The sequence below is a fragment of the Chelmon rostratus genome, chromosome 9 (genome assembly GCF_017976325.1).
Source record: "Chelmon rostratus isolate fCheRos1 chromosome 9, fCheRos1.pri, whole genome shotgun sequence".
Lineage (NCBI taxonomy): Eukaryota > Metazoa > Chordata > Actinopteri > Chaetodontiformes > Chaetodontidae > Chelmon > Chelmon rostratus.
This window is the reverse complement of record NC_055666.1, coordinates 5,329,802-5,401,890: the sequence shown is the minus strand read 5'-3', so window position 1 is coordinate 5,401,890 and position 72,089 is coordinate 5,329,802.

Here is a 72,089-nt window from a genome sequence, read left to right as displayed (position 1 = left end):
AGCCACCCCCCATATTTCATTTAATGGAATGGCTATTTAATTTCATTTAATTGTAGTCTCATTAAATTATAGCAATATAAAACATAAAGTGTTAAAAAGCTAAAAGGTACTGCCTTCCAAAATACATATTCCTTGCTGTGTATGAACAAAAATGGCGATTGTGCTCTGAGTTCCTTCATTTTAAAACAGTGTACAGGAAAGTAGGTGTTGTTGCCTCTTTTCGCCACAAGAGGGAGTATCCCCCATAGTGAGCACCCCTGCCAATCGTAAATAACAGCACTTCCTGCTGAGTTGGACAGACGTGTCACGAAGTAATGCACCGTTCATATGTATATTTACAGGTAAGCAAACTGGGCAATAAGTGAACAGAAGCATGCAGGGAGTTATGGCGAGAGTGGGGAGTGGCCGTTTATTCCCACTGAGTATTTGAAGTGTAACTGGAGCTGTTGTGTGTAAAGTTAGCCGCTAAGTTAATTTTCGGTGTAGACGCCGTTGCTATGCTAACTCCGGCTGTAATGTGTAGGAACCCCAACATAGAATATTTGCTGTGTTTTAATCACTTGTACCCATTGGGAAATAGTAATTAGGAAGCGGGGAGCCAGAGACATTTTGTGTAATTTACGTGTAATCATCTGCCATTCATGATAGCAAAGGTGTCTAGATGGGCTACAACACTGAGATCATTTCAGGCAATTTAAATATTTTGAGAACTTCTTATGTTATTAATCGCGTGGCGTGACTGAGCTAACACAGACTCATGTTTCTGACGACCTGGTGAATGACAGATGTTCACTCTGTTAGCACGCTGTAGAACAACAACAGGCTGAAAGAGGCTGTATAGAGTACGCTCTGTTCAGACGTGATGATGAGTATGTGTGGCACTGCGAGCCGCCCATTTCACATCACACCTCACACAACTGTGGCGTCTGAGCCACAGTTATATATGTACAATATATACGCTTTAACAGGTTCTTAAGGCAATGTTTAAAGAATACACATTTGTTGACAAGAAAAACGTCTCATATACATCAAGTTTGTTTACTTGAGAGAATGATTTCTGGCCCCATTACCTCTATATCCATGGTGAGAATTTCCAAAAGATACACAGGAACATATAGATGAAGTCATATACAGAACAAAAAAAATGCAACCTCAGCAGTGGGAGTGTTTCTGAGTCTGTGATGGAGGCAGAGCATACGGGTTTGATTGGTGTATAAGTTTACAGTATGTGTGTTGTATTGTTTTTAATAGACGATAATGGTGTAATGTTGACATTTTAATTAGGATGTGTCCATTATGTGTCTTGTTCATACTCAGCTGTATCCACCAGCATCCTCACACACCAGGTGCTGAGACAGGTGCTGTGATGGGCACTGAGCGTGATGGATCCGATTGTGAGCATCAGGGAAACAGTAAAGAACTCATTTATACTAATTTTAAAAGCAGACTGCAATCGGTTTGGGCGCAGCATCATGCTTTTGATGATGCAAATGGCTAGAGCCAGACAAAACTAGGATCAAGATCTGTTGTTTTGAATAATTTTACTCCAACTAAAATCCTCCTCCAATAGCCAAACAGAACACCAAGTACTGATTTAAATAGATACAGATGTACCTTAATACCAACTACTCAGAGGGATTTAAAGCTATGAGCAGAATAGTTTTAACTCTGTTAAATCCTTAAAGGATAACCTGGATCTTATTTGTAGCATTAAATACGACCATTTACTCACCCAGACAACTTTGGTGGCATTTGGAGTCGTTTTGAAGAAATTAGCCCCAGAGGAGCGGCGCGTATATCCGTATAATGCGAGTACTCGGGGGCATCCATGCGCAGCCCCTATAGAACACATAATCTGTGGAAACTCGTTCATATTCCAATATTTTGTTATGATATGCTGGTGCTATTCCCCTCTGAGCCGGCGGACGCTAGTTTAGCTGTAGTTTGGCACAGCTATGGTTCGTTATTGCGTATTCGTAGCCGACCGCCGCAGAGTCAGCCGTGTTGTGGCTGGCTGCTCGCAGCGCGCGGCGTTCGGTAATGACATCATCCACGTCAGAGGTAGTTGTCTAGAGACGTCGGATGTTGATAACATGCCACCACGGGCTCAGAGGGGAATAGCACCAGCATATCATAACAAAATATTGGAATATGAACGAGTCTTGCCGCAGATTATGCGTTTATAGAGGCTGCGCATGGATGCCCCGAGTACTCGCATTATACGGATATACGCGCCGCTCCTCTGGGGCTAATTTCTTCAAAACGACTCCAAATGCCACCAAAGTTGTCTGGGTGAGTAAATGGGCGTATTTAATGCTACAAATAAGGTCCAGGTTGTAAAAACGAAAGTTATCCTTTAAGGCCGTAAGCTTTATCCTTCCAGTTTACTATTACTTGTGTATTAACTCTAAGAAGACTGACATGCTCGCTCAGGAAGTTAGAAAACAACTTGCACTTCAGCAGTGGACAGGGAGTGTGCTACTGTGTGGTACGTGGTGGAGCTCCAAGTATTTCCATTGAATAACTGTCACATTCAAGTACGTACTGAATTCGCAAACAAGAAATACAATGAGTGGAAGTGTATTGTGTAGCACCACTGTGCATCAGCAGCGACGGTATGGAAAAGTTGCCAGTAAATCCAAAAGCCAAAAGGTGGAGCTATTATAAACAGTGAACTCAGGGGGCTGAGGTCAGACTCAGCCAATAAACATATGTGCATTCATTTAAGAGCTGACACAAACATAATCGTAGTGATTTGCCAGTGCTGTAAACCGCCCAAGAGAGACAACATGTTACTGCATGTGTGGGGACAAATAATTCTTCACACCACAATACAGCAAGGACAGCCTGGGAGGAGCTGGCTCCTGTATTACCTGAGCCACACTGAGGCCCACTGTCCAGTGTAGGAAGCAGCTGAATGATGTAAAGCACACCTTTAAACCTGGAGCCGACAAAGAGAGCCTGGATGTCCTTCAGTGTGCCAGCCTCCAACAGCAACACATTGCACCCTCCACCTTCTTGCCAGAATGTAGCTGAGTTTAAATGGAGAAGGGATTTATTTCAAGGTAAAAGTTGAAAAGTAAAAAAAAAAAAAGTATATATTTGTAAGTACTGAATGGTTCACACTGCGCTGTAGCCACTGCGTGTATAACCTGGCCAGGTGAAGCTTTTGAATTGTAATTTGATTGTAACATTGCTCAACATAATTCGATAAAAAAAAAAATCCACCACTAACTCTCTAACCAAATTATCTTGTCAGGCCCACAGCTGGCAGCCGCTGTCAACGCACCTGCAGAGGAAGAAGAGGCAGAATCAGTTGGTGAGCAGACAGAAAATTACACCATCGCCAATGTAAACATTACAGTGGATTATCAAGAAATGAGAGAAATTACGCCGCCATCATGCTGCGCTACCGTCGCAGCAGTTTCCTTTGCCTGAATTTCATCTGCAGTTTCTTCAGATTCAAGTATCTTCATCAAGTATCATTCAAGTATCTCAGCCTTATACTTTGACTTCCAAATGGCCAAAAACTATTGTGTCAGCTTCCCAACCATACGTGCTTTACTTGGAAAGTGATCATCATTCAGGTACCTGACTGTCAGTGCTCCAGTGTGATGACATGAATGAAATCCACACAAACAAACTCCTGAGCCTCACAAACAGTCATCAGTCGAACTCTTCAGCCTCAGCCTGCCTTTGATGGGTGTGACCATTCTGCATCTCCAAAACTGTGTGAGCAAAACTGATGCTGCAGATTTCTGTGCAGGTTTCGTCAAGTTACTCTCTTAACTTTGATGTTCGTGGTGTGCCATCAGGGTCTGCGCTGGGCCTCATTTAGTTCTCATTATTTCTATACATGTAATTGTATTCCATTTATTTATGCACATAATGCTCAATTACACACAAGACACATCAGAGGCAGCTACTGTTCTTGGTAATGAAAGGTCAGGTCCCTGTGTTGGGATGCTTTATGGGGTATGTGTGACAAGCCCGGAGGCACCAGGTAACTGGACTCAAAAATACAGACTCAGACACCACAGCGCGGTTTCAAAATAAAATAATGATTTATTTAACAAAAGGCGCTCAGGATATAACAACAGCTCATTCAACGTATGGCAGAAAAGTTCAAACAAAAGACGCTAAGGATAATTTGGAAGAATAATAACACGAGGTAACAATGAACAGGTGGAGCCAGTTAGGGCGGGGTAGACAATCAGACAAGCGAAAACACACCAGGAAGTCAAGGGGCCTGAAACGAGAGGAGAGTTAGGTTTCACAATAACACAGGAAGTGTAAGACAAGACATGACGCAGGAAAACACCAGTAAATGCAAGGCAGCAGGTTTCTATGGAAACATTTAGGAGCAAAATATTAATAAAATGCATCAAAAAATATAGAACGTATGAAAATAGTGTTGTGTAACTTCTTGCCAAGTGCTCTCATGCTTGTCCTTTCTCTGTAGCACTCACTCACACACACACACACACACACACACACGCACACACACACACACACGCGGCAAATGTGCCCTTTGAGAACCATTTAAATTTGTTAAGGTACTGATGGCAAGACAGCAGGATGCAAAACACAGTCTCTGTGTGTGTGTCCTGTGTGTGTGTGTGTGTTCTGTACACATGAGTGTGAAGAGAGATAGTGTGTGAAATGGAAAAAAGAAGTAAGGCAGATAATGTTTTGTTGTGTATTTGTCTGTGTGTTTGTGTCTGTGTGAGCCTGTTTGAGAGAGAGTGCGTGTGTTTGGGCTATTAACATGGCAGTCAGTATGTGACAGAGATGGATGTGGTGGGCTTTATGTGATCAAGTCACAGTGAGGCAGCGAGGGGGAGAGTCCGAGCAGTATGTATCCTTTGCAGAGTTAGTAGTATAGAATAAATGCATTAGTTTCTGCGTCCTTGGTAGCTCTATCGATTTTTACCTGTTTCACAAGGGCATCTTCTGCTGGTTGTTATGACAGCGAGGAGGACCACTGCAACAATCCATACACTACATAATTCAACATTACAAACTTCAAAATACATTTTCTTGTAAATCCAATTACTGATCAGTTTAGTAACCCATGCACATCCCTGTCTTGGCCTGGAAGTTCATCTATGACATTTATCATATGACAAAAAGTCATCGTAATGTAGTACATCGGCAGTACGAAGACGTTCCTGTACGATAGCTCCAGTCATGAAACATCGCTGGTCGTGGGGTAGTTCTCTCTGATAGTGCAGGAACTATGAGGGAAGAGGTCGCATTTCAAACAAATCATCATCGGTGTAACCTGCCAAATGTTCACACTTCTTCAGAGGCAGTGGAAAAGCAAACAGCAATGTACAACAGGAACTTTTAGCTCCCAGTTTTGTTCCTGAGTTTGGCTCCTGGTTCCATAGTTCCTGGATGTTTTTAATTGAAAAAAGGCTCATTCAAACAAAGGCACTTTTTTTCTGGGACACTCCTCAGAAATGATTGAGAAAATACGAGATCTGAGAAATCACCTCCTGTTACTTTAGCTCCTGGACTTCATCTATCATGTCGCCTCGATCTCAGCGGGGTGGTGAGCGATATGTCACTGATGTTAATACATCTCATTGTCATTCCTCCGCTTCCTTCTGGCCTCGCTGCTTTGCTCTGTCAGGGACCACTCCAGCGACATATGGCGCTACATATTGTCAGTTTCAGAGAGGAAAGACGGGAACGTCAAAGCAATGCTGAAATGCAAGATCAGCTCTCCCTACCTCAGTTGTGGTTTCTGATGTCTCCCTGAGCTCCGACGGGGCTGTACCCTCTTTGGTCAATTTTTGATTTACTCACATAATGATGGCCTCCTGTAGACAGTATCCTGTGTGACAGGAAGTGTCATGGTAACATGTATCCATTCATCGTCGCTGAGTAGCTGCCCCTCTGGGCTGGTGAAGCACCACCTGTGATATCTGTCTCCAGTTTCACCTCATCCTGTCAGTGCTTGAGTACGCTGTCTAGACTTAATGCTTTTATGAAATGTTTCTGATGCATAAAGAGAGTTAAGCGATGTAAATAGAGCTCTTACACCTCACCTCATCGCAACACAACTGTAATAGCCATAATCACAGTAAAGGCAGCCCTGTGTTGTCATTACTGCAAAAACTAAAATAATGAGCTCAGTCTGTGGGACTGAACCTTGCTAAAAAAATCTGGTGTGATGAGAGAGAGGGCTGTAACCCTGGATCCCTGGAGAGCACACAGACCTGTCTGTAACAGACAGCCCACGACTGGTCAGAAGGCAGTCAGACAAATCTATAGAGGTACAGTAAGCAGAAAAATAAACTAGACAGCAAAGGCAACCTGGATGATCTGTCCTCAACATGTGATGAGACTGATTATGAAGGTGGAGCAGCTGTGTGGGCAGGTGGCCGGGTCAGCTGATGAGCTGAGGAGGGAAACCCAATAGTGATGGCTGGCGAGAAAGAGCAGGTGTGGAACTAAATGGGTGGTCACAGTGAGCAACATTGAGATGAATCAGATGACCTAAAGCCAGCGGTGGAAGAGGTTATGTTTGGTTTCATACTGTGGAAGGGATGATTCATATCAAAAAGCTTCAACAGACACAAAGTAAATTCAGTTAATCTAATTCTGTATGTCAGATGTATTTATTTATTTTGGTTTGTTTTACCTATACTCCTCTGGTCTCCTTGGACAGAAAACAAGCATTTTTAGTAACGAATGACCAGTAATACCAGCTTGTCTCAAACAGGTATGTCAGCCAGCTAACAGGTCCACAATGGCAATGCTGTCAGTGATGTTAAGCACGTCTAATGTTTACCGTGTTCACCCATTCAGTGTAGCATGTTAGCATGCTAACATTTGCAAATTAGTCCTATAGAAAAAGTACAGCAGAGGCAGATGGGAATTTCTTTGGATTTTGTCTAAATGCCTGAAAAACTAAAGTGTTGGATGACTTTGACCTGATGATGGTGCTACATGACTAATCCAGTTATCATTTCACTCAAAATCAAGAACTTCATTATCATAGTAGCATTGTGGTAAAACTCAGGGGGTCACCAAAGTCTCTCAGAGCCATAAATGAGTGCACATTGTTTCATGGGAATTCTTCTAAAAGATGTTGAGATTTCAGTCTGGACCGACAGAGGCACAGCACCTTCAAAACACAAAGCAAAACAAAACACAGCAGCATCTGGTTGGAGATGCCTGACAAATGCCCTTCATCAAGGTTTTTTTTTCTCAAATTTGACAAAGCTCCTCTGAAGACTTAATGCAACCAATTTTACAGGCTAAGCACTCATGAATCAACTGATCTCCATGTGTAAAATAAGTGGACTCTAGCTGTGGCAAATGAAAGCCACAATTATGCATTTGTTGTGTTGTTAATCTGTACTTACCTATTAGTCTTGACAGAAGAAGCTTCATCTGATTTCCAATATTTTGGGTTAAAAGCTAAAGAGCCTCGTTTCTCTATACTTTCAAGGACTCTTCAGTTTTTAAATTTCTAAACACATTAGAGCAGAAACTAAAGATCAAGGCCTAACCTGCTGAACAGTTATCTCACTTTTTTGAATAAACCTTAATGAATACAGAGTGACATGCAGGTTAGAATTGGTGATGAAAAGAATCGGCTCTTTGTTTCATTGGTTTTGCACTTACAGCATTCCCTCTGCCATCTTTAAAACATCCCTTTCCTCCAGTGAAGCCTCTCATTTGCAGCCATTGTGTAACTGGTTAAAGGAAAAAAAAAACATTAATACTCCAGTTTTCTTTTCCAGCATGTCTGTTTTTCTTTGATTCTGGGGACCTAACATTTTCTTCGTGGAATAATGTGCAATGGTGGACAAAATACATTTACACTGAGAAATGCTATTTTTTAACATGTGAAAGATGTTTAATAATATTGAACATCATCTTACTGAACGCTTGATATACGTCATCATTTTCTAAGAATTTATTGCTAAAATGTTTTTCTTGGTAACTGATTACCAACGCTGACTTCCAGTCTTTTTATTGTTAATTCATGAAAACTCTTGCACCAAGCCTGTGTGTGTGTGTGTACATGCATGCTCCTTTCCATTTCTCCTTCCCTCTGTTCGCTGATATTCACCGGTAATCTAAGAAGGAGGTGTGATTGTGATGCAGAGAGAAAAAGATTAAAAGAGAAAACGAGAGAGAGCAAGAGAGAAGCCAATGCCGCAGAAATACTCTGTTCCTTGTGGCAAGACAAAAGTGTTTCAATTGATCCATTACTCCAAAATGTCACTAATCTCTTTACCCTATAGTCAGCATGAAGTAAAGTAAGAAGTTGGAAACGAAGCTGGAATGAATTTGCCTGCATGAGGTGGACAAAAGTGCAATTCAATTTTCCTATGTCCGCTGTAATTTAGAGGATTGCTGAGGAGGAAAAAAAATGTATTTCAGGGTGCACTTTTTCTGTTTTTTTGAAGATTCGAATGCTCAGTACTGACCCGAGGGTGCACACAGTAAGCGATGATGTGATTTGTCTGCAGGCACATTTTTATTATCGCTTAAAAGGTGACAACAAGGTGTCTCTGGGACTTGCACTGCAGATCTCAGAATCGTCGTCGGGTGAGTGGAGCTGGTTCAGATCTGATCACGTGCCGTCAGTGCAGCTCTTGGTCATGTGGTTGTTTTGAATGGTGGGTGAAGGGATCAGTTCAGTCACCATAAAATGGATCCATATGGCTGTTTGTGTGAAGGCGTCGACTGGGCGTCGAGGGGATTGTGGGTTATTCACCATCCACCAACCTCCGACTGGGCTGCTTCACGCTAGGAGATTCTGTAACATGTCTTTCTGTTTAAATGATCATGCAGAGAATACAAACCCACAGTGGTATCATGTGACTGTGTGTGGTCTGTGCCTTTTTGCGCATTTGAGTGTTTGTGTGTGTGTGTGTGTCGCTCCTACCATCAGGTCTAACAGATGTTCAGCTGCTAGTGAAGATGACTATCACCCAGCATGATAATAAGGTCACGTCAAGGAGCGTTTGGATGCAGATGTCTACAAGCTCTGTGTGTGTGTGTGCGCGCGAGAGCGTATGCACGTATGTGTGTGTGTGTGTGTGTGCATGTGTGTATGTGCATTCCTCATGTTGTGGGGACATAAATCTGTTAACATAGTCACATTGTGGGGAATCATCTTCCTACCAAAATGAAAATTCCCATAATGTGATGTCATGAAATTTTAGGGCGAAGACTTACCAGTGATGGTTGTGGTCAGTCTCCAGGAAATTAATGAAATTAATGTTAGTCCATGTAATGTCCCCAAAAGTGATGGAAACAGAAGTGTGTGTGCGTGTGTGTGTGTGTGTGTGTGTGTGCGTGCGTGTGTGTGTGTGTGTGTTGGATCAACATGAGCTTTGCCAAGTTTGCCAAAAACTGACATTCATGCAGTCCTTGGAGAGCAGGATGACACACACACACACACACACATGCATACTTTTTCTAGCTCACACAAACAGTACTCTCTCTCTCTCACACACACACACACCAAAACACACAGCTTCACACAGAGATGGCACAAGCCTTCAGGGTTGTACATCCATATGGTAGCGATGGTAGGAGACAATTGTTGAAGGGATTTTGAGGCTTTGTATTTGAGTCCCTGTTTGCTTCTCCGCTGTGTAACATATGCTGTACACACACTCTATTCAGTTAACTGTGAGACAGGAACAAAATCACTCCACTTGTGTTGGAATTTCTACAAAAAACACAACTGAAACACAGACAAATGAGGAATTAATGAGTCAAAATTGCAGAGCTGTTGTATAGTAAAAACTCTTATGGCAGCTTTGGACTGCTGTTAGTGATCATATTATTATACAGTGTGACAAAGATTTCAGTGGGTTCTCATTCTGAACACTGAGATGAAAGAGATTTTATCGTATTGCATCGTATCGTGTGTATTTGAAATATTAACACAATTAAAAATTCATATTTTCCCTCTGTTGCTTTTCTAGCTTTTTGCAGATTTACTGTCAGTTTCAAGGAACGCCATCCCCTCTGTCCCCAGAAACAATGCTCCTGTGAGCAACCCTGCACAATACTTAATGAGTTCTTGCATTTTAATTATATGCATGAATTTCATCTCACAAGAGTAGAGATCTTATTAAATATTTACTTGTAAAATGTTGTGTGACATATTAGCTCAGTTCTTCTGCCAAAACAAGTGACAGCCAAACTGTCCCAACCAGCTTTAGCTCATTCATAGCATCACACAGCTCTCCACGAAGCAGCTCAGGTTTTATCAGGTTGTGGTTTTTGCGATGTGAAACAGCCGGATTAGCCATCCTTGGTCCCCCAAAGCAAACAGTGCAGCTCTTTTCTGTTTTCACTTCCTCTGATGAGTATCGTGGTGGCTATTTTGACGAAAACATTTGAATTGAGAACATGCTGAACCAACAAGTTGAAATGGCGATCTTGTTAGCAAACAGTTGCTTCTTCGAACGTGAAGCAGATATGGAGCTGGTTTCTGGCCAGCTGGAGAACGTAAGTCCAATACTCCCTCTCTTTTACTTCGTTTTTTAGTCTCTGAGGGAAATATCTGCTGCTAGCTGCCAAAAGCTGCACGATGTTCACCAGCTAGTCTCTCATCGTGTCTGCTTACTGCTTGATGCTGAGCAGCTTTAATGACACTATACGACAATGTGGGCCTCTTGTGATGATGAAGTGAAAGAATTCTAACCTGAATCTGCATCTCCCCTCAGCTTTGCGGAGCTTTGCAGAGTTTCAGCTCATCGTTTATCTATCTGGCCACAGCTTAACTCTTCTGGTTCACTCTCACCACTGTCATAGTTGTTGTTTTCAGTCATAGCCGGCAGATGTTTTCAGATACTTCTCTCAGGAGTTGGTAGAGACCAAAAACGGAGCCAGTGAGGGTGAATATTGGCCTTCCGTTGATCAGGTGACCAGAAACAAGTGATGATGCTACTCTGTAACTGCTGGATGTGCAGAAAAGCGAATTTCCATACAAAGTTCACAGATTGTTTCTGCTGCTCCCCAGCAGCCATCAGCTATTGCAGGTTTAAAGAAAGGTTTGAATCATGGGCAGATCTCAGAGAGATGTGACTACTTCCTTGCTTGCAGTTTGTCCTTATCAAAGCTTAACAAGAAAACATAACTCACAAATGCAGAAGGTGGTAATCTGAAACCTTTTTTTTTTTGCTTATTTTTAGCACTTTAGCACAACAAACTAACCAACGCCAGGATTGTGAGGAGCAATCACAGAAGTCATGTCACAAAAACGGATATTAATCGCATTTACTTGCAGGATTGCTTAAGTCTTTACTGCTCCCCGCTGCATTGCCATAAAATACTGAATCTCACCCATCTGGGACCATAAAAGGCTGAAATAAATTCATCCCAGCTCCAGTTTTGCAGGAGGATTGTAAAGTAATGGTCTAAATTGTTTACGTCTTTATATTTAATTACAGGAAATATCCACAGTAGAAGACAAAGCACAAGACTGACAATCCTTTTCAATTTAATGCCACACACATGAGAATGACTTTACTCACAGGGTTGGAAAGGTCACATTAATTGGCAAGTGATGCACAATGGTTCAGCAGTTATCTGAATACAGTAAGTGTTACCATTAATGTCTCATTAGGCCTCTTATGATTATTACTGGATATTAAGATTTTCATTGTGCTAATAATGAAAATATTGATTCACTATTCCAAATATTAAAACGAATTTGGAGAGTTTTTATCTTAATGAACCACTTAGCCATTGTAATTTAAACTGACAGCTTACCGTTAATACTGTTCAGCACAACTGAGCTTTGAATGCTTGTGTGTGTGCGTGCGTGCGTGCGTGTGTCCCGTGCATTGTCACCGCCAATCTCATTAATATCCTTCTGAGCGCTACTGAAGCACTCAAGCCTTCTTAGAGTTCCCATAACAAGTCATCAATTAATACATCACACACATCACAGCAGCCACACACACACACACAGCGCTGAACATGTGCGTATACATACACACACTTCAATGCACTTGAGTGAATTCAAACCTAGATATCAATTAGCAACAAACACCCTTCAGTGCACCGCATGCGGCTCGTCAATTATCACCAAGGGCACTACAGTGAGCCTCCACATGAAGACATCAATTAACTTTAAACACAGTGTGGTTACGCCTGTCAGTGACGGTTAGTGGAAGGAGTGACCTGAATCACATGTGACAAGGCCATACATTACTGCTGCCTTCTGAGGTGACTCATGAGCGCTCCAATGGACCCTTTTTTACATATATGAAGTCAACTCGAGTGCAAAGAAGGTTTCAGAGCACCTCGGCTTCATCAGCAACAGCAAGGTTTTCGTGTGCGTTTGCAACATGCTGAGCGAGGGACGCTTCAGACATGGAGCACTTTGAAGAGTTTTTCATGCTAATTTTTAATACTTTTATTTGTAGTGAAACTGGGTCACTGTTTGAATCCATTGTCAGTATCTTGAATCCGAGCTGACTACACCTCTCATCCCACAAAGGAATTAGCTACAAACTTTTCAGTCATGTTTGAAGCCTGTATATTGGGGGGGTGAAATAGGGACGGGGGGGGGGGTGAAATAGGGACGGGGGGGGGGGGGGGGGGGGGGGGGAAGAGGTTAAAGTCTGAACAAGACACCTCTCCTCTGCTCTGCTTTCCCCGCCCCATCTTCTCGCTCGGCCAATAGGAAGAGAACCAGGAAGAGGAAGTTTAGATAAGGTGGGGGTGTGGCCAGCTAGAGTCTCTCTTTGGGACCATGCGGCCTGTTCAGGTGAGTTTGCGTTGTAAGATACAGAGTTGGCTTGTTTTTTGATCTTTTTGGTTGTTTTCCTGTTTTGTTTGCTTCTTGAAGGAAATGTTAGGGTTTGTTTTCCTGCTCTGTTTGCTTTTTGAAGGAAATGGTAGGGTTTGTTGCTTCTTGAAGGAAATGTTAGAAGAGGCTGTTAAATCTAGTCTGTGGTTTAGGCCTCCACCTTCAGCACCCTCTAAATTTTCCACCCCCTACCCGAACAAGGGTCTGTATCCAATCCCTACTTTCATCTTTTGACTCTACCTCTTTATTTTCGAACCCCCTACCCGAACCAGGGTTTGTATTCCCACCCCGCTTTTTTGGTGCAGTTGGTGAGAGGCAGGTGCAGATGATGGTAGTGTGGCAATCGGCAGTTACATGATGCATCTAGGCCTGTGGTAGCATTGTAGCAGCTAACAATAGCTAAAACGGTGAGAGTACGATAGTATCTTAGCAGTTAGTATTGGTAGCTAGCAATTAACATTAACAGTATAGGTGAATCTAGCTTTATTGTCTTCTTCTGTTCCTCTTAGCAGGTAGCGGTTAGCACGCAACATTAGCTAAATGGTAGCATCGGAACTGTATTGTCTTCTTCTGTTCTTCTTAGCGGTTAGCATTAGCAATAGTTAAATGGTAGCATCGGTACTGGCCACTACCTGGAGCATCTCTGGGTCAGTTGAACGTGGCGGTGCTGTTTGGATTGTGTAGGAGCAGTGTGAACTGGCACTAGGGGGGGTGACTCTGGGACGCCGGAGTTCACTGCCTAACCTCCTGGAGGTGTAGTGGAACTAAGTAGGCGAAACACTGTTGAAGGGAGGTTTCCACCTGATGACCCCCAGAGACGTGTTAGGAATCACTGCTCTTTGGCATGTATAGAGGCAGATTAGAGCTCCAAGGTTCTTCACTGAGCACAAGTATCTTGTGTTTAAATTAACTTGAACCCCAAAAACAACACACCGACAAAAGGTGATAAAAGTTTATCAGATGAGACACAAACATAAGCCATTCTATAATTACATGAACTGCTGTGGTGTGAAAAGTACCCTCTCTGTAGCATTAACTAGCTAACTTGCAAGTTAGGTTGCTGGCTGAATGATTTAGTTACTGTTGAAAAGGTTAATGCAGTGATGCTTCAGCAGTACGCAGTAAACTTTATGATTCGTTAGTTACGTAAAGTGGTGTAGTTTTGTAAAGAAAGTAAAGAACAGATTGGTTGCTAGTTATTAAAAGACTTAATGTAATTAGCTACCGGTTTTTCCAGCTAAGCTAGTTAACTATGTTGTTCTCTTATTGACCCAGTAACCTACGACATCAGAGTCAAATGTACACACACACACACACACACTCCCACCCTCGACCAGTGGCTGCCATGGACATTCATGATCAAGGTCAGGGAATTATATGACCTAAATAATTAAATGTGTGTCAAAAAAGAAAGACAGAAAGAACGAAAGAACAAAAAAACTGGGGGTAGGGGGATGCAAAATTGATGCATTCAGTTATATTGGAAGTGCTCCATTCCTGCACAAGGTGAGACTTTGACATTCAAAACACAGAATCTCCTTAAAATGGAATTAGCAACACGCTGTATTCACCAAGCTCTTCTGCACGACTCTCTGTATTTTTTAATGCAAGTTTTATGGTCTTGTCTCGCTGCTGGGGTCCACATTTTTTCTGTCTCATTTGCAAAAAGCAGTTGTTGAAAGCATTGAATATACAGCGTAATGAGCTGTGCAACATGCTGCTCTATGCCGTACTCTAACCCATTGTGTAAATGATTGCTCTCGTGTAGGATTTCCATTAAAGCATCAGTCTAACGACTATACTTAGATGTGTCCGTGTGCACTTTCTATAGCGGGTATAATCTCTCTGCATTTGCATTTTCCATTATTTCCCCTGTCTGACACTTTTAAAGTGTTACTTACTAGTCCACCATGTAAACTGCTTCAGTGCTCCACATGAAAGCCCAAAGCAGATCCGTGCTACTGTTGCTACACTGATAGTCATGTTTTTGCCTGCAATAAAATGTAGCCAGACATCGCTGCTGATTTGGAAATGAAAAGCATGACAGGCTTTTCCAGTAGATTTCAAGGTAAGACTCGCTGCGCCTCTGTGGATGTCTGTGGACTTAATTTTTTAATATAACAAGAGCCAAACCAGAGCCAGCTGAACTGAAACGTCTCAGCTTTTGAAATAATCCTCCAAGACTTTTTGTATCCCTGCTATATTTAGCCTCTCCAGTGTTAAGATTCCTGTGTCACATCTGATACAAGCAGAGATGAGAAAATCCCAGCACACTGGAATTTCAAAAATGAAGAATAATCCATGTATTGAACAGATATTTTTCTTTTTTCCCTTTTCTTCTGGGATCGTTCTTCTGTTGTATGTAGCCCATTGACATTTCAGCCGTGTTTTGCCTGCATGTCATACGAGGACACGCATGCACTCTCATAAGCAGAGAAATTCCTGTTGAGGGGTTCGAGCTATGCCACTAATCACCTTTTGGTCACCTGCCAAAAAGTGCACCAGCAAAGGTAAGGAAGAAGAGTGGGAGCCAGCATGAAGTGCATTAATCTCTTGTTGGGCCTCAAGGTTACACACTGTTTTTTTGGTGTGAATGTAAATGTAACTTTGTTTAAGTCCACAGGGTTTTAAATACCCTTTCAATCCTTCTATTCTCAGCTACTCTGCTTCATCTGGATTGTGTGGGTGTGTTTTGATCAGATTTGATTGACAGCCGCCTGGCAGCATAAGCGAAGACACTCGCAACTGTCGTGACCTATTCACTCAACTGTTGCTGAAGCCTGATTGGTGCCCAGCGAGAGTCATCTTTCTCCAATTTAGCCCCACCCCTTTGAAACCAGCGAAACACAAACACAGAGGTGTCTCTTAAAATAACCAAAACGGTTCTGCATTAACTTTGGCAGAGAGGTGTGTGTTCATGTAGGACCCCGTCGCTCAGTGGAAGCAGGTTCAGCCTGAACTGTCAAGGCAGCAGCAAGAAAGCGACCTCCTGTTCTGTGTAAGTAACAGTGCTGTACGTTGAATCTTAATCCATGCTTCAAGTCAATGTGTCGTTTATAATTTGTTGTGACTACAATCAGACCTGTTTTTCAGGTCTGAATGTCAGTCCAAGGCAGGCACAATTTGAATAAAAAAGTGGGATTTCCTACCATAGCTATGTCTCAAATTTCAGTTGCACAAGCCATGCTGCCATGCTTGCTATATATGCAATATATATATATACACACACACATTTTGACTCTCGTGGGAGTCATGTGGATATGTGTTGTGTTTGTGTCCTGCTCCATGTATTTTGCCAGTTACACACTGTAATATGAATGAGACTACAGGTGTGAAAGCAAGACGGCACAGTGCTGTTTAAATGTTTACAAGACATTTATGAGTTATCCTGCCGCATGTCTTTGCTAGACACGTCAAGAAACCAATGATTTGATGCTCGTGTTTTGAGAGTGCGGCTCGTCTTTCTGGTCCTGCAAACTCTGAGATAAAGTCCTACGTCTGTCTGTGAGTTTTGACAACTGAAAAGAAGCTTGCTGTGCATTTTCCACGGATGCAGATATATAGTGTACTTGCATGATTTTATTACCAAATAAATTCTGGAACAGCAGGATAACATCCAACAGACTCAGTGATTCAGCTCAGTGAGAGCATTGCTTTGAGCTCCTTTACAGCATACGTATTGACTTGGTCATAAACTGACCATAAATCCATAGGCATTTAATAATGAGCCCCCGTCATCGGCTGACAGAAGCATATGTCTTGTTATACGGCTCAGAGAAACCAGTAGACCTGGTAATGGTAAATACAATCACGAGTATTAGGACAGTGAGCTGAAGTCATTCTGCTTTGATCCTGACAGTGATGAATTTCACTTCAAATAGTGAATGTGAAGCAAAAGACCTGACTGTCGGCATTTAATCACAGGTCAAAGCATTGTAAACCAGCGGCCCCATGGAGGCCGCCCTCACTGTCCCAGCACTGAACTTCACTTTGGCAGACTTCTGCAGTGAGCAGCGGCACAAGATGCACTAATGAAAACATTTCCTTGTTCCCCTTGTTTCAGTTCATTGTGCTCCATTCCATTTTCTGAAAACGCCTTTTATAAATGTAGAGCAGTTCACAGAGTTAATGCACTTATTATGTGCCTTGCTCAGAACACTGGCATTTTAATGAAAGCGCTAAATTGTAAAAGGAAATTTAAACCCATAACCACTGAGTGGCAATTTCATAACACTGGGTCTTGGCGTGGAGCATGGGCAGGCAACACAGCACGGCTTGTTGATTGAAAAGTCCCATCAGCAATATGGAAAGTGTCACTGCATTTGCAGGAGAGCCAAAAAGAGAAAAATAGTCTCCTTGGTGTGTTATTATACAGCTTTTTCAGCTTGGTCACAGCTTTTGGAATCGAATCTGAAACTACAAAGCTGCACTCAGTTTTCCTTAAGGAAACACACAGAGTCAAGATGCTGTCTGAGAGTGCTGGAGGATCGAACAAAAGCCACGTCCTAATTAACACATCCAGTTCACATTCATTCCAATATCGTGCTTATAATTACCATGTCATACCACCGCATACCACACTCCCACCATAACTTAGTGGACAGAGCAGAACGCTGGTAACAGATCCACCTACTAAGCCATCTAAGCTCACTAATGAACTCAAGTATTTAATGCAACACAAAGTGTTCGATAGGAAATGTAGGAGCCTAAATGCAGCTTATTTAGTAAGAATAATTTTTATTTAAAATTATGCAAAGTAAGATAACTATTGTTTGTAATTTCATGATTGAGAAAGATTTAAATATTATTATATATGTACATTTCATTTATAGTGTATGAGTAAGATAGGACTCTTATTATGATTTATAAAAAACCCATCAGTTAACCTGGTTGCCATGGGAACGGGGGTCAGCAGGAACAGAAAGGAGACTGGAGCGCAATAGTTTTTTGACCTCGCTCTCTCTCTCCACAGGCTTTCTTTACGACGTGGAAAGTTGTATTTGTGTACGTTTCTAACGTTTTTGTAATGTTGCTTTAAGTTTTCAAGGAAACAGTTAAAATCAAGAAGTGGACTCGTGGATTTATGAGGGCTTTTGATACGAGGGAGTCTGACGAGCGTCAAGCTAAAGCTTCAATAAGGACAATAAGGACCTACAGGAATGATAATAACAGCAATAATGTCTGTTTTTCACTTGAACATTCGTGCTTATTTTAGGTGCAAACTGGAAACCCCTGCGCCGACGTGTTGCGTTGTCAGTCAAAAGGTTTTGGTCAAAGTCAAGGCCAGGCTCGGAGTAGAAAACAATTCTCCCCAACAGTTTTCCAGGCAGACTGACAGGAGGCAGAATAAATGCATTTGCTCTTCCAGCGCCACACCTCCACCTGCTTATTCTGTGCTGTGTCTCTGTCACGCTGCCGCTGGTCCCAGTCGTCCTCCATGTGAGGACTGTTTCAAACAGAAGGCCGAGTGGCTGTGCGGCAGCTCCTCGTTGTGACTTTCTCAGAGGGATTTGTGAGAAAGCGAATTATGTCTCTGACAGCTGACGTGATTTTAAACACCTTGGAGAAGAGAATGTGAAATTAAGCTACAAGTCTTCACACTGGCCTCTTCTGATTCATGCCAAAATTCAAACGCTGGTCTCTATTTCAGCCACTATATACTGTAACTTCGATTAATTGGCCGGGCTTTTATTTCTTTTGACGGTGAAGGTCATCCAATGCTTAATAAAAGCAGGCATTTATTTGAGAAGACAGCTGGCTGTCTCGCATGGTGTCTCTATGACAGGCAGATAAAACAGAAATTTACTCAGTATATTTCGGAGCTCAAATATTTGCTGTAGCTGCCAACACAGGACATTTCCCTTGTGATTATAAGAGACATGCTGCTATTTAATACTCTGCATTTAATGGGAGTTTACAAAACGATGCACCATTTCTCACCCTTTGATACTGCAACACAAAAAACTAATTGGAGGAGGCGAGCTGGCTGTAAAAATAACTGCTGGTAAAGACCAACTGACAGAAGACGAGAGGTGGACTGATGCTTTACCTGACCAGTGATGAAAGACCCATTTCAAGTCCACTGATAGAACGACTTGAAATAAGTTCACTTGCTGGTAGCTTCACCAGCATGTATTTGGAAAAGTTTAACAATTTCTTAGTTTTTGAAGATTTCAACCGAAAATTTCCCACAACTAAAATTAAAAGAGGGAATCATCAAAACCTTTGACTCCCCTTTTTGTGCTGTGCAACAAAGGCAGTACCTGCTTTTGTGTATGAAAGGGTACATGATGATAATTTGGTGTCTCTCAGGCACTGTGAAGAATAAGCTAGTCAATCACACCAACATTTTCTCACAACTTCAACGGTGAACAAAGCCTGACTGCCGGGCCCAAAAACTATTACGAGGCAGGCCACATGATTTTCTTCTCTCTCGCTGTTATCAAAGGAAATCTTTAGAAATTTAATTTCAGGCAGCAGTGAATCTTTGAAGCTTTTCTTATTATTACTAACACCTCACCACTAGTATGAAGAGGCAGTGCTTTAAGAATGGGACTATATGGCATAAGACCACTTCAACTATATAAATGACTTCCCTTAATCATGGAACACATTTTTTTCACAGCAACCGATGAGGAGAAGTGAATATTATTGGTGATTGCAAAATCAATAATAGACTTTGAATCATTGTGTACATTATAAACACAAACATAACCTTAAATGATGCATATGTTGGATGTGTTTTGGAGCTGCAATGATTTGTTCAATGGTAAATTAGACCAGCATCAGCACCTTGGAAAGCAACACACAGATAAAGACACACAACAGTTATCCAGCACTGGCTCACACACACACACACACACACACACACACACACAGAGAGAGAGAGAGAGACACGGGAAGCTAAAATCTGAAAATGAGCCAAATCTGTCAATAAAAACAAACCAGGTGGAAGAAAAAGGCTGAGTCTAGTCTGTCTATTTGGGATGAAGGTCTTTCTTGGTGGGTCACAGGATATGACATCATAGGATTTGGGGGGAACCCTTGATGACTTCATGAAATAGAGTTGTTCTTAAATCAAACATCTTACTGATTAGATTAATAACTCAACAGCCTGTGTGGAAACAAACCACAGCCTCTGATCTGAAACATGCAGACAAACGTGTGCACATGCCTGCGTTGATGACGAAGATAAGGAGACAGACAAACACACATGTACTAAAAGTACACACACAGTGTGTGATGGTGTCCTTGGATGAAAATTGGGGCTGGTGGCCAACTGAGCCCACAGAGTCAGGAGATTAGCCTAGTTTTCTCTAAAACAAAAGAAAGAGGGAGAGACAAGGAAAAGGCTGAAGCATGAAAGAGCAGACGGATGGAGGTTTTGAGGGGCCAGTTTGAGGAGTCCTTGCCTCATTTACCTAATTTTGATCGTAAATGCTCATTATGCTGGGTAACTTTGTGTTTTGACCACAAATTACTGTGAGGATTAGCCTAGTTTCCTCTTTGGAAGGAAAAAATCCTGAGATTACAGTGGAATACACAGAATATACACTCAATTTCAACATGTCCTCAAGGCAAGTCTTGGAAACACATGCCAGAGTTGGTATCAATAATTCCTGTTTAGAAAATGTAACATTGGTCATAGACTCTGTGGAAAGATGAATGATAAGGATTTGTCATATCTACTCCGAGATCCCGTCCATATGCAGATACTGTACAGGAAATCTGCTATGTCTAGCAACACTGAAAGGTGTTGAAATGTCAGTGGAGGTGGAGGTGATCACTTGAGTTGGAAGGGACCGGAAGTGCAAGTTAAAGTCAAATAAAGCAGGAGCAGTTAATGGGTATAAACTAAAAGATGGTGTCAGTTGAACTGAATTGTGTTTGAACGGCATTAGTTAATGCTGAATAAGTTTGTTGTTCAAAAGTTACAACCTAAGACCTGAAAGTAGTTGTTGTGTCAGAGTGGAAATAAATATATTTCACAAATGAAATGGATGCAGTTTAAAACCACTGAAAGCAGAGGAATCGTAGCTGAAAAGACAAAGTGTGCTTCTCTGAAAGGAGGTGTTGGTGGAGGTGACTTTGAGACTCACACAGTTGCACAGGTCTGAACTTGCACTGAACTCTGCAGTTCAAAAGTATTAATTAGCAAACTATAATGTGACTGATGATATTAACTCCACATGAAAACAGACAAGCTCGTTGTGAATGTGCCTCCTTCCCCACCAACATTTATATATCAATTTCTAAGAGGCACAGTACGAATACACACACAAAAAAAATCATTATGTAGTGTACAATCATTTTGATATAAAGGGAAAAATCACCACCTCAGGAAGATGCTGCACAGTGCCAGGTAATTGGCCATAAAAACCTTACTGGTTGTAATAATAACAACCTTATGATCCTTTATTATCATCAATTTATACATTCATTTCACAGTATCTTGCAGTTCCTGGAATGCGAGTTCAGGTCATAAAAATCTGAATAGATTGGTGGTAAATTTCTGAATGATTATACACAAGCCACCGTCAGTTCATTTCACACAGTATATAGCAGACGTGGAAGACGGAGAGAAACAGGGGCACAGATATGGAGTCACCGGGCGCGTGGCAGCCGTTGTCATTTCCTTATTAAGTTCATGTGGTTTTAGATAATTGCTTTTTACGTTGGGAGGTATGTGTTCTAATACACCTGAGGGGAAGAGCTCCAAGGGGCTTTTATATTCAAATAGATTAAGAGGAGCGTGCTTATGGATTTGACATCCAGATGTACTTGGATTGTGTTATGCATGTGATTGATGGATGTTATTCTTGAGTTTGGGCTATCTGAAAGGCAGTCAGTGTGATTGACAGGATTGCAGTGCATGGTATTGTTATTAAGGAGGCAATTTAAAAATCTGTGATAGAGTACTTTTATTGTATGACAGCCTTTCTTCGCGGTGAGACCAAGGTATTGTAATGAAGCTGCAGCAGCTACATTTGTCTTGTTATATTCTGTACAATACTGACACATTAAGATTGAATCAACAATTACATCCAGTCAAATACTGTAAAACTCAAACTAGTTTCCGCCCTGTGAATGAAAAAAATATTTCCCCTCAGTGACCTTGGCTATCTTAGAAGGTCCCTGCGTCAGATCCACTTTAGTAGTCTAATCATTATACATTTAAACCTATTTTGAGGGCTGTGGTACAGTGAGCTTCATAACATGCCTATTATATAGATGCTGTAGGTCGTGCCTCTGCTGTCATAGAATATCAGCCTCCTGCAGAAAAAAGGACTATTCCCCCATTTTCACATTTCTGGGACTTTTTTCATGGCGAGACTTTAGCATGAAACCTCAACAGTTCCTGCTGAGACTACATTTAACTTTTTCTCACTGATTTGTTTTTGTGAATACAGAATATTTGTCCATTCACAGAGGGATGACAGATGTGTTGCCCGTGGCAAAGAATAAGAAAAACAACATTTAATTTCAAGTCGTTCAACCATTTTCAACAAGTTGACCAGGAAGTCTTCTGTCAAGGTCCCACGCCAGAAAACAAATAGCTGAATAGCTGCTGATACAACGGCCTGAGCCAATGACAAAAAGCCTTTTAGTCAACACATTTAATTAAATTGGGATCTATTGTATATATCCTTCCTGAAAGTGGGTCAGAAAAGATTCTTTAATCTGTTTGAATGGAAACTTTGTAAAATGTAATTATGCTTTGTGCCAGGAGCAGTGCTGCCAGATTGGATGTTTTCCAGCCCAATAATTGGTCAAAATACACACAAATCGATAGAAAATGCTCAAATATTATTTCTGACAACCAATAAAAAGGACTTCAAAAACAATAGCAACAGATCTGTGGTTCATCATATTTTTCCAATATGACATAATCACAAAACAACGAATCAAATGTTCACAAGTGCCCTAGAACACAGATAGGAAGCTACATCTTACAATGCAACTACGAAGCTGTTTTCCATTTCTGGAAAAATAAAAGATAAATAACAAAGTTATTAGGCTTTCTCTAACTAGCCTTGACAGCATTCATACTTCATGTATTTATAAGTGAGTATATCAGGAGTATAAGATGAAACATGATCTTTTCCTAACCCGACCCAAGTGGTTTTTATGCCTAAACATAACCAGAGCTTAATCGCTGCCTGGTCACAGCATAAAGTGGAACGTAAAGAAAGGTTATGTTTGCAAATTTCATCTTAATCCATCTGATTTTTCAGTCTGGACCAAAGTTGTGGAGCGACTGACAGACCAGCAGTGCCATTCACAGAGCCATCCATGCAGACTGAAAAACTGCTGCATGGAGCCTTACTGATGCAGTGGTGCAAAAAGGATATTAATCATTTAAAAGAACAATAGATGAATACTGTAAAGCATGATGTTGCATGAAGATGAATTGGTCTGTGCACTAGCTTGGTGCTGCAGTGGAACACTTTGCCGTTTAACTGATGTGAGCTACAGCCGCTCCCTGCAGCTCGTTGTGTTTGTCTTGGTCGCTTTACGAGCGCGTTCGTTAAAATTGATTTTTGCAGGGGATGTTTTTCTCTAGGTAATTATGGAAATGCTGGTGTTTCCTGCACATCTGCTCAACCAGACTGCCCTCTTTGGGTTCTGAGAAATGACTTTACAGGAAATGCTGAAATAATTGCAGGGAAGTGTGCATGCATATGGAAATGTGAATGTACAGTACACTAGTGCGCGCACACACACACACACACACACACACACACATCCATGCTCACACACAACTCTGCAACACAAATGTCACAGTTTTGTCATTGTGACCTCAGCATAAGTGGTATAAGTGAGAGCATACATCCACCACAACCTAAGCACACTTACATCCACTCATAAAAGCAAAATACACACACATACAGTATAATACCCTCCTCAGGCGAAGGACATCCATGATTGTAGGCACAGATGAAAACACAATGTCAAACATACATATACTCATTGAGTATATCAGTGAAATAAAGTCTTTTGTGATGTGCATTTTCCTGCACGCACACACAACCTGCACAAACACACAAGCGCTCATGCAAACACGTGCAGATAATGAGCGAGACAGAATCACCATTAATAATCTAGAAGCAAGTGGCTCGAATTTTGGAGGATATAATGAGTTTTAGACTGAAGAGCCCTTTGAATCACATTGCAAACACATACACACACACTGACACACATGCACAAGGACATATCAGCACATCTCCTCTGCAGCACTTCCTGGAGCAGAAGCCCAAACTTTAATGATAATGCAGCAAATTTCGAAGACGCCACCCTTGCTGATACATAGCTTATACTGTAAGTCTGCAACTATGGCCCCATTTACACCTGGCATTAACATGTGTCTTGGGTGATCCAATCACAAGTGGCATCTATCATGCATCTCCAAGGTGTCCAGCAACCTACTTGTTCTCATTTCATTACTGCCTACGTCACTTCCGCTACACAGTCAAAAAGCCCTGCTTACAGTTATTACGTGTTGCCATGTTTATTTGCTAAGGCCTGAAAATCATCATATTTACTATATTTTTGTTATAAAAAAAACTGTTCAAAAATAGTGAAAACTTGAAAAGTTTTCATTGAGTGGTTCAATCTAGAGTGATACAAAACAGGAAGGCATCAAATCTTCACATTTGAAACACTGGATCCTGCAATGTGCATGCAAAGCTTTTTAAGCTTAAAGATCTACTCTGTAGATTGCATGTCCTCCAATGTCTTTGAAGGAAAAATTGGCACTCAAAAGGAAGAGATTTTCCATTTTGCTTTTATGATGGTACATGTGTCTTTTCTTTTTAACGTTACCTCTTTTTATAGGTGACGTGGAATTTCTTCATTTGAATCTGTGGTTGCATAACGGCATCAGCATCTCCGTTTTATCATTGGATAATGGTAAAAATGGCTAACCGCCAGACGCCAGCCTGAGACACAGCGCAACAAGAGCCACGCACTTTGAACTGCAACTTCCTCATCTACAAACAAGGACATGTGACTGGTGATGCATCTCGGTCAACAATCTGCCATATAAACATCCACCAGAGTATAAGTGTACTGCTAACATTAGTTAGCTGATTGACTAATCAGCTGGAGCTACCAAAACAGCTGTAGCTAACAAAAGGTTGCCTGTTCTTGGCTTGTAAGGTACAGTTATAAGGACAAGTTTATTTACAATGTTTCCCTGTTCCACTGCTTTATTAGCTGCCTATCATGGACACCAGCCTACGCACTTAGGGGCTGATTCAGAGGCAGAAGGGATGACTAATTGTGATGTCAGTTGGATGGAAATGGATTCAGTATTTGTCCAACTGACATATAGCTCTAAATTAGTTGATCAGCTAATTAACACGTCTTTATTTTGTTTGGACTATTTTGCAATTAAGCCAGAAAAACGCAAGGCTCTGGAGCAGAAAAAAACCCTTCAACACTGTTTGAAGAACTCAGCATAATATCTCTTAACTTCCATTAAAAATGATGGTGGCCAATTAAAGGAAATCAAAGCTTCAAACAACCATCTGAATCAGCATAATGTACTCATCTGGATACAGTGCAATTTATTATTATTCATTACTTATCATCATTTGTGGCAATCATACTGAGCTGAATTATCTGCAGACAGGCATCAGCTACATAAATATAATGTAATTTAACACATGTATGCATGTATGTGTGTATGCATAATGCAAATACACAGCGTGCAATGTGTCTACACACGCCCACTGACCACTGATCATACATAAACACAGCTCTAATCATTGCCCCTGACTTGTGTTGATGATGATGATGTTTTCAGACAAACTGTCAAGTGTGTTATTTGCTCAGGGTAAGCATGCCGATGATGCGTGTTGATAGGACCTGAAATAGACCCAATCATTGCTTTAGTGCCACAAAATTAGGTCAATCTATGGAGATGACAGCACAGGTAGCAGGTAGATACAGGCTGATGGAGGCAAAAGCTCTAAAATCACAACATAAATACTGACTAATGGAGATCTCAAGGACTCATTAACTGACTCGTTCACTGTAAATGAATCATTTCCACTCACACATTCAGTGAGTCAGCTAGATTCCCTGCTTGAATATGTCCATGCACACAGCAAAGTTTGTTGATTGAAATGGCTTTCTGCAGCTCTTATTCAGAATTAGAATCGTGGCATGAACCTGAATTAAACGTCCCTGACTCTTGTCATACAAACAAATGTCAGCTGTGTCACTCCATCACAGACTGATAGCACAACAGTGATTCAACCTATGGCCACGTCTGGACTGTAAAAACATTGTGGTGTCTGGTAGGTCTTTCCTGGTGCATCCCTAAATATGAGTCAAGAAGGAAATGGGGTCAGGAGTGCCTATGTATTACTATTACAGTATTACAGTATCATTTTACATATGATACAATATTACATTGAAAGCCCATATGACTTTAAAACTGATTTTAAGCATAGTACATGGTAGAACCTGTACAGTACAGTTGCTTGTGAGCGGCCAAACAAACAAAATTCATAAAGAAAGTTATGTTTTTACTGGAAGTCCCTGTGCCTAAATAGTTAAAGCACTTTACCTCCTGTTAAAACTACATTATCTTATTAATTAGTGAGTTTGGAGGTTATAGTAAGGGGATTTTGTACTTTGGTAAAGCCACGCTAGCTGTTTCTACCTACTTTATGTATTTATGCTAAGCTAGGCTAATCAACTCCTGGCAATAGCTGTATACTAAACAGACAGATACAACACTGATAGCTCATGTTTTAATAATAACATTGTTAGAACAATTTGTCATGTGGAAGATAATATTACCTGAACCTGCAGCTCCCCTCAGCTTTACAGAGCCTCACAGTGACTTTTAACTCACTGTTTAGCTGTCCAGTCCACAACTTTACTGTTTTGGTTCATTCTCACCAGAGAAGGGTGGAATCTAGGGCCGCTGAGCTTTGGTTGTATTGTCAAATATGAGAGACATACAGTTTCCAAGATTAAACCAAGTAATTCATTTAACAAAGGCAACTGAAAGGTAAAAATAGCAAAAAGGATCACAAAGAACGGGATGTGTACGTCAGTAGGATCAGTAATGTAGGGTGTGCACACAGGGGAAGTGCGCTGTGTGACTGTTGTCAGATGCATAAAATAAACAAAGGAGAACCAAGGAGAAAGCCACATCACAGTGGAATGAGCAACAGAGCCTCGATTTATAATCTGCCATCACCGGGCCCAGGTGTTGCCAGAAGGCACTGATTAGCAAGCCATCCCACAATTAACAACACACACACACACACACACACACTGCCGACTAACAGCAGGGGTCGTCAACACTCCCTGAAGACAGGCGCCCAACAGGATCACCGAAAATATGAAAATAATGAAAACAACAGAAATGAAAACAACTCCAGAACAGCTTCACCCACTCTGCCTCCACCCCCCACTTTAGCAAGCAGGCACCTGACAAATGAAGCATTAAAGAGGGAGGAAGATTGAGTTTAAATATCATTATCAATTATTAACATTTAGGCCACAGAGGCACGAGCCAGAGCATCTGACATGTAAAGTATTGATTTGCGCTGATTAGGACTCACTGTGTTTTGTTGGGATGAACCACAGGACCACCCCCAGCACTGCAAACCTCTGTTGGAGTGACCAGATAAGGGCCACTGCTTCCTTCACCACTGTCAAATAACACAGCGATTTGAACTTTTTACACAAGTGGCAAACTGGTCTGTCAATTCCCTCCTCCGCCTGTCACAGAACGGCACCTGTTGCCAACTGACTGGCGTCAACCTGGAGCTTAAATGGCTCATCCAAGCGCGGCGCAGCCAAGACAGGAGCAGAGCACAGGAGGGATTTCACATTTTCAAATGCAATTTGGCAATTAGGCAACCACACAAATTTCACTGGACACTTTAACAAGTCTCTCAGGGGCACTGCTACTGTTGAGAGGTGTTAACCAAAAAAACACCAAGTGCCTACAACAACCTACCAAACCTAAAAAAATGCATCAACTCTTCTTTCATGGTTGGAACGGGGTCTGATTGTAGTATCCACTGAGCACACATGCTGTCCCATCAAGCAGCCGAGGGCACAGAGGTTAAACATCTGGGACACTCCACCAGTCTGTTAGAGCTGAGAAAGCAACTTGGATGAGAGGTGAAGTCCAAGTTACCAAGTCCAGGTACCCTTGATGAATGAACATTCCTCAGACGGCTGAGAATCTGCACCAACAGTTTACTTTTACTTTCACCTGCTTTCAGTCCAAACGCTCTGAAAACCCACCTGCTCAGCAACCACTCGGAGACAGACCAAGCCAGCGACTAACTTGAAAACAACTCCTTTTTCTCAGGAGTCAGTAGAGACCAAAAACAGAGCTAAAACAGAGTGAATATTGGACTTAACATTTGCCAGGTGGCCAGAAACATGACTCCAATCGAATGATAATGTTGCTCTGTCACTGTCTGATGTGTAAATAAGCATCTGTTTGCCAAAAAGTTTGCTATATCACCGTAAAAGTTGATAATATGTCAGAGTTCAAAACTTGTTTCCACAACCCCCAAGTGGCAAACAATCAGTTGTTGTAAGTTTAAAGGTGGGGCTGCATTGTTAAAATATATCTTGACTGCTCGTTGTATGCTAATTAGCAAGCTAGTGTATTTCAGCCTCTTAATGCAAGACTCTTACTCTGTACCAGGTGTGGGTGGTTGACGTTGTCCATGAAAAGTGGGAGGCTAGCTTACACCACAATCGAAAGTGGCGCAGTGGGGTGAAAGTATTGGGCTGTGGGCTCTGCCAAAGTGTGTCTAACCCGCAGCAGTACAATGGCTGAATGCCTCCAGTGTAGACGCTGACACTCAACCCGCCGCCACTCATATGCTACCTACATTATTCAGCCAGTGTAGACGAAGTGTATTCAGCAAGCTTCTTGTTGTGACACTGGAAACTGCACCGTGTGTTTACATGTGTTTCCTACCTCAGCCGATTGAATGTGCACAGGTGGGAATGATGTTTCAAACCATATTTGTCTACAGATGAATGGAGTATTGTTCACATCGGAAGTGTGGTAAACTTCTGAAATTAGTCACTTGTACGACTGTGTTTTATAAGAGGAAAAACAAAGCCCATCATCAACAAAGAATTTAACTTTACATGAGTACAAAATATATGTCACAGCGCTGCCTGACTGACAGGTGATCTTTGAAAAATGCTGTGCAAATATACCACAAGAAGGAATTCTTTGAATAAAAAAAATGATGAAATGAAATGAAATAAAATAAAGAGCATTTGACATTCTAGCGCCTCTAATTTAATGAGACAGGAGTTCTGCTGCTAAATAAAATTGTGGCTACACCTTGACCTTCACTCCGTGACCATCGTAAAGCAAACAATTACAGATAAACAAAACATTTTCTGAATCATAATTCTGCCAATATCACCCTGCTGCGGCCGTGTATTATTCTGTATGCTTAATTCATACAGATTTATTCCAGCCTGGTGGGTAGACTAAACTTTATTCCCTATTCTGCAAATAAAAAGGTAAACAAACGCTTTATCCTAACCACCCACCTGTTTATCCCACTCGAATTTCCAAAGCACTCCTCAATTCCACTTCACTTAAGAAGCCTCCCTTGCACGCTGGTGGTGATGCAAATTATTCCCATGAACAATGGGATAGGTGGCTCACTGCTAATTACGCCAGTTATTTAATACAAGCAACCGTTGTTTTAGTTAACACCTAAAGCTTAGGGACCTTAAGCAAAGACAGCTGGCATTCAGTTTGTATGTACCACACCTCACAGAGAGAGACACACACATCAGGGTAATATAGTCATTAACTTTGAGAATAAGCAAGCACTGCCTATTTATTTCTCTCTCTGCAGTGTGTGTGTGTGTGTGTGTGCGTGTGTGTGTGTGTGTGTGTGTGCATCACATCATATCAAAGGGCTCCTGAGAGTTGTGCCATATCCATGTTGTTCTTTCATTACCATGGGTTTATGAAGATTTACATGGATATTGAGGTGGTTTGGGCCTTAAACCATAGGGGTTTAGGCAATCAGGCAGTTGACTGTGACTGTGTGTGTGTGTGTGTGTGTGTGTGTGTGTGTGTGTGTGTGTGTGAGAGGGAGAGAGAAGGTGGGGTTTTGTGGGGTAGATGATCGTTCACTTGATGGAAAAGTATGTGACATGAAAGCTTGTCAACTCAAATAATCTGCCTCCCTCTCCTCATCTCCCTCAGTCTCTCAAGTGACATGCCACATTTGCATTGCCAACTTAAATTAAGTTAATTTCACCCATGTGACACAGAGCCAGTCAGCTGATCTCTGATCTGATGGGTCTGGCACTTCATGTGAACGGGGAAATCCCAACTGCATCGATTCCAATTAAAAAGTGATGAGAAGACAGCTTGAAATCTCAGATGACGGGTTGTATACAGGCGCAGAAGAAAAGAAGGAACATGATTTGCGAATCCACTCTCATACGGCGTCTCCCGTGAGGCTACACGAGAGTTGGATTCTCTCATCCCTGATCACATCCTTCACGGGATTCTTAATCAGCAACAGTGATGCAATAATCTTGAGTACTTGCATGTCCGTGTTTTACACTGTTGATCACATTTTTTCTTAAAATTGAAGCAATCTTTGTCAATCACATGTGTTATTTTTAATTAAAACATCTGGTGAAGTGAGACACATTTACATGGTACTGAAAACTTAATTTCCAAGAAACTCACAGCACATGTGCTTTATATTCTTTTTCTGCTGTGTGTCAAGATACTGACAGTTTATTACAGTTGATTAATTAATGGAAATTGATAGGTACAGTGAGTTTTGCCAGTGCAAAGTATACATATAGCCATACCCAGTGGGCTAATTTTAATCAATTACACTGCTAGGTTGCTTGGATCACTAAATTTTTGTCTTTACATGTAACGATACATCATATGTCATTTGTTGATAACACTCATGTATCATATCTGAACTGTAGTGGAGTAGAAGTACAGCGTATACAAAATGGGAATACTCAAGTGAAATACAAGTAGATCAAAACTGCAGTACTTGAGTAAATGTACTTGGTAAATGAGCCCACTTTGCTAAATGTTGAATTGTTCCTTTAAATGAGTGAAACTGTCCTGGAAATGGGCGCTGGTTCCACAATGAATTCTGGTCCTGACACCGACACGACAGCTGCGTAACGCTGGTGCTTTGATGGTGGAAACCTGATCGGCCCTCCCTCATCTAATCATCTATTGCTCTCCGTGCCACACATGAGATCATACTGACACTGCAAACTGCACAGCATTGCAACAATTGCTATCTGGCTCTTCCATGAATGAGATAAATGAATGATGTGGATGCTGTTATGGAGCGGGGCCATATGTTGCTGTTATGTTAATGCGTAATGGAATTTCCGTTATTATCTTATGGAATTTCCACCCCTGCATTGTTGGTGATTTACAGCGGCGAGGCCTCCTACATTATCTGTAAGTGGGTTTTAAAGCTGCTGTAATTGCATCACAGACTGCCCTCCTGGGTGTTATAGCATTATATAGCTCATATACAACAATCATCAAAGCATAATGCTCTGTCAAAAATTTTCTCCAAAAGAGTGGCCCTCTTTAGCTCAATGTACAACAGCTGAGAAACGTGCATTAAAGCAAGCCTATGGATTTATAAGTTCTCTGTTTGTTGTAATACCTTTTCATTCAGACTGTGGGTGTCAAATTCAGGCTGCTTCTTGGCATGTCTGAAAATGCTATACGCTAATTTCTGCCTGAACATTACCATTATGTCATGAGTCACTTGTTTGCATCAGAAAGTTCCCAAAAAATCAAAGACAAAGTGTCGCAAACAACAGGAAGTCGCTCATTTCAGTTTATGACTGCTACGACTTGTTCATTAGCGCGCGTGGCCTACGGCTCCCGAGGGATCGTCTATGCAGAAATATGTGCTTTGATGAGAGCTATGTGGGCGCTGTATACTGTGAGGAACATACCGGACCATGTGCTGTGTGTGAAAAGCCATTAATCTGGAGGGATGCAGCCTCTGTGACTGTCAGCGTCGTCAGGAGATTGCCAGATCGTCATGACATCTTCAGGTGCGCCTCATGAAAGAAAGAGCAAGGAGCTAAACAACAGATGTGCTTTTGTTCATATAAGATCATTAACAAATCAGCGTCTCCTTTAAACCACTCACACCACCATGAACTTTTGCTTCTTTCCAGTGTAGCGAGGCAGAAAGCCTGGGAGCCTCTTATATGGAGGTATATATGATAAAGTAAGACAATGAGCTAAAATGCAAATGTAAATCTATGTAAAGCACACACTTGGTGCATGCGATTTCTTTCTTGTAGAGCACTTTCAGCTGCAACTCCTGTATGAAAAGTGCCCTACACATACAGTTTTATTATTAGTAGTATTTCAAAAATGTCATCACACATAAGAAATTGTTTTATCTGGTTTCTAATGCAAATCTAATCTGCCAAGCAAAAGACGAACTTATGCTGGATGTATTGCTAAGCAGGCAAATGCTTAAAGGTGTTTTTTGGCTTGAATCCAACGCCTACGGAAGCATTACTCGTGCCAACGCAGTCACGGCACTGCACAGAACCCTCTTCCAGAAAAAAAAAAAAAAGTCTTCTAGCAGTAATGTGTATGCAACATGATTTCTCTGTGATGGACTTGTTATATTCCCCTGATCCTGACAGTGACACTAATAGAATTCACTCCTCTTCTGTAGGTCTTTCATTTCCATACTAATGCGTAGCCATGTGTCAAGGTATTCCTCTGGGTGATAGCGACATTACAAAACTGCCCTGACGGCTCGCGCGACAAAGGAAAGGTCTGTCACTCAGAATAAGTCTTTTTTTAAAAAGGAGTCGCATGAAGACATTCATTCACTGCTTGTATGTGTTCTTCTTCATGTTTCTGAGGAACTTTTAATTGATTTTTATGCTAACTTTTCTCAGTGTTTGAACCATTTTGGAGCATGAGCCGGTCCCAGGACCTCCTGGCTCCTGGGGTGCACCTCAGTTATCTGTACTAAAGATGACAATGTTCTTATTGTCAGATAGGAGACTTGATTGAAGGTAGAAACACAAGCAAGCAAACAAGCAGGCAGATTGTAATCAAGTCACCAGCTTCCAAATAAATTGGTTCCAGAGTCCAGGAACCACTTTATTTGTTTCTGTTACTACACAGGAAAACTGTGCTGCAAGTAACAGCAAGTAAAGTCCAGGTAAGTCTAAAACCTGTTTGATTGCTCTGCCTCATTTCTTTTTAGTGTTATTGCCTTGTTTCCTCAACAAGTAACTTGGTGAGTACCAGGGGAAAGTAACAAATACATTTACTCAAGTACTGTACTTCCAGTAAGTACAATTTTTAGGTGCTTGTTCTTTACTTGAGTATTTTCATTTAGTGCTACTGTACTTTTACTTTAGTACATTTGAGAGTCAAATAATGCACTTTTGACTCCACCACATTCATGTCAGCTGTAGTTACCAGTTACTTTACAGGTTCATATTATTTACATAGAATATACTCAACAAAGATAAAGCTACCTATTACTAGCTGCCAGTATTGTAGCATCATAGTTAAAACTGGCCCTGCCTTTACCAGCTGCAACACTGAAGTGAGCTGATGCCTCAGCCTGTATTACTCTGAGAGAGGCCATTTCATACCCTTATACTTTTACTTACTTTTTTACTTTTACTTTTATATACTTTTGCTCAAAGTCAGGTTTTAATTCCAGCACTTCTATTTGAAATGTCTACATTGTGGTATTGATACTTTTACTGAAGTAAAAGCTTTGCAAAAAATATCAATCAGTATTTTTGAAGCTGAATGCTAAGTAGGTAACATTTCCAGCACCACTTAAAGCTTAATGTACTCAGTCTTTCTCCTGGAGTGCAGCTTCAGTTAAATTTGATCTTTCTTATTTTTTACTGCTGCATCATTACATCAAGAAGAAATGACACACTGTATGTGTATTTGGGAAAACAACTGTGCTCTGTTCAGTTGACTGTGGAACAACCTGAGTCTTCAGGCTAATGACGGACCTGCCAAAAGGTCTACGGGCTGAAGAGATAACCTGACTATTAAAGCTATGATGGCGACGATAAGCACAGGACAGTCACATATTATATTGTCTGCAGTGAAAGACAGACCAGACAGACGTCAACTGAGAAAGCAAACCCAGGGTGAAGTGATTTAATTTGTTGAACTGACCTTCAAATATACCCAAGTCTAAATCATTCGAGCTAGAACAACCATCTGCCAGCTGTCTTCTTTCTTTTCTGAATGACCTCTGTCACCAACATGTATGTGTTCCTGTTCTAACTGTAGACAGCAGATTTGCTGTGGAAAGAGATAACATCATTACCCATTTGTTCTCTTTATGATAATCAGCTGGTCTTTCAGGAAACACTAATGCATGTCCACAAATCGCTAGGTCAGTCAGTTCTGTACAATGTGAAAGGTTAACCTTGATGGTAATAATGTATAGTGCACAAACAGAGTGTAACCTGTGATGATGCCAGCCATTACTGTGTTTACTTTTAGCTTTGTTGCACTTTGCATAATGTTCCTCGTAATGGGATTATACAAGCTTCACCACATGGTGATGAGTCACTGCAGGAGGTTCAGCTGTATACTAATGATCACTGACCAGTGCCGCTGACCAGTGGCACTTTCTGATCTGAGTTTGTTCTCTTTCGCATTTCACCTTATTTCCTTATTTAACCACGTCGTGGTTGGATAATTTCATGTATTGCACTATTCTTTCGTGAACAATAAACTGATGACATCTATGAGGTATCTCAAGCAAGGTGAAGCTCATATTAAAGAGGAGAGGGCACGACACCATGACATAATTAAAAGAGTGCCAGTCAAACCTCAAATGATAGAAAACTATGTGGAAAATGTGGTGGAAAAAAGGAATTTCTATGTGTTTCATGAATTAATTCAAGGAAGGTTTCAGTCTCCTCGTCATCACCTGACACAGCTGATGTTTTCATCTGCAGTCATTTTTTAGTCCCTCTTGTGCAGAGACAGACTCAGTGGATGTGCATGCTTCCTGCACACCAGGATTTATCCCCTAAGCCTGTTTTCATTGGACTAGAATTTTGTTGTCATCAATACTCCAACTTTTCCATCCAAAAATGTAAAAGCTTTGGTGATATTTAGATTTTTTTTTTCAGTTGAATTGCCTTGGCCGAGGATGTAGGGATGGCTGACGCTCTTAATGTTGCTTCAGATTTGCTCTGTGTAGTCTTTGTGATGTGTCTCTATGTCTACCTACCTGTGCTATGTGCTGTAAAAGAAACTGCCTCTCTGTGGACAAGCAAATTTCCTAAACTAAACCAAATTAAATTCACATTTCATTATTTTGTTGAGGAGGAGCACAATCTTCACAGAATGAATTCAGAGCACATCCTCTCGTTTGGCCAATTAAAGTCTCTATTTGCAAATGTCTGGCTTTAGCGTCTCATACTGTTGGAATCAGTGAAGATTGTGGCAAACAACAAGGCCAATACTGACGTTTTTACAGGTCAGTCAGATTAGAATAATTTGAATAATCACTTTAAAAAAAATCTATACATAGTGGCTTTGAGTGAAATGTCATGTCTATACTTATGTGTCCGAGTGTAAGAACAACATTATTTACATGTATACCATGTTTTTTACTAAATAATAGAAACGAATTTGCTGCATACTGAATGCATCTTTTGCTGTGATCAATATTTGACGAAACCTGCCTGTTTCACATTACATACAGCACAGTACAATGATCATCATCTATCACGTGCGTCTAACACACACTCAATTATTCGCCATCACGTAACATATTTAACACATGCTATCGATGCTTATGTAACATTTAAGCGCTCTTATGTCCCCATGAGCGCCTTGAATCATGCATGAGCAAATGTGTAACTGGATCGTGTTTGTATTTCTAGTTAGTTTCACGTCTCCAGGGTGTGCAAGTGGTCTAACGATGCAGCACCACGAAAGGTCTGTGGTGGTTTTCTTTCATGAGATATTATCCAGATCCCACAGACTGGAGAGTGATCTTTATTATTTAGCACTAAAGGTAGAATGTGCAGGTGTGAGTAAAGAAAAGATTGATTGTGTCTGTATGTTCGGTGAAGTCATAACAGTGACTTCACACTGAATTATGCCACTGGGCCATAAAACAACCCAGTGGCTTTATTAAATGACAGGATTGAGAGACAGGGGGAATTATAAGGTTAGTAAGTTGTTTAATGCCGCACATGTTGTAACTGTCACTGACATTGATTTTACAGTGTTGAGAACCACAAAGTTCTCCCTGAACATTTTTTTGGACTGTTGTGAACACAGACTTTGGCTTTGGACACAAAATTTCCTTCAGGAGATAAACTGTGACCTCTTTAATTTGATTTCACGGACCATCGCTGTGCACTACAGAGGGCATTCACAGCATTTTTTTAACGTTCCCAACGAGCATGTTCCTCAAGTCTGTAATCTGCTTGAAAGTTGGTCTTCATGTGAACGCTGAAACTCTGGTTCTATTTTGTTTAATCAGTGTTTCTTTTGTCAGAGTTCATCTTTGCATGAGTATTATACAATCAAAGCAAAGCTAAATGTAACTGTTAACCATGATTCTTACAGCCATGCATCTCAATGCACACACAGTCATACAATAAACACAGTTCACTACTTTATTCTTCATTCAAGTCAACTTTCAGGTTTTCTTTTCTTTGTTTTCACGTGTGTCCACTGTAAATAGACTTCATATTTCAAAACAAAAAGGTTGAAAGCACGTCTGACAGGAATTTTAACTGATATTAGGATGTTCATTTTGAACAGTGTTGACTAGATGGGTGCCAGGTTAAGCGTCATCCATTCGTTTCCCCACATAATCTGTGTTTGTGTAAAAATCTTGCATTATGCCAGTCAAACTCCTGAGGTGTTCAATTCATTCGATTAATTAGATTCAGCCTGATGCTGAAGACATGAGTCAAGTTTTAGAGAGCACTGTGTACTCTAATGATCACATCAACATCTTCTCTTTTCTGAACCGTGTTGCCAGACAACAATGTTGATATTGGGCAATTTTGTAAACCCACAGATTTGGGAATAATAATGGCAAATTAAAGTTATGATGTGTGATGAGTGGTGAAGGTTGGAAAATGTACAGATTTATCCAACATAAATGTAATTCGTAGGGATGCTGGGCTTGTGCTTTCCTGCTCCTAGTCCTTCTTTACATATGTAGATCACGCAGTTCAGTCAGGTAATATCTTACTTCTGACTTGACTTAGTTCCATTTATTGACCATTTGACTGAGAGGACATTCCAACAAACTAAAGGCAAAACAAATCAATGCAGACAAAGGAAACAAATCCCTGCTCTTCTACATCAAACTAGGATCACAACCAACACGGCATGTTAATGCTTCCCTGGAGTCATTCCTGTTCTGTCTGGTCCCACCTCAGCCCTGCGTGACTCTGAAACGTTATTGTGAATAATAACTCTCTTTGACCAAGCCCCCACAGGTTCACCGTCACTTGTTTCCAGCAGTCAATTATCAGGAAGAGCGCCTCAGGCGTCACGGTGGCCTGTCGAAGAGGCACGCACATAACAGCAACGGTTCGAGTCTGACTGGGACCTTTGACACATGCCCCCCCCTCACTCAGTCCCCACATTTTCTGCCTGCTTTTAACTGTAGAGTATCTAATAAAGACGCAAACGTCCCCAGAATAATGATCTTTAAAAAAGGCCTTCCCTAGCCCCATTCTGGCACACTATTCATCCTGATTCATCTGCAAACCAAAAGTAAAAGCACTGTTAGTGGGAGACCTTCCCCTAATCAGCATGCCACTGCCACCCAGCGTCATACTCGTCATCCCACTCAGCCTTTACTGGTTCAGGATGACAGTCAATAATAGCAAAAGCAGCCACTCCTTCTCCTAGAAATTATCACCCCACCACTATTTCAGCCACTGGCAGTACACTGTCAGACAAGCCAGCACAAGCAATTAAATATTCACTCTGCTGGGCAACAAGGAAAAGACAAGGCAGTTAAGTTCCTCGATGTCTGGAGTTATTTTAATGTTTAAAATTGAAACATAGCTCGTTTTAATTTGTTTTCACAACTCCATTACTGTCTAAGTAGGAAAACAGCTTTCTAACGACAGACCAAAATACAGCATAGAGGTGGATCAACGCACCACCATTAATTACCACCCCGAACCTTGTCTGCTACCTTGTTAAAAACTTAATAGTCAATTACATTAGAACAAAAACAAAGGAGTTCCCTGGGAAAACAGTGGAGTGATTGGTCTTTGGGAATACTGTTAAGCACATTCACAGCTCAGTCACATTACTGGTTGGCTGCTGTCAGGCTGGCTTAAGAAGAAAGAAAACAAGCTCAGTTTCCTTTCAAATGGAGCACAAGTTTTAGCTGAATTTCAGGAAAATCCAATCCTTGGTTCCATCCGTTGCCACTACCCGGTTATGAGGAGTTGATTCATCGAGGTGGTGCCAGCTCTCCAGTCGGGTGAGATTATACCATTGCAGAAGAAGAGGGCGCAACAAGATGTATTTAAATGAGTGAGACTTCAAATGGTAAAAAAAGAAAGGACTTTCTGTTGGTCTCATGTATCGAGTCTCCCTATCACTCCACAGAGATCTGATGTTTTACTCTGTATGTTCAAAAACTACAGTTGGTGCTTTGTGCAGGGACAAAAAGTTGCTACAGGAGTTCATAAAAGAACCTAAACCAATTGAAAAAAACTGTCAGTGAGTTGCTACCTCACCAATTTACCACCTCTCAACTCCAAACACTCATGAATAAATACTGAACGTATTCTGTCCAAGTATAGAGCGTTAGCAGGGGCATACAAAGTTTGGCTCAGAATAAAGACTGGAAGCACAGCAGGAGCATGTTCCAGACAACCTGCCGGAGCTAATTCTTGACAGAAAATAGTTTATGCATCTGTCTTCCTCCTGGCAGATTCACTGCGACAACAAGACGACGGTTCATCATAGAGTAGTTCCAGCTTGTAACTCACCTTATAACCATGAACTAGCAAGCTAGAGCGCATCAGCTGGTGAGCTTCACACATGCTGGTAGACATACAGCATTTTTTAACTTAACCCTTGCGTCAGTGCTAAGCTAAGCTAATTGCATCTTGACTGAAATGAGAGTATCAATCTTCTCATTTCACTCTCAGGAAGAAAGCAGATAAGCAGAATATTTGCCTTTAACTCCTGTTAAAGGAAAAAAGGAACAGGTACAGTAAAACTGTCAGGAATGTGGGGATTTAGGGGAACTATGGGTTGAACCCAGATGCAGACACACAAGCGGGCGCTGGATCAATTTAACTAAAGCAATCTAGAAACCAAAACTCAGGGAACTATGAAAAAAAAAAAACACTCACTAGGGTAAAGGGGCTGAAGACAGGGAAACATTGAACTAACACAACAAACGTGGTATGGAATGAACAAAGATGACACTAGAAAAACACTAACATGGACTGTGGTATGGCTAGGGATCATAGACAACACAAGAACACAGTGAAGAAACACTGACATGAAACTTGGCAAAGACAACACTGAAAGACGCTGGACAAACACTTACTTGGAACGTGGCTAGTGGCATGGGGCTATGACAAGACTTCACAGACAAAGACAGGACTAACCAACGCTTACAAGTGGCATGACGTGGGAAGGAATCGTTGACAAAGACAAGACTTGAAAACACTTCCATGAACGTGGCCTGAACATGAACAAAGACAATACAAAGGAAAACACTCACTGTGGGCATATGGCAAAGACAAGGTTACTCAGACAATGGAGGGTAACTCAGACAACGACCTGTCAAAGACTGGGGGGAAGACACAAGGAGGGACCACTAATGACACACAGGTGAAACAGATCAGACAATCACAAAGGTGGGAAAACACAGGAAGTAAAGCAAACAAAGAAACATAACATGAACCTTCAGAATAAAACAGGATGTGACAAAAACAGACTGGAATCTTCAACATAAACCAGGCGTGACAGCACGGATCATGATAGAACAAGAGAAAACCTACAACATAAATCAGACGTGGCAAGCACGGATCACGACAAAAACCTATTTAACTGTGCATGGACTGCAGCTGTATTTGTGATGACAGTTGTCCTAGAACATAATGTGGACACACGGGCTGCTGGAAAGCCTGCATCGAGCCTGTGAGTTCTGTTGTTGGGTTTTTTTTCACTGAGAGCATGCGATGCCCCAGGGCCAAAACTGCATCGCTGAAATGACTCTGGAGTGCAAATAGTTTTGAAGAGAAGCTGCATTTCATTTAAGTTAAAATGCATTTATTCCTGGTATATTTTAAATTTAATATCTGCAGTTTCAAGTGCATGAACCCAAAAGAATCAGTCTGACGGACGGGGATAAAGAGGGCGTTGATAGACCAGAATGCTGTAGTTGGATTATATTGTGCGAGTATGTTATGTGCTTATTATTTGTTGTCAGGTTTTGTCTTTGCTGGGATACAAGTTCAAATTGGATCAGCAGCCAGAAAGCGCACAAACATAGTGTGACATAAAAAGGCAGAGCGACAAAGGAAAAAGTCATCTTCAAAGATCCAATTAAAGTGCATCATGTCTCTAACTGAGGATATTAATTGCTTCGTTGGAGCTGCTCCCCCCTGCTGTGAATCTATGCATAGCTCAGAGGTGAAGCAGGATAAACATCCCGTGATTGACTCAAAGTTACTTTTACTGAGTCAAAGTGTTTTTGGTAATGAGAGCAGAGAAAATGAGAAGCCTACTGCCTCTGAACACCAGGGAGAACAGGATTAGGAGTTTTGTTTAGCGCAAGTCTCGACTGCTTTTGCAAAGCATATAATTGGAAAACAGTTGGGGGTCGAACACAAAAGTATGGTGTTGTATTAAAGTAGAACGGAAATAAAAAAGAAATGTCTTTTTGTCATATTGCACCCTGTTGTTTATGTTTTCTCTCACTAGTTTGTTTCAAACTTCCATAGTTGCAAATAAATGCAATTCACTTGATTTTAGGATCACCTTATTTCTGCTGTAGAACAGTGCAAATCTTGGCACCCGATTGAATTCATGCATTTTTATTTTGTGCATCGTAGAAGCATTGAGGGGCTTCAGTCGTTGCCATCTCTGATACGTTCAATTAATTAGTTTATCCCAGAATCTGGATCTTCTCTATTCAGGGCATGTAAATCACAGTGGAGTGTCTTCCAGCAGCAGCCAGTGTCTTTTAGAGCAGCTTTAGCTACTTAGCTCAAACATTTGGGAACAGTGCACCTGTGCAGTAAGGTAAGAGTCACACACACACACACACACAGTGTCAGGGGACTCATTCTCCTTCACACTCAGCTGTCAATCCAAATTCCGGCTGTTGAAAAGAGCCGCTCACTTCTGCTCTCACTCACTTGGCAGAGTGGTGTGATCGCAAACCTTTTCCACTTTGACTCCAATTTCCAATTGACTTGGCTAATTCAGCCGTCATTCATTTAATTATTATTATGTGTGACTTTCCTAATAGGATTTGTCAAAATGTGTTCCATAAAAAAAAACAAAAAAACTCCTATTTAAAAGTTTGTAGTCACCTTCGCTTGAGAAGAGCAGCATGTAGTAATATTCATATAGTGAATATCAAAGGGAAGATTTAGGTTGTTGACACTCACCTGGCAGTCATCCTCAGTGCGCCTGCAAACACAAACGTTAATTGAAGGTAACATTAACACATCCACAGCCATAATAACAATATTATGCAAATGTTGGCTTACCATTTTTTTGAATATCAGTGTGCTGGTCATACTTTTGTGGTTCCTGCCAGCTGTTCTGTTGCAGTTTCTTGTTTGATTATCAGTGAGATTCTGGATGCATTTTGTTTATGAGTATGTTATTTTCCCTCCACGAACCGCTAATGTTAGCTCATCTTTGAAAAACAGGTAAAAGTAGCCACCAGTCTTCCTCTCAAAAGCAGGTAACGTTAGCTAACTTCCTACAAATGTAGGAAAATGTTATCTAATGTTAACGTTAACACTGCTGAGAGACTTTTTGTAACTGAAATGCAACTTGCTGCTTCTTCATGCAGCAAGCTGCTAAATTAACTGAGAGAATCAACTGAGAGAAACAAAAACAAAACTAGATGCAGACCATCGAATAAGACTGCACTGAAACAGAAATATGTCCATATGTTCTTTCATCTGTCTTTCCATTGTGTTAACCAAGGTTGCTTTTCTGGTTTTAGTTTCTTTTTTATTAATTTTTTTGGCAGGAAAAAAGTTCCTCAAATATTTTTCATCATGAGAGACAAGAAGAAAAGAAAGCGATGCGGACAGAGTGCAGTTCATGAAGCAGTAAGACAGATAAAGACGAAGATGAACACGCAGCGACGGCGACAGCACCACATCTGTTATCAGAAGTGCAGCTGGACAGCAGATTGAGGGCATAATAACACAGTCCAGCGGTTCTGACACCACAGCGTCTCAATCACATCCATCCACCACAGGACACCCACAGCCACACACACACATCCTGTAAAGTGTATTTCCCTCCACCATCTGAAAGGACATGACAGTGGTGTTCTCTGGATGAGTGGGCAGCATGTGGATGTGACAGTTCATACTTCTCTCCAACCAGCCACAGCAAAGGCATGACACAGCACAGTGGACGGCTGGCTGCAGACACCCACTGCCCCATGTTAACTATTGACAAGCCAACTGTGGAGGCTGTGCAGTTGCACCACAGCGTGTTGGCACCCACAGCCGGCATCATCGTGGAGGTTCATTATAGAAGAATGACCCTGAGCGAATTTTAACAGGGCAAGAGACGCCTGAAAGGGCCTGTCGATGTGCAGATGCCAATCAATGGAGTCATTTTCTCAGTAAATTTACTGAATCTGATCTGTAAATTTCTAAAGTTCAGTTCCAACACAGCTGCACACATGCCTGGGAAATGTGGAATAGATGAGAGGGTATCATCGTAGGTTGGTTTGCAGCATTTTTAGCTTTGCATTTGGCCTTTACCTGTGCACAAGTTTTTGTTTTTCAGCTTATCCAGTACAATAATGTGGCATTTGTGTCACAAAGTGTATTTCAAAAGGTCAGTGATGTTTTGTATCTGGATTTAGATTCATCACATAATGCTTGCTGGTTTGTTGTTTTGTCTTGTACACTTAAAGGAAAGATAACAAAGAATATGGCAGTAAGGTGGCAAATAATAAGTGCAGTGCAAAAAACAATCAGTAGACTGAGGCCCAAGCTACTCAGGTGAAGACTGTCACCTGATGTCCTCCCTGTGTTTGACTGCTTTGTTTCCCAGCTCAGGAGCCTGCACCTATGAGTCGTCAAACTGGCTCTGTGGCTCGGCTCCAAGGGCAAGACTTTCAAGAGAGCAGCTCTGACAGCAGCAGCGCCCTCAGCTGATCTCAAACCACCGTCTCAGTCTAATGTTGAACCTCTGCCAGCATCTCTGCAAGCAGTGCATCCCTGAAACTGAACCTGAACCTCGCCTGACAGCACACAGAGTCAGACTCTGCTGCCGCTGCTGCTCACTGTGCAGATTCCTGCAGCATCCAACGCAAATCAAATCAGATCCATACTGTAGCAGGGAGGGGAAACGAAGAAGAAAAAAGTGCAGACTAGCCATTTTCAACCATGACAGGAAAGGAAAGTTAGGCTGTAAGTCAGACACACCTGTGAGCTGAGGGGAGGGAACAGACTAACAAAAGCAGCTCAGAGGAACAGAAAGACAAGTGAGAGAGGTGATGAGCTCGAGTCTTCATCCAGTTCATCTTCACTTAAAAGAGAAGATCGGTGACACACAAAGTGCAAACTAAATGGCAGCTGTTTTAAGAACCTGGACCTCCCTGGGCAACCTGTTGGGGGTGTGCTGATCCTTGGAGCAGGTTTCCATGAACCTCTTTGACCTGCTTGGATGGCTGTGGACTTTCTATTGTACAGAAAGAACATAAAATGAACAAACTGTTTCCACTCTTCAACATATTCACACACAAACAATTCACTGGCTGAAAGACTAAAGGATTATCTTTGGAAAAGCAGTCAAAATACGAGATATATTAACATAATAACAAAGGGCAGGGAACTAGGAAAAGGCAATTTGAATCTAAATATAAGATCCAATGAAACTTAAACTTGTCAGGGTGAGTAACTTTTTCAAAGACTTTAAATCGCCTCCAGGAAACAAGGAGCACAGGGTGGTTGTAAACTCTATGAGCTCAGTTTAATGAGCCTCTTTATGGAAGAGCTGTTAAGATAAACAATAAGATGACCTGCATCAAATGTAGTCTGTATGATGAAGTGCCCTGTGGACTGGCCTAATGCCTTGAAAACTATCACAGAACACGGCAGTACAATACGCACAGGCGATATAAACCGGGCGTTTTGTGGAAATAAAACGCTCTCCACCCTTCAAATGAAAAGGTGACACTGAGATTTATCCTTTTCAAACAAGCCCCCTCCACCCTGGGGGCAGAACCAGAGGGCAAACCAGGTCTGGAGGGCAACCAGGAGGCGGGGCCGGAGGGCACATCCACTCTGGAAGCTGAGCAGACGGGTGAGAGCGGCAGTGAAGGCGGGACCTCTTGGAGGGCTGGGCAGGAGGCCTGGGGTGGTGGCCTGATGCAGTCCTGTATTTCTATGGCTTGCTGTATGTCCTGCAGGCTGAATTCCCCAAAAGTATGAAGTATATTTTCGAGTCCATTCAGAAAGTCCTGCTGAATGCAGATGGAGGAAACTTGAAACTTAGTGGATCATGTGTGTGTTCTTCTTTTTTGGAAAAGCTCGTCAAAGTGGATTATTAAAACCTCTCCATGAGGAAAAGTTCGACATGATGTGTTGCAAAGGTTGTTCAAACTTTGTCAGTGATTCATGGAACCATCGTGCTGTGATACAAAAGATGTCACGTGAAGTTTAAACGTTTGTTAATGATGAAACTGTTAACCGTCTAAATAGCAACTTTTATTTTGTAGTTTAGCCATTTCAAGCTGATTCAGCCATGATTCAAGATTCAAGATTCAAGATTTCTTTATTGTCATTGAGCATGACATGTCAATGAAATTTGCATCGCAACCCCCATGTTAGAAACAAGATAATAAGAAAGATAAGAAAGATTAGAAAGAATAAAATTAAGATAACCAGAATAAAATAAACCAACATGCAATAAAAATATTCGTAAATGCAATTAAAAATATACCAGAATGAAAATATACTAAGGCAATAAAATATACTAAACAATAAACAATAAAATAATTAATTCTTGTTTTTAATCACTTTGTCATTCATATTTGTTCAGCTGGTTATAAACATATTTCTTCAGAATCACCCAAAGGAAACAAGATGAAGCAGCTTTTTTAACAGAAAAGAGCTTTGTACAATAACACAGTCATAAAGAATAAAGTCCAGACATTAGTAAAAGAGGTTTATTTAACAAAGACAACAGAACTTCCACCATATGCAGGCTGTGGGAAACGCTAATGACCTTATTTTCTTGCTGTGAAGAACGTTCTCTCTCTGGCGTCTTATTTGATCCTTCAAAGATGTTTAGTGTCATGTTACATTTTACATATTCTATGGATCTGGAGCATTTAATAATACAAACAAAATCACATTAGACACTCTCTTTGAACTGAAAGCAACACATGGCATGATCACAAGCACAGCCTACATATTTGAAACACCCTCTACAGTTTATTGCATGTTGTTGATGAAGGACATTTCTAAATATCTCTGAGTCTCCAGGCAACCACAAAGACAAATGACAGCGAAGTCAGACCAGGTTCAAGCAGCACAATGCTGAGAAAACTCAGCCAACATTGTGTCAGTGAGAAGGTAGATGGAGAGAGGAGGGTGTAGCATGTCTGCGGGACACTCCGGGCCAACCGATAACAAGGAGTTCATTATGAGAATCCACACCAACGCAAGGCAAAGATGGACACTAATTCAATGTGTCGGGCCTGTTTCTTGCTATATGCACACTATGGGGTTGCATTGGGTCCCTGAAGCCACCAGGCTGCCGTTTTGTTTATTTTTCTTTTTTCCTATAATTTAAGATGACTGCTCTCTTGGTGGCAAATATCCACATATGTTGACAGAAAGCACCGATATGCTCAAAAAATAGAATAAAAATAGGTGAATGTTGGAAAATGATGACCAGATTTCCAAAAGCCATAAAGTTAATGACACATTTAACATTTTAAGCAAGATTACTTATTTCCATCTTTTACAGTTTTAAAATAAAATGGAGAAGTTTGGGCACCCTGCATGGTCAGAGCTTAGTAGAGTAGTCGAGGGTCTCAGTTCCTGTTTGGGGGATTTAGATCATTCTGCCTCAAGGAAGGCCGTCACAGTTCAGAGGGCTGAGGCTCAAGAGCAGATGAAGGACACAGTGCACGAGTGAAGTTCTCATCAGAATTTATTTACAATAAGTGTGCTTACAAACCCACAAATGTACATAATATGTACAATGAAGTGAAACCTACTAACCAAATTACTCTTAGCAAAATATTTGCACAAAATCTAAATCAAAGTTCTATAGTGACACTAATGGACAGGAGGTGTAATAAACAGGAAGACTAGTGAACAAATACAAAACACTGATGAGGACACCAAGTGGTGGGAGGACTAATTGCAGACAAGACAGATGTCAGATACAACTACAGGACCAGAACACAGTATCAAATAGAGCTAGGAACAAACTAAGATGACAAACAAACTAACACTAAGAGGCCCAACAAGAGGTAAGGGTTACTGGAGGAGACTGAGGGGAAAGGCTTGGGCAGTGCGGCTGGAGGTGAGGCTGATGACAGTGGACAGGTGAAGCAGTAGATGTGAATCGACTGGAGAAGGAGCAGGGGATTTGGGCAGCTGAATCATCAGAAACCAGAGGCGAACCAGGCAGAAGGTAGCGGGGTGGTCCAAAATGAGGCAGAGCAAAACACAATTAGTTTCAAGCAACAAAAAGACAAATAGCAGACTTTGATTTCAAGCAGCTGGACATAAACTAACTGAGGGTAGTTTACAGTCCGGCATCAAGCTGTGGACTGACACCAGTATTTATGGCAGAGGGAGAACAATGGAGCAGGGGTAGATCACGCCCCGCTACAGGTGAGCTGAGTTGATAATCAGCAGATTCTCTGCACCTGTCTGTGCCTCATAGACCAGCCTGCACACGCCCACCTGAGGGAGGAGTGTGAGGGAAAGAGGGAGAGATAGGAGGGGAAGGGAAGAGGGATTGCCACGAGGAGAGGGCAGAGATGGACGGCGTGACAAAGGCTTCTGGTTCTGTGAGATTCTTCAGTCGTCTCTGAGGTCAAACCACAGGTTTTTGATGATGTTTAGGTTGAGGACTGTGAGGGCCACTGCAAACCTTCAGCTTGTGTCTCTTGAGGTTGTCAATTGTGGATTTTGAGGTGTACTTAGGATCATTATCCTGTTGTAGAAGCCATCCTCCATTCATCTTGTAGCTTTTTTACACAGTGTGATGTCTTCAGAATTTGCTGGTACAGAATTTGTAGAATTTCCTCGTGCCACTGAATGCAACACTAGCCCAAAGCACGATCGATTCACCCCGTGCTCGACAGTTGGAGAGGTGCTCTTTTCATGAAACTCTACACCCTTTTTTCCTGCAAACATGCCTTTGCTCATTATGGCCAAAAAGGTCTGCTTTAACTTCATCAGTCCACAGAACTTGTTTCCAAAATGCACCAGGCTTGTTTCGATGTTCCATTGCAAACATTTGATGCTGAATCTTGTGATGAGGACAAAGGAAAGACTTTTCACGCCACCTGTCCAGAGTCTGATAAAGCTTCATGAAGGTCTTTTGCCGTCAAACGAGGGGTTTGATTTGCCTTTCTAGCAATCCTACGAGCAGTTCTCTCACAAAGTTTTCTCTGTTTTCCAGACCTCAACTTGACCTCCACTGTTCCTGTTAACCATCATTTCCTCATTACACATAAGGTAACGTCTACTTGAAAACGCTTTGCTATCTTCTTACAGCCTTTCCTAAGGACGATCGTGAACGAGTCACAGCACTATCAGGCTGATTAAGGTGAGAGAGCTTGGTAAAAGTTATCTGAGAGATCAAATCTGTTGGGCTATGGTCCAAAATTTTGCATGGTGCTCCTTTCCTTTTTATGCCCCCAAAAAAGTACAAAACAGAAATAATTTACTGATGTTGCTTAAAATATTGAAGAGGATGTTTCATCTGTAACTACCTGTCATGTTACATCTCACATATTTATATGAATATGGAGCATTTAAGCATTTAATAATACAAACGAAATCACATTAGACACTCTCTTTGAACTGAAAGCAACACATGGCATGATCACAAGCACAGCCTGCATATTTGAAACAACCCTCTACAGTTCATTGCATGTTGTCGATGAAGCACGTTTCTATGTATCTCTGAGTCTCCAGGCTCTGTCCCTCACTGACAACCACAAAGACAAATGACAGCGAAGTCAGACCAGGTTCAAGCAGCACCGAAAAGCTCCTATGTGCTCAAAAATGAAGAAATAATAAACTAAGAATGTAAAGAAATAAATCAATAAAATAATTCATTAATGTTGCTTAAAATATTGAAGAGGATGTTTCATTTGTAACTTCATGACTTTTGGTGATTAGACCATTTTCTATTCACTGAACTATTCACAATAACAGAAATTTGTTTGCATTGAATATAAAGTATATAACTGTTATTATTGGATGGGGGAGCTGTGTTTTGTGTGTGTTATTATAATGACGCTGCTATGATAAGAGAGCAAGCAAATCAACATCAAAATTACTGGATTTCTTTTTGCGCTGCAGTATGATTAGCTCAATAAAGTGGTGATTGGACTATCAGTGAGGAGGAGAGTAGCCATGGTGACGTTGCATTGAAAAGGATGTGCCCCCTCCAGCACTGAAAAAAAGTAGAAAACTGAAGAAGATAAACACTCAGAGCAAAGAAAGGACAAACATGATGGTGATTTAAGTTGGTGGGGGCGGAGGGGGCGGCTAACGTGAGTTTAAGTCAGAGCGAGTCAACCTTCAGCTAGCTCAGATAGCCTACCTGGCTAGCTAGCAGGCTAGTTGTGTTTGTGTGCTAATAAACCCTGATTTATACAGCGTGCACTTAAGCAACTGGTCGTGATGTGAATGGGCTGAATGACTGACTGACTGAACTGACAACAGGTGTGATGTCTGATAGCAGGCGGGAGAGCACCTTGTAGCTGTTAAGGGCTACTTTGCATTCATAATTACACTGTCGCGATGATATAATCGCCGCCAGGATTATATTCAGAGGCGTTTCATAGAGTGAACCAAACACTTCATTTCATGCACCGTGCTGGAGTCGCAGGGAGGTGGCCGGGGTGGATGGTGGGTGTTCAGGCCTGTGACACCAGAATCCAGAGTTCACATCCAGACTGAAATACGTTGCCAGCGAGCAATTTTGTGACTTGGCAGATGCCTTAATTAACTACAGTTCCTCGTCATGTTAATAGATGTCATAATTTGGTTGGCATTGCGTTTCCTTCAAAACTCAATTGCTGTTGCAAATTAGTTGTATATGAGCAGAATTTCTAGGAGATAGGGCTGCATGTTTGGAAAATTAGCAAAGTTTTACAGAAATCAATGTCAACTTTTAGTTCCACTTCCACTTTCCTTACATGTATCTGTTACTGTTCCTCTTTTTCTAAATTCTTCCTTTTTCAATTTCACCTCTTGCTCCATGAATCTCGCTCGTTTCTAGCCTTTTCCCGTGCCCTCCTGCTTCCCTCCCATCATCACTCACCATCATCTCAAACTCCTCCTCTCACCATCTCCCTGTCTCTGTGTCAGCCATAATATTTACTGTATTTCAAGCAAGCAAAGTTTAATTCTATTTATTTACTACAGACACCACTCACAAAGTGCCAGAAAGAAACACAGAAATGAAATAAATTCAATTTTATTCCATTAAATTTGAATTAATTTTGGATGATTTTTAAAGGAAGATTTATCAAGGCAAACATCATGACATCAAACCTTAGCATCTCCGGCTCATTTCTTTGACACAGCACAAGTTTGGTTATGTGTCTCAGGTGAAAGAAGCATGATTGAGTCGACGTCCTGACATGAACATCAAAGCTCATGGACCGATAGGAGCAGACCCAGAGGATGAAGATGAAGTACCGAGACTCTGCCAGATTGCTGACTGAAGGTTAAATTCTGACCAGTGCTATTCCTGTTAAACTCAGACAGGGAGGCAGGAGTTGAGTAAAAAGTCAGTGTTTTAATGAGTACTTCAAAGGATGTGCAAGAGACGAATCCAGATGATCCACACAGAGACTGAGAGTAAAAACGCCGGAGGAGCATCCAAATCCAGTGAACTCACGAGGCACAGACAGACAGACAGGCAGACAGACAGGCAGGGCATGCAAGCTAAAGCAGGCGACCGTCTGGCATCTGAGCACAACAAACAGCCAGGAAGGCAGGTAAGCAGACAGGAAAAAAGGCATCAAAAACACTTCATTGATTCTCCGGAGGGTCTCAGTCGTTACCACATAGATGAACTGTGAGCATTCGACGAATATTGGGTAGACAGACTTGTTCTTTTAAACTGCAGCAGCGGGCGAGTCTTGATCGTCTGACTGCGAGCATCGAGGAGGAGGCCGAACAAAACCTGTCAGCCACAACCTGCAGAGAAACATGCACAAAGACAGGAGGGAGAGGGAAACACTGCAGATCCTCACAGCTCCAGCACCTGCCCTGCTATAATCACCCTGCAGTCACAGACAGCTATCCTCATCAATCCCAAGCCATCACACATCAGCGAGCATTTTCACTGCTCATTTTCTACAAAGTAAATAACGCCCGTGTTATTTTCTGACGGCATCTCTGATAATTGGCACTGAGTTTTTGAATAAGCCACAGAGTCGAAGTGATTGGTGGGAGGAAAATTGAAACAGATCCAGCAGGGAGGAAGATGACAGACAAGGAAAAGGATTACAGAACGTACTGATGCAAAGATGAAGATAACATCGCCTGTGTCAAAACGAAGATTTGTCAAATCCTTCACGAGTCACATCTCTGTGGAAGAGACTTAATTCCTCCAGTGGCTTCATTGTAATAAAACTGTGACTTATGTGTTCTACTCAGAAAGGAAATAATATGGAGAACTACAGGGGCACTTGGAGAGCGCAGACCTCCACCAAGGCCATAGTTGACTCTCATCGTCAGTGGAAGTGGAAAATAATTTGCAGTGTCGCCGCCGCTCTAAAATTGGGTTCTTCCTTCACCCGTGCTACACCCTTCCAGCAACTTCCATGAAAATTTGGCCTGCAGTTTTTGTTTTTTTTTCCTGTAATCCTGATGACAAACAGACAAACAAACTGAAAGGAAAACAGAACCTCCACGGTGGAGGTAATCTGATCCAGGATACGTGTGGACATGCATGCGGCACACAGAGCAGGTAGACCTGGTCAGAGCAAGGAGAGGTGGTGAGCTACATTTCACAACGGACACTTTGACATGTCCAAAATGAAAGCACGGTGCCACATCTTTAAACAATCAGCAGCATGTATTGCATATATTCAACATGTATTTCTCAGATTACATTTAATTTCCAGAAGCAGTGTCCCTCTGACTTTACATCGGTGCCTCCCACTGGGGGTCTGGACCCCCACAAATAGAGGGCTGTGAGATGATAAGGAGGGTAGGAAAGCAGAAAAGCTAACTTGTGCTACGTAAAGCCATTCACACTTTTGCTGAACCTTTTTTTTTTTCTTGTGACTTTCTCAACCACTTGAACTGAAACTGAAAACTGACAAGCCCGGAGGCACAAGGGTTCTGGACTCAAGAACGCAGACCTACACAGCAGCGAGATTTTCAAAATATAAGGATAATTTATTAACAGAAATTGCTCAGGTAGTAATGCAAAATAAATTAGGCAAGATATCAAAGTATAACAAAAAGCGCTAAGGATAATAATGACTGGTAAATAACTAAACTAACTAGGACACAAGAAGGCTTAGAGAAAAGTAACAACAAAAGCGCAAGGCAAGACTAAGCACAAAGGCTGGATAACAAAGTACAACAAAAGACGCTAGGCTAGACTAACCAATATGGCAAGGTAACAACGTCAAACAAAAGATAAAATACTAGACTAAATACAAGACTTACAAGGGAATCAGGAGACAAGGATCATGACAGCTAGATAGCAAAGCAGTACAAGACATGGCACGAGACAATCTGGCACAGGACAAAGGGAGACGCGGACTATATATACACGAGGTAACAATGAACAGGTGGAGACAATTAGGGCGGGGTAGACAATCAGACAGGTGGGAAACACACCGGGAAGTCAAGGGCCTGAAACGAGAGGAGAGTTAGGTTTCACAATAAAACAGACAAGACATGACGCTCGTGAACAAAACACATTAACACATCTGACAAGACATGACAAAAACTCTCTCTTTCACAGAAGTGTCTGTATTCCATTTTTATACCAGAGGTAAAGATGCTAGAAAAGATCTAATCTGCATCATTTTCTTCTCTTTATCCTTGTCATGTATGAGTTTATCCATTCAAATAATGCATAATACTATCATCATCCTCATTTAACAATGTAGGTAAATGAATCAAATAATGAAGCACGATTTCTATTTGAACCACACTTTTCGAGAAATAATAAAGTCTGAACTGAGTCTAAATCAAAGATGTGTAACTGTTAATGGTTCAGGTATAAATGAACAATGAGAATAGAGCAGAAAATTTAAACAGTGTGAAAATAAAAGTCACAAGGAAACCGCTTTGGAATTGGCTCACACCTGCACACCTGTTGGCACTCTGACCCATGGTATTCATTCCATTTTTACAATACTAATACCACTTTTCATCACATACAATGATCTGAATTATTGCAGTTTGCATACCCGACTGTAAACATGTAGTGAATTACTGTAAAAGACAATTAGGCTTTCAGCAGGGAAGATGACTTAGAGCGTGTACACACACACAGACACACACACACACACACACAGAAACCCAGCTTTATATAGAGCATATGGGGTGAGACTGATACAGACAGGTGGGCATGTTGCTCTATCATCACAATTGCATTGTTTTGAAGCAGAGGCTAGTAATCATAAAATGTACATGCACAGCAAGTTACAACATTTGAATACATTAATGCTATTTCATCAGAATCCAACAGTTATAGAATAAAGCAGCCGACTGAGAAGTTAGCTGTTTAGCCAGCAGCCAGCGCTTATGGACAGACCTGCACACACTGACATGTCACAGGAATGATTGGAGCATGGGACACAGTAACAGCGCCTTAAGTGGCCGGCCAAACAAAGACTGTCATCAAATACGCTCAGCAGAGGATGAACTTCCTGCGCCAGCTCAGGATGTTCAACCTGCCTGAGGAGCTGCTGATCCAGTTCCACTCCGCAGTCATCCAATCTGTTCCCTGTTCATCCGTCACTGTCTCTTTTGGATCGGCCACCAAACAGGACAGAAGCTGACTACAGGACTGTGGGAAAACTCACCAGTGCCAGCCTGACCTCTATGAAGACTTATACATCTCAAGAGTCAGGAAATGGTCAGGAGGCATCACTGCAGACCCTTCACACCAGTGACACAACCAGTTCTTCTCTCCGCCGGTCGGTGCTATAGAGCTCTGTATGGCAAAAAAAACCCAAAAATAAACTGTACACTATTAATAAGTCTCTAACATTAAATCATTCACTTGCTTCTATTAGAGATTATGTTATTAATTTAGATTGTACTTTTACAGTTGAAAATGCACATGCACATATCATCATGCACTGCCACAGTCAACACACATAAATCATGCTATATGCTGTGTATAAACGTGTGTACAAGCATACACCGTACATAATCATCCCCTCCATGTATGGCCACTGAATATTTCTACCTCGCTCCACCTTACCAAAAAACCCCTCAGTCATACCCAACCTCAAGTGTAGTGTGATTATTTGAATGGAAAACAGTGTGTATAAACGTTATAGTATGATACGATTAGAGCGACGAATGCTAAAACGAATGCTAAAGCATGCCATGGACACATACATACATACCATGCTAAGTCATGCAGGGACACCCATGAGGTGACTGAAAACCTGGGTAGAGACACTCTGCAGGTTAACCTACAGGTTCAGGGCTCGCAACCTCGGTCAGATGAACGGCCGACTATGAATCAATGATAGTTCTGGTGGCCAGCTGTTTATTCTTTACTTTATTGACTCAACTTTGCTGTCCTGCTGTTATGGCTATTCCTGTGTAAGTATACACGTAACCTTTTCATAAATCTGTAACACCTCTGTGTTATTGTGTCATTATCTGTTCATCTTTCGGGTTGAACTGGTCATAATGGGTAGATACGCAACCAGTGGCAAAAGGTCACAGGTAAACAAAGCATGACTTTGTTTTGATGGGTTACCAGCCAGAGGTAAGACACTGAGACACTTCAGACTATATCAGACTTTATTTGTATAGCACTTTTCAGACATAGCATTGTAACGCAAAGTGCTTTACATAACAAAAACAAAAAATACGTATAGTAAAAAACAAAATAAACATAGTTATTGCCATATTATGGGTTAATTTGTCTTCCCAGCTATTGACACAAATTCTTAATTCACTTTCATACACTGTCAGAAAGCTTGAAGCTCATGAATCGATTGATGCAAGCCATTTCAGGATATAATCACAACAGGAGGCACAATAAGACAACTGACGGTTTGAGTAGCCAATGAATTTCCGAACATGTTGATATGCCACTTCAGTGGGTTATTTATAGCTCCAGCACCTTAAATCAAGGAGTTCAGATATAGTAGCACTATTATGCTCAATTTATGATAAATGACAAGTGATAAATATAGTAAATATCCTCTCTCTCTCTCTATCTCTCTCTCTCTCTCTCTCTATATATATATATATATATATATAGATATATAGATAGATAGATAGATAGATATACTTTATTTATCCCAAGCTGGGAAATTGCAGTGCAGCAGCAGCATTACACACAGTGAAATAAGTGAAAATAAGACTATAAAGAACAAACTATACATAATAAAAATATAAAAATAGCGAGCAGTAAAAAGGTTATATACATAACAAAATAATAAAATATATATATATATAGATAGATAGATAGATAGATAGATAGAGAGAGAGAGAGATGGTCATGTATATAAATATATAGTAAATTGGCATTTTTCTGGGAACACCTAAATACACCATTAGAGAAAACATGAAGATACACTTTCTGTGGTATTTTTATCAGTTTATCAGTTTTAGCTGAACTTGGACTCGTGTAAGTGCTTGGGATGTGGTCCCATTGTGTTTTACAGCACCAAAAAAATATTGAGGCGAAAAAAAAAGAAAACCTTCTCTTTCAGTGTGTTGAACTTTCTGTTACTCAGTGTCAGGAGCACTGAGAGTGAAAAGTGAAAGTTCTCCAAATGGTTCAAGAACAGCTTTCAGTTTGCTTTGGGCATGTCTTTGATAGGCGTTTTAGGCTGTGGTAAGGGGCTTTAAAAAGGAAAATAAAGTTTAAAATCACACTCGGCAAGTCTCCAACAGTGAGCGTGATGGCAGTCATCGTTTGGCCTGATCATGTGGACACGAGGCCAGTGCACATGGCTGTGGAAGAGGAGATCACGCTGAAACAAGCAATCTGTGACTGCTCTGAGTGATCTTCAAAGTGACTGCAGACAGTGAGCGTGTCGTGTCTGGTGCTGCACAGTGCCACAGCCCTGTGAAACAAGCTCAGACCTGACAGTCTGGATTCATTCCTCAGCTGGGACAGTACCAAGCAGGTGCGAGCTGCTGTGAGCCAGCGTCGCCAAACCGGAGGAAGGTTCAAAACCACAGGGGTTGAGGAAGGTTGCGCACTCGCTATAGCCAAGTGTAGCCAAGTTAGAGCTCGTAGACTTTAATGTTATCTGAAAGAGCGGGTTTAGTAAAACAAAAAGCAGAAATTTAATCTGAAGCCAAATAACAAAAAGAGAAAAAGAGAAGTCAAGTGAAAAAAAGAAAATGATTTTTACCTTGCTGAAAACAGCAGGGCTCTATTGATGTCAATTTCAGTCTCCACCACAGATTGCCTGCCATGAAATTTGGTGCAGACGTTCATGGTCCCCAGAGGATGAATCCTAACACCTTTTGTGATTCCTTGACTTTTCATGAATACCAATCACCAGCAGGTCGCATTTATCAACATTAGCCAATTGAATTGAGACAATTAGCAATTGTCCCAATTCTGACTTCTCATCTAGCACCACAGTGAGGTTGAGGTTTGTGTTTTTGTGTTAAATTAATGTGTGATTTGTGGTCTGTTGGAATTTTCATGCCAAGTCTTGTATTGTTGAAGGGGGGATTTGGCACCTGTCTGCCTTTGTTGCATTTGACTTCTCTTTTTGTCTCTGCCACTGTGTTGATGCAGTGGTCTCAGTGTGTGGCTGCAGTGCAGTGCCATGTCAAATACATGCAAACACACATTTCTGATGGATGACTTTATAATACATATATCAAATTTTAATTGCCTTGCTGTTATGGAGATGCGCCGCAGTGTTATTACACACTGTGCAATGTTTTGGTGTTTGAAGCCTTCACACTCTTGGATCTTCACTGAAACTAGACCTTTTAAGTCATAGTTAGCCTCCTCAGTGGTATCTGTAAGAACAAATTCACATTAATGCATTTGCATTTTCTTTTTAAAGCTGCCCAAGTCTGAAGTGGTCATTTAGTACTTCTGATAGATACATAAACTGCAGACAGTGTTGAAGATCCCCTGTTTACTAGAGCTCCCATTTCAGTTTTTAGTCTTGTGCTAAAAGCTACTGCAGTTATCCAGCTTTATTTGTATGCTTATGGTAAGATCACTATGTTTTTCCACTGCGTCCATGTGTGGCCCGCTTGCTCATATTGTCCACTTTCTAGCAGTTTTTAAATGAAGAATATGAACTGACATACTTGTGTTTGAGAAAATAAAAGGATAACACACCTTATTGTTGGACATGTTGCAGAGGGTGTGACATTCAAACAGCTTAGTAGTCATATGCAGCTCTCAAGACAACTGACCAATCACTTCAGAGCCCTTGCTACCCCAACACCCAATCAAACGTGAGACAAGTGAACTCAGCACGGCACCTTGTCAGACAGTCACCCCCACAGTCTGGGACTGCTGGAGATAGTGTGGGTGTGAGAAATGTGTATGTGTGTTTCCTGGATACCTTCAGGGGCCGAGGTGCACCGGGATGAATAAGAGCAATGTGTGTGTGTGTAGTTTGTGTAGTGTGTGTGTGTGTGTGTTTGCTCTCGCATGGATGACTAAGGGCAATCAAGAGTAAATGCGTGAGTGTGATTTTCTTGCTCCGATGGGAATTTTTCAGCTTGCCATCTGATGGTCAGCGTGCCTCTTTCTCTGGATACCTGTGAATTGGCAGCGAATTGCTTTGAAATAAAACAAATATCTTTCCACATCAGCCCATCTTCCATGCTGCGCTGGTTTGTTGAAGCTCAGACGCTTTATCGCCATATGGGCCAAGAGACGCAGGTCAAGTGGAAACCTTTACTTTGTGTATTCTGTATCCTGTGTGTCAGATGATGCCTTTTTCCACCGTTAGAAAAAGCTTTGTTTCTGTGAAAAGAGAAGACATAGCTTTAAAATGACAAGCCCATCCACTGAAAGTAACTTTTTAATTGGCCCTAATTCATAAAAACAAAGTGCAGGTCTCAAAGAGCCACTAAATATTTACCTTTGTCTTGTTAAATTTAGCACATGATTGCTCACACCACAAGACATTTATGTCCCAGATTGGTATGCTGCTGAAGTGTGGGTGCACAACCCACATAACTGATCTCAGACAAGGTGTACTTATAAAATTATTCTGCTTGGAGAAATCCGAGACCAGTACAAATGATTGCAATACTCAGCGAAAACATGCAAAATGTGTGTGTGTGTGTGTGTGTGTGTGTGTGTGTACAACCTTCCTTCTTCCCCTGCCCTAGTTTTCTTTTTGCACACTCATTGTACACTGCTCATCTCTCATCTCACACTGTGCTTTATGACAGTACATCTTGTTTATGGCTACAATAAAATCAGCCAAAGCTGTGGAAGCATCAGGGGTGGCTTGCCGTGAGGTCAGGACCTGCCCAGGACCCACGAGAACACAAAACCTTTCTCGATTAACACAAGAGCGGTTTCTGCAGACTCAGCGACTTTTGTTTCCAATCATAAAAAGTGCGTGGGACAAGTGAATTGTGGCAAAGATTGCGTTGGACAAATAGAATTACTCAGTCGCAGTATTGCTCCCAATGAAGTGCTGTTTTTGTGCTTTAAGCAATGGAAATGCAAAGATCTCAGGACATGGCAACATCACTTAAAAAATAGGTCCAGCAGGGCAAAAAACATAAGCAGGATTATTTAGCCTGTAAATAAACTGTGAGTTTGGTGAATTTCTTTTTCCAAATCAGTCTGATATGGCAGTTTATTACCACCTGCCTGATGGTTTGACTGCTAATATTTTGTGTGCTATCAAACGTTCACATCTGATGTTTCCATCTGAGTGAAAAACAATACAATAGTTAATAGTACAGAATACAGAAAAAAGTTGCAAGAAGCAGTTCTTCAATACAAGACTTCTCAAATCGGTTTACAGAAAAGCACAAAAACAAGTCAAAGAGACCCGAGTCAGTGTACTCCCTAAATGTTTCAAACTGAAGGACACGTAGTCCCCATAAAGCATCAACAAGGCAGGGAAACGTCGCTGAACAGAGACAGAAAATGAAAGAGATCGACAGATTTAACAAAGCCCACGGAGGAAATTACCCTGGACTTTTGGTTGAAACAGACAAGGACAGACAAAGCCACCCCGTAAGAGTTTAAATCACTTCTGGAAAATACACAAGTGGCTCAAATCTGCTCTGCTTCTCAAGTTTGGAAATGTTTGAGGTTTTCGTCTCCATGGGCTCTTGGGTAAGTGGTTTTATGTAACAACGTTCCAGTAGTTGAGTACTGCTGAGTAATATATTAATGCCAATATATTTCATGTACAATGAAGAAATAGAGGCTGCATTACAAGGGCTTTGAAAGACAGAACATATATCTGTTTGCATTTGTTTGATATGACTGATCAAGTATTCAAAGAAAAGTTTGTTGTTGTGTGTTAAAACTTAGTATTCACCTGTCTAACTATAATGAAATTGATTCTATCTAATCAGAAAGCAATTATGCCAATTTATGACTAACCATAAATAGTATAAAACAGCAAGCAATTTTTTTCTGTGAACATACAAAAGTACAAACACCACTGTTGCTGTTGGTGTATGTTGTTGAATCCTTACAGCAGCAACGTTAAAAGTTTCCAAAATGGCAGAAAATTCAGTGTTCACGTCGACCCTCGACACTCACGGCAAGAAGCTGCTGGAGAAAACATGTTTTCAGGCCGATTGAGGGTCACTGCGTATTTGCTGTGATTAGAATCGTGGGGTTGTACATGAGAGCAAACGCAGTGCAATCAGCCACCTACAGCTCCTACACATGCACACAAAGGCATTTTAATGCTTTAGTTAAGGGGAACAGTTGGTGGTTTTGATTACGCACACACGAGCTGCAGACCGGTGTGCGCTTCATCACTCGTCGATGGACTCGCATTACGAAGCAGAACAGATCGAAATGTCGCCCAGGAGGTAAAAAGCAGAAAGTACTCTTAGAAATATTATAATCATAAAAGTTCCAGCAAAGTTGAGATTTTCTTTGGTACCTGAGCCGTCAAGATGTTGCCAGAATCTACGCGAAAACGAGGCTTTCGTGTGTGTGAAGTGTGAGCATTCAGACATATAGTTATAAGCAAAGCCGGTCCAGTGAGGTGAAGAATGCTTGCCTGGAAGCTCAAACACGCTAATCCTGAAATGTGCGAGGCTGTCCTTTAAAATGTCATAATGCAGCTGCTGCTTTGTTTCCCTCCGCTTGTGTCCTGCCCTGCAGCGGATCCTTTCAAATTGTGCAATCTCCTCTCTTTTTTTTTTTTTTTTTACTTGATTTATTTGTGACTTTTATTACTTTCTGTGGAGCAACAGAGTCAATGGTTGTTCTTAGCTCTGAGCTAAGTTCTTCCTCTGCACATCTGAGCAGGGTACAGACGAGGTGCTGGATTGCCCTTACACAGGAAGAAAACTCTCAGCGTTCCTGATAAAGGTTTGGCTACATTATGAATGACGATTAAAGAACGAAAGAAAGACAGAAGGATGTGGAAGTTCAGATGAAAGTCGACAGCTGGAAGTAAGGTAAAAAGGGCTGCAGAGAGGTTTTTACACGTCTGTCACTGCCACAGCCGAGAGCTGTTCGTGTGATTCCATTTCAAAAAGGGTGCTCGGGTTAGCTCGGAAAAAGACCCCAAAGTAGCAATACACAGGGGACAACATGACTGGAGGCCACGTTTCATGAAGTCACGTTTCATGGCCTTGAATGGTGCAAACTGAAAATAACCGACAATCGTGCGCTCAACAAATGGGAAGAAAAAAAAAGGAGAAAAGTGAAAGAGGATGTCAGGTGTTGCTAAGCAGTGCTGCTGGAGGTGGGAAGAACGCTAAAAATGTCTATTTCTAAGCAAGTTGCATTGGAAGTGGGAGTGGAGAGGCTCCCTCAGACAAACTGCTGAGATTCTGGTACTTTGTTCTCTCCTAACTGTCTTTACCATGTCAAATATTGTACAAAATGATCTGATCATCGGAAATATTGAAGTCGCTTTCTTACATTTAACAGTTTAACTTGAACTTGAGGTTTTGTACCTTTTGGCCTCCGGGTTTGATGTTTTATAGTTTGGCAGGAGTTGTAGCTAAGAAAGAAGGAGTCCATCTTTCCCATGAATACAACTGAAACACTGAACTGACATATATATGTATATATATATATATATATATATATATATATATATATATATATATATATGTCCAGGATATCTTGAATTCAGATGTGTACTTTTTCGAATGCTCAGCAGAGCATCACACTTGAGCCCAGTGGGTTAGACTGCAGCCTGGCTGTGTCCATGTAATTGTGCTGGTATAATTGGGCATCGTATGATTGTAGCGTCATGTGAGGTCTCAGGGAAACAGAGATGACTGGCGAGTGTGAATACTTCATTTTGAATTTCTTGTTATTTGACATGATGTACCCTTGTGCTTTTCAGGTTAGTGTTCAGGTTGACTAATTCTTCTTTTTGTTCCATGTTTTCACAGACATCTCATTAATTGTTTAGAGCAGCAAATGGTCATTCACTACAACATGCCCGGAATGATTTCAGCCTTGCTGCTGAAAAATGGACCCGTCTGCAAACCACAGACATGGTAAATTTCTACTTTTTATACGTACCACAATCATTGTTTCTAGAATAACTATCAAAGTGCCGTAGTTCAGATTACCAGTACATGTGTATGAGCTGAGTTCCTCATCGGGTGGAGGAGGGGATGCTGGTGGCATGACAGCTAAGCCAAGCAGTACACCGCTGTTAGACATTTGGGCATTTTCCAGCTGGCAGAACATGATGTTTGCCTAACCCTAACCACAAGGTTGGGTCCTAGATTTCAGACTGAAGTAGACAAAGGAGTCATCCTCATTTTTAATCAGCAAACATTACTTTTGCGAGCAAAAATGTCAACTGTCATTGGCAGATTTTATTAGCCAGCTAGCTAATTAGCCGACATGTGAATTTAATTGGAGACCAGAGTGAAAGTTTTCAGGTCCAACCCTAAATTCATCATGCTCACTGACTGATAAGACTGAAAAATAAAGAAGTTATGTTGGTTGTAAAACTGGATAACATCAGTTTCTTTCTTCTACGTCCACAAAAGAATGTTTGACGACAGCGTTTCCAGCTGCCAAAAATATAATAAGGATGCATGCTTTGCTCCAGTTGGCCAGCTATGGTTTAATAATGGACATTTGTGGAAGTGCTTGACAAATGGTCATTTGCAGCTAGCTCAAACACAGATTGTATTGTCTGAATTCCATCTGTATGAAAATGTTGTGAAATCTCAGAGAAGCCTTTCTTGCCGACAGACAGAAGGACTGTGTCACTTTTGATCTTCATGCTCACATCACACCTGTTCAGACAGACTCGTTTAGTCATTTAGAGTCATTTCAGTGAAAATTGTGTTGATGTTCAAAGAGGAAGTTTCAATCCCGGCTGCAAACAGAAGTGCACTTTAGACACAAAGTGCTGACTGGGGTAGATCTTGTGTGTGTGTGTGTGTGTGTATGTGTGTGTGCGTGTGTGTGTGGTGTGTGTGTAGTGTTGGAGCCTCTTCGACCTATCTGCAGAGCAGTAATTTTATCTCAGCGCATATGTTCTTATCGCTGCAACCAAATAACACACACACACACACACACACACACACACGCGCGCGCACACACCTGAGTGCCACAGAGTAACAGTCTCCTGTGATTACATTGTGTTGCTCTCGTAGGACTTGCACACACAAACACACACCCACACACACCTGACTGCCACCAAGTAATCGCCTGCTCTGATTACATTGCATGTTCCCCTGAGACCACACACACATGCCACAACACGCTCACACACACACACACACACAAATGTACACAGTGCCATTTTACCCAGAGGAATAATCTCTGTGGCTGCTATTTGGAGTGAGTGAGTTTCCTCTAACTGGATTACTGCGGCCACTCCTGCTGCTGTCACAGGGGAGATAGAGCAGCTATAGGCCTGGGAAGCTTTCCAGTGATGGGAGGACGTCCAACAGAGGTGGGGCAGCAGTGGTCATATCCAACCTTGATCTCAAGTCTCAAATTTGAAAGATCTTATTTTAGATGTGTTGGAGTTTGGTCTCCCTGAGCACGCTCATAACAGTCTGCTTTTTTGCCAATAAAGAAGGAAAGAAAAAGCTGCCTCAATCACATTAGGTGCTGATCATGCAAACAGCACTTTCTGTCCATATGAGGACAACTGTAGCTGTTGACACCCCTAAATTCCCACATAGTCCAACAACTGAGTGACTCTATCACCTGAGTGAAAACAACTGGGATTTTCTCTCTGGTTGTTCTTGTAAACGTAGTTGCTAATGAACTGTCAATCTGTATTTTCATATTTTTAAAGGTTTCAGTTATAAAAGGTTGGCTGGCATAGCAACATATTTGATGCGCTTGCTAAAATCCCCCTCTGGTGAAGCAGTTGTCAGTATGTAGAACATGAGCTCTAACATCCACTGATGAGACCCACCAATAAAACAAGAAGGAATGGATGGATGAACATGAGAGGGATGGAGTACCTGCCAAAAAGGCTAAGAGGGCGTGCAAGTATCTCACCAAATGGGAGAAGGCTTACCCGTACTTAACGAAGAGCAACATCAATCAAAGTCATGCTTTTTGTAAAATGTGGCACACTAATTTTAGTGTATCACATGGAGGCATGGAGCACCCAAGAGGTGCAGAAACGTGCTCCACCAATGACTGTATTGATGCTATCTCATTTTCATAACCAACTTCTCCAAGCAACTGTCTTTCAAAATGTGTCAGTGATGTGTTCATGTCCTTCAAGTAATACATGAACAAACTCAGTGCTGAGTTTGTTCATGTTTATAAAGCAGGGATGTTCACTGCATCTCACTTTCAGCCAGGTATCTGATTCTGACCAAACTGCAGTCACTTATAGCAGGAACTAGTTAACTCTAATGTTTTAAAGTAAGTGGTTGCCTTGTGGTGATTTTAGGATTCACTGTGTGTCCTCTTGTCTAAATGAAGGGGTCTGTGGACAGTATTAAGGGTGGTGGGATGGCCCAGGGTGGGGAACTGGAAAAAATCCCTTATTTCACTGTCTACAGGTATGCTAATCTCCATCCAATGATCTATTGAGCAGCTTGATGTGGAATTTAATGAACACATTTATGCTTGCCAAGGGATGAAGCCTCCTTATTCTAGACACTGCATGAAGTTTCCATCAGTGCCACCCCCGGGGCAACATGCAATGTTTCCACTTGGGTGAGATTTCTTACAATATAATTTGCATCTTGTAATGAAAGGAGTATAAGGTTATATCCGTTTTGGCCACACTGTGCATCTTCACCCTCACTCAGTTGTATGTAGCACAGAAAAATCATCGCAGATCTGTAATTAAGGCAATAAAAAAACAGCAGCACCATTCCACAAGTGCGCTTAAGAACCCTTGAAAGATCTCGGTAACCGTCCTAAAAGTGAATGCATCTAGAAAAGCGAAGGCAATAACAATGAAAAACAATCATATGAATGTCACCTTAACCCCTTGACGCCTGCATTTATTTAGAATTATATTAAAAAAATAATTCTTTGTGTTTTTGCTTTCAAATCTATCTATCTATCTATCTATCTATCTATCTATCTATCTATCTATCTATCTATCTAAAAGCCACAAAATTGTTTACTAACTAACTATTTACATTATAGCACCAACTAGAATACGGTTCAATCAAACAGTATATGTCCACTTTCTTCAATGCTTAAATGCAGTAAAAACATCTTTTTTGTGTATTTAAAATTCATTTATTTAATCAAAACAGCCACAAAATTGGCTTACAACCATTACACGGTAACAACAATTAGAACAGGGGTCCTTTCACTTTAACTGGTCCGACGAGAAATCAGTGTGTGCAAAAGGTTCCTAGGTGTGTGTTGAATATGCACAAAGCGGCATTAGAGGAATGCATGCACGATTTGGCTGCAATGTGGATTAAAGCGGTATGATGCGAATTCGCGACAATCGGAGTGAAGAGGTTAAGTCTCATTTCTCATTAATTGTGTTCTATTGAAAAGAACCTGAAGCCGTGTTGCAGTTTTCTGGCATTTGTGTTAAGAATGCATGACTTTATCTTGTTTAGTCAGACGCAAAAAAAAAAGTGAAGTAAAATAATAGGAACAAATGGACAGACACTGTACTGCCTGATGAACCACACAACACGTGTCGTTATTCTGTCACAGTTATTCTATCATGTTCTGGTGGAAGCTGAAGTGTTCATGTATTCACAGTCAAGACGTTACACTAAAAATACAGACATAGAGCCAGAGATGATATGATGTAATGTCATTTGATATGGGCTGAGCTGAGCTGAGCTCAAATCTATGGATTACCCTTGTTGATTCTCCCCTTGTTTTCTGTGTACCTGCTTCAAGAAACACGGGGAATATAATGTAGGTTGCTTCAGATGTGTGAGCTGCAGTGCCACAATGCACCTGCACCCTGTGTTGTCTTCCTTTTTAATTTCCCTAAGCATGTAAACATGGCATATATATGCAAACATGCATTTTGCAGCACATATGTCAAGCCTTTCCTCAGAAACGCTCTCTGATGAAGTTGTAATTGCTGTTCTAACAGTTATACAGTTGTTTTTGGCGGCGCAGTTTCTGTATAAAGAGTGCAGAAGCAGCATGCTAAAGATTCAGCAAGGAGAGCAATCAAACCCCCAGGGATATACAGAAGAGGAGCAGCAGACATTAATCACTGAGATATGAAAAATACATCATTTGAAGAGACAAGCCCAGAGAAACCTATGGTAGATATTGACAGAAAAGGAACCAAACACAAGTGGAAGGGGGAGCGAAGAACAAGCAGGCAGGAACGAATGAGGTGCTGACAGTTTAAATAAACCGCCTTGTTTAAGTGATGCAAATCATTATTTCATGTTGTGTTTGCTTTTGTTGCTTGATCTCCTCTGCTGTAAATTCTACGAACCATCCCCAGCATTCACGTTTGGGAGCTGACTTTTGTTCACGTGTGACATCTTGTTTTAAGTAGCGAGGAAGGTATAACCACATTCATGCTTGGTGGCGTGTTTGCTTGTGCTGACGGGGGGGTTTGTGATAAGATGAGTCCACAGCCTCGCTAGCGGCTCTGAGAATTAGAGGCTATACTAAGGCGGGCTTTGACCATGCTTATTGTGTTAGCATGCTAAATTTTATTTATTTGGAATTTCAGTAGCTTTACAGGTACAGGTATTTGGTCATAAACAGTACTGGACAAAATGAAACTTTCACCTGATGATGGTGAGAGGTGATGGCATCACAGGATAGAGGATCTATTACAGTTAATCCTCTGGTGAACATGAAAGTATGATCTGACTTTAAGGCAACCCATCCAGCTGTTGAGATATTCTACTTTCAGTCGGGGGATCCTCAAAGTCATCATGATGCATCATCAGGGAACCATGAATGTCTGTTTTGTTCCATTAAGTTATTCAGATGAAGACTTTGACTTGTAGATAACAAGGCGAAAAGCAAGGGCATCTCCAAATCCATTAGGATTCATCCTCTGGAGACCTAGAAGGCAATCCATCCAATATTTGTCAGAATATTTCAGTCTGGACCGAAAGAATCAACCAATGGACCGGCTGACTGACCAACTGACTACTAGCAGCTACAAGTATGGCTATAAACCATTGACTGTACAACAGGTTTTGGTGTCACAGCCTCTGCAGGTTACGGAACAACAAGAGCCATTAAATTCTGCATATTGACCTTCAACCAGGAGTGAGAGCAGGGTGCACAGACACCTTTAGGTCACGGGCCAGGCCTTCACAGAAAAATGCTATGCATGTAACAGACAGACAGCACGGCCCAGGAAGCCTTAATGCAAATGCTTTTCACCGAGGTGACAACAAGTGGCTTGTCAGAATATCTATGCAAAGGCCAAAATACACTCTTAGTGTAAAGAAGTAACCAGAATAAAAAATGAAGCCGACCTCTTATTAATGATTCAGACTTTGTCCAAAGTGCACTTAGCTAAAAATGGATAAGCAACAATAGCAGAACTATTAAACGTTAATATGTACAGGATGAAACATCAGGTTTAAGTCTGAGCAGCTTCCAGCATTATTGGTGACCTGACATCATTTGCACAGGATTGAATGGTTCAGGATGAGAACGCCACATATGTCTTATACTGGAAGGCTCCGGCGACAAAGATGCTGGAAAGGCAGCAGGGCAGTGTAAAATACCGTTTTCCACAGCTTGAATGCATGACCATGTGAGGGCTGGATGTTCTCCGGGGTGAAGTTATAAAAGTTTGGATTCTCACTCTTAGCGCGAGTCACAGCTAAAGTGGCAGCAGCGGCAGCGGAATCGGCAAGACCACCGCTCTGCGTTCCCCAGACAGTTGGGGGGGGGGACTTTATTCGCCATATGAGGGCTGGAACAGCAGGTTTTACATTCACCAAGGCGCCAAAAATAACTCCCTGCCTTGGAGCAGTCTACAACGGGCTCAAAGCAAGATGCCGAGAGAAGAAGAGAGCTAAGGGCACCGCAAACCAGAGCTTCCACGAGACGTGATGAACAAATGTTGGATCTCTGTAGAAATGTGTGTTGACAACAAGCAGAACAAGCAGTCAACAGCAGCAGGAACAGCAGGGGTGACTGTGGAACTGACAACATAAATGAAGCAGCTTGTTTGAACTGCCAAATGTGATCTGTATTTTTATGGATCAGCTGATGCGGTGCAAAGGACTGAATTTGGCCTTTAAAAAAAGTAGAACCGTAGGAGTTCTCAGAAAGGTGATTTTTGAAATTTAAGACATTTTAAGGACAGTTTCCTGAGGTTTTTATTAAACATGTAGCAGCACGTGGGTTTGAACATACACACACGAGTCCCTACACCTGGATGATCTAAAAAGCAGAGAGGCGTTGGGCTAGTCTATCACAAAAAAACAAAAAAAACTGATGCCATTCAACTCTTCCTCCGCTGAGGAGTTCATTTTGTTGGATACGTCAACACAGAGATGATGCAAACAGTTGCTACATAGTGTGAGGTCTCAGACAGCAGGAGCAGACTGCGTTCTCATTCATCCCAGCTGGATTTCTAACAGCGTCTGTCTGGAAGAGGTATTAGGACTGCGTGTAAAGAAAAGGAGAAGAGAGCAATAAGGATAAACAAGAGAGACGAATGTGAAGAAGAGACGGCAACGCACACTGGCAGAGGAAGCAGGAGAAAATGACAGTCAGCGAGGACGGGGAAATGAATGTGGCAGTGACAGCGCCGGACACGAACCTGGATGTAGGTTGGAGATTATGGCGGCCCCTCTTCCAGACCTCATTTATTTCTGTTTTGGGTTACGCAGCCCCTTTCATTGGTACCCTCTCCTGACTGTCCTTCACCACCAGGCCTCTTTTTATCTGATCCTTCTGCTTTCTTTCGCGCTGTCTCTCTTGTACTGTTTCCAAGCCTCGTCACTGATAAATCACTGTAACCGCGGAGAAACGCCACCCTCGTCTTGATGAAGTCGTGCTGCAGCTTTACCGTTGAATTCCAGCCAAATTGCATGTAATTTTCATTAACACTGGCCAACAGTGCACAGGCCATAACATTTGGTGCTGCATATGGAGAGCAGAGGACGGAATCTGGGAATATAACATCTGACTCTTTTTGAGAATTGAGTCTTATTTGTGTCTGTTTAGTCGTTGGTTATGATAAAACTGTACTCAGCAAATGAACTGCTTATGAGAGTGTGGCAACATCCCTAAAAAGAAGTGGAGCACTTACAAATTTTAAACAAAACTCAGGGTCAGACAGACGTCATTGGGAAGATAAATTGATGGTGAAAGGTGAAATGATTTTTTGAAACTGTCTGCTGTAAACATCATCGCAGTTTTCACACCCCTGGTTCATGTTGTCTGGCCTCCAGGACTATGCTGTGGGTAGGACGGACGGAGCGGAGCAAATACAAAAACCTAAATGATGGCCAACCTCCACAAACAGTAAATGAGGAGGGAGTGCATATCACATGCACTTAGAGAAAATATGTTGTGTTACACGTTATTTCCAGAATATAGGCCAAGGACATGGGCTTTTATTAGGAAGAAAAAAAAATGTTTTTTATCCTTTAAAATTGGCTATTTTCACTTGAGCCCCATCAGTGTTATACTACACAGTAAGTAACTTTTTGGAGGCCCACGACAACCATAGTCCTCAAACAAAACAGGTAACAAATATTCCACACTTTGAAGCATGGGGAGCAACATTCACAATGAAGCCTTTGGTAGCTCACGAGAGCTGCAGTTCAAACAGATTGAAACGAGCTTATTCACATTCATAGTTTACAGTTTAGAGTTTAAAGTAACCACAGTTCCAAAAATTAACTAGTTCACCTTCATTTCTTCTTTTTAAACGAGCTTCAAAGGCTGCAGATCTCCTACAATTCAGCCGAGTTAGTTACGAGTCCATCTATTTGTTGTTGGGAAACTGGTCCTTTACAGACTGCAGAGTTTGACTTGGATGGATGAACTTTTCAGCTGTTGGCTCATGGTCTTATCCATTCTTAATGATTTCTTGTGGCCATTCACCCGCAGATATTATTATATTATATTATGTTATTATATATTCTGTTATAAAGACTGGTCAGATGCTTCAACTCCATGTGTTGTGTCAAATCCGTGCTCTTCTCGGTACCTTTGGCAGTGCAGCACAGCTGATGCCTTTATGCCAACAGAGCTCCAGATTTCTCCATTTGCTTCCAGTCACTTTTGGATGATAAGCAGGATGGGCATGAGCAGGAAGGAAATGCCTGATACAAAAATAATCATTTTCAGGTCAAGGATTCCTTTCAGCAACCTTGTTCAGTAGCTGTATTTCACTATTTTCAACCCAGTGACACAGAATAGTTAATCCTGTATAAGCAGAGGTGTACCATGGCAGTGATTGTGTCCTCCCTCTCCACCATGAGTGAGAACTGCAGTAAGCATTCAAATTAATATATGTGCTATTGTAATGTAAAATGTGATGTCAGTTGGTTGTCTTGTGTCAACCACACGGTCACGGACACTGATGTGTATAAGAGCTCTGTTTTTAATCACCGCTGTGAAGGAGTGGAGGAGGAAGAAGACACTGAGGTCGGAGTAGTCTTTGGACAAACAGGCTTTTCCGGGTGGTTGCGAAAAAGCTTTGCAAAAATGAAAAAAAGAGGCCTTGACTGCAGAACTAGGACTACAGATCTACTGAATAACAGATCTGCAGAAACAAGAATGTGTCTGGCTGATGTGCAGCCCACTCTTACAGGGTACAGGTTAGCACTGTGGAAGCTGTAATGTTTTATTAAGGTATTCTTAATAATATCCCGGGGTAAAGCGCTTCCCTTTGTCTTTCCTTTTGTAGGTTCCCTTCTTGTTCCTTTCCACTCCTGCTCCCTTGTCTATCTCAGCCACTACTGGCGTCTTCAGATGTGAGTGGTTTTCTTCTTTTTTTTTTGCTTCCCCAGTCTTTCCCTCCACCTCCTCTCTGTCTTTATCACTGTACTGTATGTTGTGACATATGGGGAGTGGTGGCATGTAGGAAACCTCTTTGCTTTCTGCCACTTCACATTACTACAGCTACTGACAGATAGAAAGGACTGCACACACACACACACACACACACACACACAAATAAGACACACATCCAACCACACACTCACGTTTGCGGTTGACTGCCAGGTTTAAGTAGCTGCTACATCTAGTGGTGTGTGTCGGGACCGCCATATGTTTCCCTGCTCTTGACATTTCAGTGAATAAATATTGGAGCTTTTCTAGTCACTGGTATCAATCTACAATATGTGTGTGTGCGTGTGTGTGTGTGTGTGAGAGAGAGAAAAGGCATTTGTATGGCCTCAGACAGGGGTCACATCAGAGAGGGAGGTCTATCACACACACACAGCTTGCGGCACAGTGATTTTTCTTGTCATTGCCGCTGCCGCCCCGGCTACCATCAGCAATTCAACAGCAACAAACGCTGGGAAACACCTTGATGGCGCTCCATATTTTGAGCTTGTAACGAGGGCCATGGAGCGCGTTCAGTTCCTTTTAATTCAAAAGCACATGTCAAATAAGAGCAGCTTCTCACTCGGCTCGGTGCACCTCTTACTGATCTGTCAGGGTAAAGGGGGAAGGTTGGCCTTGAAGCACAGACGGTGCGTGTTTTGACGAGTCAATTTAACAAAGCTTTTAACATCAATAAGTCGGTACCATGTTGAACATGTGTTGAACAACGTTGAAACATTTGCGTAACTACAGTAAACGAGACCATCTACTGTATGTCCTGCATTCCACAATGTTCCAGCTTACACCAAGAAGGTTAAAACCATTTGCACTGAACGTGGATTCACGAGACCCATTCGTGAAGGATAGCATGGCTTTCTTGTCCTTGAGCGTACTCGGGCTGTATCACTTCTCTTGTGAAAAGGCAAAGCCAAGTGTGAGCACCAGTTTGGCTTCCTCTGCATAACGGAAGTGATGAGCATTTCTGAACACCTTGGGCAACGTCCTCTGCAGCAGCAGTGGCTTTAAACTTCATGGTGTACAGGTTAGATACTTTCACCTGAGCTGTTGAAGCATCTGGCTCCAGCGGTGAATGAGTCAGAGCTCCATTCTGAAGCCAGATGCTGACTGTAAGTGATGAGCTTCACAAGTAGTCTGTTAATGGAAAGAGGTATTTCCAGCTACATGCTGGTAGTGAGGTCATTGTTGAAATGTCTAGTGGAAGTTACCAATTATCTCCTCCAAAATGTAATATATATATGGGTATAGTAATTGTATAAATTAATTAAGAAATGCTTTAAAATGACAATCGCATTTGACTGTTATCTTCACTTCCATACAAACCAGAACTTGAGTTCACAAACTGACTCAAAACAGTAAAACAGTAATAATTTCTAACTTTCTTTCAAAATTGGAACTTGAATGTTCCAAATCAGAACAGAGATGCAACAGAGGTGCATTATTATTATGATGTGGTAAGAAGCGCTGCAGCCGAAATCAGGTGACCATGCGAGATGGAGACTGTGCTGGGATTGCTTCATTATGCCACTGGCCCAAATATATAGCAGATACACTATAGACGCTTTCTCATATGAACTCCGGACAACGTCCAGAGGTCCAGGTTGGGTAGAGCGTGCAGCAAGAGCAGCACTCACCTGTAGCTGTTTTTGCGTTGATATCCTCACTATGACTACATGTGTTTGGACAGACCCGCAACGTCAACGGCAGAGTGGAAAGCAATATACAGGCAAACAGAAAAGAGTACGAAGCAGCTGCGCTCAGTGAAATGTCATCAACACGCCCACTCGCTGGCTGTGTGGCAGGGCAGCAGTGCAGACGCTGTGAATGACAGTGTGTAAATGCAGTTTAAGGGATAGCTCCTGCAGAGGAAATGTTATTGCCAAATTCCTACCAGTGGAAACATTTCCACCGTTGTTTATACCAGCCAGCCATACTTGCTAAGCAATATTTTTATATCAACAATAGCTT